A 72,089-nucleotide genomic window follows, 5' to 3' on the forward strand; every position below is an offset into this window, starting at 1 on the left:
TTTGGTAAGAAAGTCAGCTGATTTCTGAGTACATGTCAAAGATAGTGGGAGCATAAGTGTTATGCTAATAATCATCATGTTAGTGGGAGCATGATAATTATGATAAGTATTGCAAGTTAGCAATGTTAATTATAGAAAACAAAAGTTTCAATTGGGAAAAAGTTGTTTTGCTATAATTAAGGGAGAGGAAATTATACTTCATCTCAAATCTATAAGTTTAGATCGTGAGGTTTTAATCATTTAGTCAAGGATATATATGAATTTCATGTTGGAATGGCTCAACATAAGGAAATTTTGTATATGAGTCCATTATTTGCTTTCTAAAAACCGATTATGATTACGACATCCCTTTTCATAATTTGAATTATGAGAACTTGGCAAATTGAAATGGAAATGTTATAGCAAAAGACTGGTTTAGTCTTTATGTGAGACATCATGAATCGATTCCCATATGCTTCAGATATAGGATCGATTACATGTGCTATATTCATCCTTTCTAAAATTTTCAAAATGCCTGGGGCATTAAGAAAGGAAAAGGTTTAGAACTAGATATGACTAAAAGGATTAAACAATTGTCGAGGACAATCTAAGGTTTACCAAAGATTGGGTGCTCAAGGACAGTTGGAAGTATAGTGATAACTCTGGAAGGACCATATTGACATAGTCTGTAAGGAGGCAACTCTTGTTCAGAAGTGATAGTCAAAATGGAATCTGGAAATGTTTCAAAGTTAGAATTTTCAATCTATTTAAGATTAGGAAACTTAATGCAAGAAGGATGTTTCCAAGGAGCTTATCTCCTTTGGAATACTCTGTAATGATTTTTGTCAAGTCTTTCTGACTTTGTGCATAATCATTACAAGAGGATCAATGCATATAAGTTTAGAATCTAACAGATTTCAGTAAATGGCATGAGTTTGGAATTCTTGCATTTGCAGTAAGTATTTGGGAGTGTGAAAAGAGAATCATTGAAGTTATGTTCAATTGATCTAGTTCACAAAGTAAAGATCATAGACAAACATAGTATGCATACTTGGTGTATGGCATGACTAGTGTTTAGAAAACATAGTGTACATGCTTGGAGCATGGGACGACTATTGTTTTAAATTCAAGAATAAAGTTGATAGCTGAAACAGTATACAATGAATAATGTGTAATCATATGGTGATAAATAAAAGGTGTTTTATTTATGTTCATAGGTTTTGATTCCATATTGGATTCAATTATTATTGTGTTTCACTTTGCATGTTTTGACTTCTAGAATAAACTAGGTTATTCTTCCAGAATGACTAAGTTATTCAAACCATCCACAGTCGGTCATATGTTGGAAGTAGATATGAATTAAGACTATCATGGGTTGGCTTGTAGAGGTCTAAGGTGTTGGACAAAGGGCTACAACACTCATGAGTGCTCATAAGTTCTGAGTATTGGATTCAACCCGCGCTCATTGGAATCACTTCATGGATTTTATCGCGAGTGATCATGAGACGATAATATCTTATATTCTTCAAACCTAGAGATATGAGTTGATAGTACATTGATTGCACGAAAACGCATTTGGTAACTCGGTGCTATAAAACGTGTCTTTGTGTATGATTCAATAAGTAGTAGAACAAGCCATATGAGTCGAAGTTTATCCATTCCTTTTACCTTCAGGATAAAGGTGATATCTGTGGGCCCCTCGATGATTTGATGATGACAAATGGAAGTGCTCGGTCGGGCCAGGACTGAGTTGATTTGTTCAATTAGTCAGTCGTCATAAATCGGAAATCGGGAAACAACAAATGGACAGAGAGAATGATTATAATCCATGTCTCAGTCCATATGATATCTAGAATGGAGGAATATATGATCCCTTATCTAATGGACAAGTCATTGACAAAGGTCAGAGTTTATCGACAAGGTCAGAGTTCGACAAAAGCTTTTGAGAGCTACGATTGTCGGTCGGTTCCTGAAGTCATACGCAATAATAGTTTTAAACTTATCCAAGTGGGAGATTGTTGGATTAATGTCTAAGTCCATAACTATAATTGGTAAGACTTGACCCGACCTGGCATGGTCCATTTGGCTTGCATGGCATCATGCACTTGGATAGACTATAATGAGAGAAATAAGACACTTATGGTTATTAATATATTATAAGTTCTAGTATATTAATAATAAGAATAATAAGATTATTTAATTAGTATTGATCAAGAATTAATCTAGGATTAATTAAGTGATCAAAAGAAGACTAATTAAATATATGGGTTGATTGTGTAAATCATCCATACTTGTATAGTGGGCTAATGCTCCATGGATAATCAAGTTGGGCTAAAACCCATAGGATGGTCCATGGATGCTCCATGGTGTATTTGAACCCATGGATCCAAGGAAATGGAAAGTCATGACAATTAGGGTTTACCCTAATTGTAACATTATATAAAGATCTTATTCTTGACAAAATCGGCACTAGTATGATTCTAGAGAGGCCTAGCCGATTTCATGAAGTGTAGAATTCTCTCAAGTTATTCCAAGTGTATTTGGTGTTGTGTGAACCATTTGAGGTGTCACACTTGGGGCACTAGGCACTCAAGCTTCATGAAGACTTTCTACATGAAAAAGGTATGTATTTTATCTTGTTATATCCATTGTTTTGTATGCTAGATTAGGATAATACCTTGGATGTTCATATTTGCATGTATAATAGAGAAAACATAGATCCAAGGTATTTAGGGTTGCATGTACACTTAGGAGTGTTAGAATGCTCAAAACCCATCACATAGGACTCGCCGAGTTGTTCATCCAACTCGTCGAGTCCAAGACCATATTCATAGAACCCGCCGAGTCCACTTTGGAACTCGTCGATCCCCTTCAACTCTCCTCCCATACAGTCCAAATCTGAGACATGCAATGGTTCCAAACCATAGATCTAAGCTCCTAGGGCATGCTTATCACATAAAGTTGCAAACTTTACGTGCATGCATGGCCCTATGAGCTCCAAAAGGCAATTCCAAGCTCTTTATGAGGTCATACACTCAATAGGGACCTCAATCACTTCTACCACAGAGACTTTACACTTCCAAGATGTCCATAAGGTCCAAATCGGAAGTCCTTTCAGAACATAGAGCATAAACACATGGAGTTTGAGGTTTTAGGGCTTGAAAAACACCAATTAGGGACACAAAAAAAGGGATCTAATGAACTAGTGATCAAGGTAGGAACTTTTCTACCTGAATGGAAGCTTCCCACAGTGTAGATTTCGGATCTACTTCCCCTTCTTGCACTCTTCAACCTCCTCCTCTTCTACTAAGCTCCAAACTTCCTTCACAAGGCCAAGATCACTCACAAGAACAATATGGGGGCTAGGGTTTCGCTCTACAGCTCTCTGGAAGTGTTAGGGACAAAGGAGGCCGAGTTACAGCGTTTAAATAAGGTGCAAACATCCGGGTTAGGGTTTTTGTCCAAAAAGGGTCTACTCGCCGAGTCCGGGACCCGAATCGCCGAGTTGATCGCTCAAGTTTCGCGTCCCTTCCCGCTTCTACTCGGCGAGTTGGACCTTCAACTCGCCGAGTCCAAGGCCAAAATGAGAAGTATATGACAAAAGAATACGTACCAAGAACCAGGTGCTACATAAGTAGATTTTAAGTAGATAGCAATTGTGATATTTGCATTCTCAAAGTTGTTAGTGGAGCGTGTGTGGACTGGCACACTAACATGGACTTGTGAGAAATGGAAAATGTCTAAACAATTGAGACTATGATTACGACATCCCTTTTCATAGTTCTGAAATTGTTGAGACACACATGTGTGTTATCTAAGGAAAGGTGTATGATTTTGATAACGTTTTATCAAAACATCTCGTATCAAAAATATGAACTTTGATAAGAAGGTCATTAATGTATTGATTTCTAGAAATCCAGCTGATTTCTAAGTACATGTCAAAGCTAGTGGGAGCATAAGTGTTATGATAATAATCATCATGCAAGTGGGAGCATGATAATTATAATAAGTGTTGCAAGTTAGCAATGTTAATTATAGAAAACAAAAGGTTTCAATTGGGAAAAAGTTGTTTTGCTATAACTAAGGGAGAGGAAATTATACTTCATTTCAATTCTAAAGCTTAGATTGAGGCTTTAATCATCTTTAGTCAAGGATATATATATATATATATATATATATATATATATATATATATATATATATATATATATATATATATATATGAATTTTATGTTGGAATGGCTCAACATAAGGAAATTCTATATATGGGTCCATTATTTGCGTTCTAAAATTCGATTATGATTACGACATCCCTTTTCATAATCTGAATTATGAGAACTTGGCAAATAGAAATAGAAATATTATAGCAAAATACCGGTCTAGTATCATGTCTTTATGAATTATGTTCCATACGCTTCGAATATAGGATCGACTGGATGTTCTATAATATTCATATGTTCAAAATTTTTCCAAATGCCCAGAGCATTAAGAGGGAAAAAGTACTAGAACTAGATATGACTAATTTGATTAAGCAATTGTCGAGGACAATCTAAGGTTTACCAAAGATTGGTTGCTCAGGGACAATTGAAAGTATGGTGTTAATTTTGGAAGGACCATATTGACATATTCTGAAAAGAGTCAACTCTTGTTCAGGAGTAATAGTCAAAAGGGGAATATGGAAATGTTCCCATAGGTGGAAGTTATTCACTAAATCTATGTAAGATTAGGAAACTTAATGCAAGAAGAATGTTCAAAGCAATGAACTTTGAATATGAGACTTCGTTTCCATGGATTTGATCTCCACTGGAATAATCTGTATTATCTGTTGAGAAGTCTTTGTGACTTTGTGCATAATCATTACAAGGAGGACCAATGCATATAAGTTTAGAATCTAACAGATTTAGGTAAATGGCAGGAATTTGGAATTCTTGCATTTGTGGTAAGGATTTGGCATTTGTGGTAAGGATTTGGGATTGTGAAATGAGTATCATTGGAATTATGTTCAATCGATCTATTTCACAGAGTAAATATCATGGACAAACTTAGTGTGCATACTTAGTGTATGGCATAACTAATGTTTGGAAAAACATAGTGTGCATACTTGGTGTATGGCATGACTAGTGTTTAGAAAAAACCATAGTGTACATGCTTGGAGCATGGGATAACTATTGTTTTAATTCAAGTATAAAGTTGATAGTTTGAAAAAGTTTGCAATGAATAATGTGAAATCAATATGGTGATAAATAAAAGATGTTCTATTTATATTCATAAGTTCTGAGACCATATTTGATTCGATTATTCTCTTGTTTCACTTTGCATGTTTTGACTTCCAGAATAACTAGATCATTCTTCCCGAATGACTAAGTTATTCAAACCATCCACAGTCGGTCATATGTGTTGGGTTTTGAGCATTCTAACACTCCTAAGTGTACATGCAACCCTAAATACCTTGGCTCTATGTTTTCTCTATTATACATGCAAATATGAACATCCAAGGTATTATCCTAATCTAGCATATAAAACAATGAATATAACAAGATAGAATACATACCTCTTTGATGTAGAATGTTCTCAAGAAGCTTGAGTGCCTAGTGCCCCAAGTGTGACACCTCAAATGGTTCACACAACATCATATGCACTTGGAAGACTTAGAGAGAAACACCACACTTCATGAAAATCGGCTAGCCCTTTCTTATCTCCATAGTGGCCGATTTTGCCAAAGAATATGATCTTATATAGTTGTTACAATTAGGGTAAATCCTAATTGTCATGGCTTTCCATTTCCTTGGATCCATGGGTTCAAATACACTATGGAGCATCCATGGAGCATCAAATGGGTTTTATCCCAACTTGATAATCCATGGAGCGTTAGCCCACTATACAAGTATGGATGATTTACACAATCAACCCATATATTTAATTAGTCTTCTTTTGATCACTTAATTAATTCTAGATTAATTCTTCATCAATACTAATTAAATAATCTTATTAATATATTATAACTTATAATATATTAACAAACCTTAAGTGTTATTTCTCTCATTATAGTCTATCCAAATGCATGATGCCATGCAACCCAAATGGACCATGCCGGGTCCGGTCAAGTCTTACCAATTATAGTTATGGACTTAGACATTAATCCAACAATATGTTGGAAGTAGATATGAATCAAGACTGTCATGAAGCTGGATTGTAGATGTCCAAGGTATGGGACATAGCAAAAGTTGCTACAACATTCATGACTGCTCATAAGTTCTAAGTATTGGATTCAACTTACGCTCACTGGTATCACTTCATGGATTTTATCTCGAGTGGTCGTGAGATGGTAATATCATATAAGTCTTCAAACCTAGAGATATGACTTGTTGCCTATGAGTTGGTTATACATTGATTGTACGAAAACGCATTGGTAACTCGATGTTATAAAACGTGATTTTGTGTATGATTCAAAAAGTAGTAGAACAAGCATATGAGTCAAAGTTTATATGTTCCTTCTTGGATTAGAAGCGATATATGGGCCCCTTGATGATTTTGTGTTGACCCATGTACCGGGCCCGGTCAGAACTAAGTTGATGTGTTCAATTAAGTTTTATGTCAAACAAATCGAAAATTGGGAAACAAATTGTTGGACAATAAGTAAGACATTGTTCCATGTATTTGTTCGGCTGATATCTAGAACAGAGGATTATATGATCACTTATCTTAAATGGCGTATCATCATCATCTCAGTTCCGTGAGACCTTGAAAGAGCTACGATTGTTAATCGGTTCCTGAAGTCATTCTTGCAGTTATAGTTATTAGACTTATCCAAGTGGGAGACTGTTGGATTAGGTGTCTAAGTTCATAACTATTTATGGAATGTACTTGACCCGATTAGCATGGTCCATTTGGGTTGCATGGCATCATGCACTTGGATAAACTAAAATGATAGAAAGGACACTTATGGTTTATTAATATATTATATGTTCTAATATATTAATAATATTATTTAAATAGTATTGATCAAGAATTAATTTGGAATTAATTAAGTGATCAAAAGGAGACTAATTAAATATATGGGTTGATTGTGTAAATCATCCATTCTTGCATAGTAGGCTAATGATCCATGGTTTATCAAGTTGGGCTAAAACCCATAAGATGCTTCATGGAGTCTCCATGGTGTTTTTGAACCCATGGATCCAAGAAATGAAAAGTCATGTCAATTATGGTTTACACGGTGTAAACCGAATTATGACACATTATATAAGCATCATGTTTTAGACCAAAATCAGTCACTAAGTAAGAAAAGTGAGGGCTAGCCGATTTCTAGAGTGTTTGCATTTCTCTCTAAGTTATTCCAAGTACTTTGGTGTTGTGTGAGACATTTGAGGCATCACACTTGAGGTGCTAGGCTTACAAGGTTCTCAAGGAATCCAAGCATATAAAGGTATGTATTTCTTACTAACTTTTATGTTTAAAAGTTCCCCATGTATGCTAGATAGGTTATGAACCTTGGAAAAACAAATTTGCATGTATCATAGAAAAACATAGATCCAAGGTTTCTAGGGTTGCATGTACACCATAAGAGTGTTAGAATGCTCAAAACCCTTCAAAAATATCTGAACAGTCTTGAACACCAGATATCCAACGAACTTACACTGCAACTTCCTTTGGTTCATCATGCAGAAACGATCAAAATCAATATGACTACTTATCCTTCAAGTACAACGCTCAGTCCTCCCCTGCTCATGTCTTTCTCTCTCATTATCTGATGTCTTCCATGTTGAAACCTAAAACCGGTTCATCCAGATGCTCTCTAACACAGCTCTCGGTATGAAAAATGACATATGACAATTCTTAAATAATAACCAGCAATCGCAAGGAAATCTCGATCCCTAGATGGAGATGTTAGAAGCTTTCCCAACATTAAAACTTCCAAACCTTTACGAACGATCCTCTTACTCTTATGATTTACGAAGCACCCCGAAAGTTGAAACCCTAAACCATTAAAACCTACAGATGCTAACATAATAGCTCTAACAATCTAACTATACAAATAACTATCCATTCAAGATTAGACCGAGGATCAATAGTTATACATGCGATTTCTTGTGTTTCAACCTTGACCTCCTACCGGACGGTGGGTATCTGGGCTTGCACTCCCCCCCCCCCCCCCCGGTTATCTATAAAGGACATTCAGGTTTGAGATGACCCGACTGGTGACAATGGAAACACACCCGATCCTTCTTGCAGTCGCGAACGACATGCAAGAATGCCATTCAGGTTTGAGATGACCCAAGGAACCTTCTAGATTAGGGCCTTGTCCACTCGATGATTTGGTTTGACTTATGTGTCGGGCCCGATCAGAACGAGGTTGATGTGTTCAACTAAATTCTATGTCAAACAAATCAGAAATCGAGGAACGAATGTTGGACGATAGGCATTGTCAGCATGATATCTAGAACAGAGGATTATACGATCCCTTATCTGAAGGACAATTTGCTGATCAGATTTGACAGTGAAGTATAAGAGCTACGATTGTTGATCGGATTCTGAAGACATCTATGATATATAGTTACTAGACTTATTCAAGTGGGAGACTATTGGATTAGTGTCTAAGCCCGTAACTATATTTGGTATGTACTTGACCCGGTTGTGCATGGTCCTTTTGGGTTACCTTCTCCAAAGCAACTTGACAAGGTAATTTAAGGAGAGAGAGAATATTATGGCTTATTAATATATTATAAGAATAATATATTAAAGGAGAAAACATATTTGTTTAATTGGTATTGGTCATAAATTAATTAGAAATTAATTTGGTGACTAAAAGAGATAATTTAAATAAAGGGGCATAAACTGTCAAATGTATGATGGTTGAGTTTTGGGCTGGGAAACCTTATAGACTAAGGGGGGAATGAAATTATGATGGTGATCCATCATATTTTCGTCCAAGGCCCTAATCTAGAAGGTTCCTTGGGCAGCTTGGTGATTAAGCTGTCCATTAGGGTTTTAGACTGAAACCCTAGCAGCCTGCAGTATAAATAAGACCCTAGGCTATGAAAATCGGCTACACTTGATTCCAAGAGAACCCTAGGGCCGATTTTAGCATTTCTCACCCTCTCTTATATTGCCTTCTTGCTTGTGGGGTTTGTGAACCATTAGAGGAGTTACAATTGTGACTCTAAGCTCAAGATCAAGAAGACTACAAGGATTTCAAGCTACTTGAAAGAGGTAAAACACTTAGATATGTTCTTATGATGTTATTTTCGAATTATATATGATAGATCTAGGGTTGCAAGTCTTGGATTCAAAGCATGTATAATAGAGAAACCTAGATCTAAGCATTAGGGTTTGTATGAGCACATAGGATTGTTCTTATGCATAAAACCCATCAGTTCTATCATAAGCAAAGAACAGCGTGGGTGACTTAGGGTATACTTTTTTGCTCCGGCTGATCGCATATATCTCATCCTTCCATGGTTACTTTTGAAAACAATTTTGAAAACAAATTGAAAACTTTTGGAAATCTTTAGTTTGAGTCTGGATTCACATGAATGTTCATACAATTCTATCAAACCAGGGTTATGATACCAACTTGTAACTTCCCAAAAATCAGAGTAAATCTTCATTTTTGTAAAAACAATCCAATGGCCGCAATTATTTACAAAACATTGTTTCAAAGAATAATAGTCACAATCAAAGTATCCTAAAATCCAAAAAACCAAAAGGATGTGCACGATCACGCCTTTGCTTTACCATGATTGCCTGAAGTACCTGAAACAATAAACTAAAATTGTAAGCCAACGCTTAGTGAGTTCCCCCAAAGTACCACACACAACATATAACATATACAATCATGCATTCTAGGTCTAATCAGTCATCAGACTGGAATATCTTCGGGTCCACAGCCATCGGGCTAGATTACCCCCGACCCAATCAGTTATCGGACTGAAATACCTTCGGGTCCACAACCATCAAGTTGGATTAACCATGGCCCAATCAGTCATCGGACTGGAACGCCACTATACAACACGTTTAACCAATCATCAAATGGTATACCCTCGGGTCCACAACCATCAGGCCAGATTACCCCCGGTTTGTTGGCTCATGCACATAGCAGTAAAGCCTCAACCCAAAATAGTACTATGTCGACATATGCAACAAATAAACATATAAACAGTCAACAGGCAACATGCAGATCTATATATCACTATTGCATAGTGACATTCCATATACTAGGATAGAGATCTGACAGATCACTACAACATAACAACATCCTATATATCAGGATGCAAATCTAACAGATCACTAGAACATAACAACATCCTATATACCAAGATACAAAGCTAATAGATCGCTACAACATAACAACATCCTATATACCAGGATACATAACCTTGTGGACCAACATCGGTGCCTTCGACCCACAAGCATAATAAGGAAAAGCTCACCTCTCATTCTGAAAAGATATATGGATACAACATCGCACCAAATACCAACTCTATAGGTAACTTGTACAAAAAACAGTGATACTTTCTCAAACGTTTGCTCAAAATACCCAAAATACCCCTAGGTCAAAATCTTGGTCAAAGTTAAGAGTCAAAGGGGCAACCGAGTCAACTCATCCGAGTACGCCCAACGTACTCACCTTGTACATGCAACGTACTACACCTTGACCATATAACGGGGATTTGACCATGTACGTGCATTATACTATTAGGTACGTCCATCGTACGCGTCTACCATCTACCTTTTCTAATAAGTGCTTCATTGATTAAGCCCTTCTGTCCAAAATCCATATCTAGTCATCAAATGATGTTTATATTCATAAAGTTTCCAACTTCTTGATCTTGCATGGCTATGAGAAAGCTTGTGAGTTTCTCAAGGCATTGGTCTGTGATTTCGAGAAAATAGATGTGGATATTCATCCTGTACTTTCTAAGAAGTTCAACTTTCCAGAGCTTGAGTCTGCACCAAGCTTCACGGAAGGCTACCGAGAAATGTCTCTCGGTGCAACAAACTTCCCTGAATTAGGATGTAACATCCCAAAAATATGGTCCGAAAATTTCATTTTTAAATCATTAATAAAACCATAGCTACAAATCATCACATAAAAATCATAAGTCATGTATCTCAAAATATCATAAACATTTGTCAAAACATATTAGAGTAAAAACATCATAGGCTAAACAATGATGTGTGCATTGCAGTCATCCCAAGCTCTTCCCCTTGCTACTGGAAGTACCTGAAACCAAAACTGAAAACTGCAAGCACGAAGCTTAGTGAGTCTCCCCAAGCTACCACATACCATACACATAATCACATAACCACATACATTTGGCCTAGCCTGGTATATCGGGCCCCGCCCGACATCAGACGAATCCGGCATCAGGCCCCGCCTGGCATCGAGCCCCGCTCGGTATACAGATATGTTTCTACTAGGCCCGACATGTCTCTGGTCCCACCAGCTATACGCATACAAACAATAACATATAATCATGCTAGTACATAACAGTCAAACACAACAATATAACTGCTAGTCTCAAGTCCCCGCCTATCTTGGGCCCCGCCCCTGCTTTACTAATAATGAGATATGGAACCCCGCCCATACATATCTAGTGATGAGATATAGGACCCCGCACACACTCACCTCCTTACCAGGCACATACAAGTATTACAAAGACAACAAATATAACTAACATGCATTCCCTCCTCGGGTGCCACCCGACATCGAACCGTAGTTCGAAAACACACATATCAACCTTCCTTAGGCCTCGCCCGACATCAGACCAAAATACAGAAACATATAAGCTACATCGGGCTAACCCCGACATCGGATCTAATTCCGACATACTCTCACATACATAAACAGACCGGCATTGGTGCCTTCGACCCGTTTCTATTGGAGAAAACTCACCTCACAAGTTGACTGTAGAATCTCGCGAATAAACCTCTTGCTGCTAGCTGGTAGATCCCCGAACTACTGATCTCTCGACTCCCATAGCTATCATTACCAACATAATACTTAGTCAAGAACTGATAAACCTTCTTAGGGTAAAATGATCATTTTACCCCTGGTCAAAGTCAAAGTCAACCCGCCGAGTTGCTCCATCAACTCGCCAAGTTCTATAAATCAGAATCCTAAAATTGCGATCTAACTCGCCGAGTTCCCTAGCTACTCATAGTCGCAATTTGGCGAATCAACTCGTTGAGTCCCATCATAGACTCGTCGAGTTCTACCTTAAACTGGATCGTGACATCACGACCCAACTCGTCGAGTTCCTCTATGGACTCGATGAGTCCCATAGTCTGTTTGGGCCATCTTAACAGATTAAGCCTCTACTCTCCAGATCAAAGCTCCATACTCCTTCTACATACTAAAAGAGCCTTCTTAAGGGTAAAGTTTCCAACTTTACCCGCTACTAGTCCTTCTTAATGGCTTTAGCTAAAACCCTAGTTCTTTGGGACATAGATCTTTGTCCAAAAAGCCATAATACTCCAAGCTAAAGCATACTAACATAGATCTATGCCTTAAACATCATTTGAACACGTAAAGTCTCAGGCTTTCCTTCCAAGCATGGCCTTTTGGGGCTTAAAAGGCCATAACAACACCTTAAATCTTGCATGGGGCTTCCATGGTCATAATGTTTACACCTTTATGCCATAAAACCCCTTCTAGATCCCAGATCTGAAAGATAAGCCACTAGGGACATCCATTTCCCAAGGACTAAGCTTATTGGACCAAAAACCCTCATAAAGTGAAATAAGGAGATCTAAGAGTCTACTAGATAAGTTATAGGCTTGATTACCAGAAAAGGATAAGGATGGGATGTTGCTTCTGGATCTACAACCTTCTATTGGAATCCTCTAGCTTCTTCTTCTACTACAATCTTCAAATCACACAAGGTTCAGTCAAAATGGCTCACAAGCATTAAGGTTTGGACACTGGAGGCTGGAAATAAGGCCATAAGGTGGGGATTAAGATGCTCAAATAGGGTGCAAAACCCCGAATCTAGGGTTTCCCAAATCCAAACCAACTCTTCGAGTTGGTCCTCCCCAACTCGTCGAGTTGGTTTCTCAACCTGCGTCCCAAAAGCTTATTTCTACTCGTTGAGTTGTCCCCCTTGGACTCAACGAGTAGACCTTCAATTTTCATAATATCTTTCCTTAATTAGCCTTCTGGTTTCCGGGTGTTACATAGGAGTTGTGTACAAGAAAGCTAATAATGACCTCAAATACTTCATTCCTTTTACCGCAATGCATAGATTAACCAGGAAGCAACTGGAAGTGTCTCTGGCCTCGGTTCAAAGATCCAAGAACACAATAGATGAAGTCAAGTTTGAGATAACAAGAAGAATTCATTGGCTAGGTGAAGTGAGGAAATTCGGGTGGATTCTAATCAAATTCCTAAAGCTCAACAAGTGAAGAAGAAAGTTGAAGAGGTCACTTTGGGGAAAAATGTTGTTACTTAAAGTGACCCTCTTAAACTTAAAGGCTCCGCAATCATACTTTTGTCTACCGCGGTTAGAGTTGCTACCGCAATCAAGATGTGTCTACCGCAACCAATATTGAAGAAGTTATTCTGAAATGGTAGTGATCCGCAATCACTACCGCAGTGAAGATTGTTGAAGACTCTTATTATCTGACTTAGCGTATTTGCATTACTTTGTGCAGTGAACCTTGTAGGGTCACTTAAGTCAGTAGAATATTAGTTTTTTATTTCAATTGTAAATTTATGGAACTCTATAAATAGAGTCTCCTTTCTTCATGTAATTTACACATCTCTCTTTCATGATCTATTGAACTTTCACTGAAATACAAAGATCATTCTATCATTTCTCTATCTTATCTAATATCCGAGATCCTCTTTATCTTAAACTAATCACACTTACTAACTCGTGTTTTTGCAAACCTTGTTAACAATCAGTTTGATGTTTACTTGATATAACTTGTTGTCATTTACATTTCCTTTACATTTCAACACTTTATATTTCCGCAAATAACTATCTAACAACTCTAACTTATTATTGTTGAGCTTACGTGATCCTTTGAGATTAATTTTTTCCGTAACTATTATCTTGTACTAACGTTTGTTCAAGTGTTTCTCAAAAGGTTTTCTCTCAACACATGTTAAGGGTAAAAGATTATTTTACCCTTCCCTTAATGGGCCCATCAAACCATGGCCCAAACCCATAAAGACCTAAAGCCCAACAATGGCTCAAACCCATAAGACCTAAAGCCCAACAATGGTCCAAAAGACCTAACACCCAAAATGGCCCAAAAGGCTTTTTGGTGAGTATGGTAAGCGTACCACCTCATTACGCCCAACATACAAGCTTAAACAGCAAGGGAAAATGAGACTAAACATGTTACGCTGAGCGTGCCTAGAGGTTACGCCCAACATACTCCCCTAACGTCCAAACTCCACATTCAACACTTAATACCTAAAGTCCAAAGGTCCAAATCACAGATCTTGCTCTTGGAAATGTCTCAACTGATAAAGTCATTAACTTGATGCCTTTGCTTAGCTCCAAGAAGCCCAAATCCAATATCTAGCCTTTTAGCTCCAAAAGATGGTCAATAACTCATGCATGGTTGGACCAAAACTATCAAGATTCGATTTTTATGAACAAGGGACATCAGAAACATCAAGATAATCCATCCTAAGCTTCTGGAGTAATTTCTACTCACATAAATCAACCTAAGGGACCAAAACAAGCCAAAAACCATAACTAACCTAGATATAAACAAAGGATCATCAAGATTGATACTTTATACCTCCTGGAAGATGATGAAGATGAATAGATCCTAGATTCACAAGCTTCAAGCCAAACAATACACCTTCAATAAGACTTTTTCTTCAAAATGCACCAAGATACACCAAATCACTTAGAAGGCTCAATACTCTCTCTAAAGGGGTTGGGGTTTCGAGATAATGCTTTAGTGGACAACGGAGGCTGGTAACGAGAGAAACCTTAGGTTCATAAGGTGCTTAAATAGGGTCCAAAACCTAAAATTTAGGGTTTGACCTCTTCATGAGTAGGCCCAACGTACTCATATGTACGCCTAGTGTACACCAAAGAACCGCGATCATGCCTTAATGACCTACGCCCGGTGTACTTATCACGTACGCCCAACGTAGGGACCAAATTTGTAAACTTTTATATGGATCAAACTAAAAAATGAATATATATATATATATATATATATATATATATATGTGTGTGTGTGTGTGTGTGTGTATATATATATATATATATATATATATATATATATATATATATATATACTGTCACAATGTCATGTTGGGTTGAACGCGAAACTTTGAAAAATCATAATTTCGTTATACGAACTCAGATTTAGATATTTTTATATGCACGAGTTCGTAATCACGATTACTACGACTTTAATTTAGGTTATTTATCCTACTTACACTTTTATTTTAATTATTTATTTAACTCACTTTATTAAGTTTTAGAATAAGTTTTTATACAATATTATATACATATAATATCTGCCTAAACTACAAGCACATAATATATTAGGGATGTTAAATCGGGTTGTCGTGCCATGTTTTTGTCTGACACGACACAACACGACAAAATTTTTTGTAAGACGAAAACGACACGACACGATGTCGTGTTTGTCTTTACTAATACGAAAATGAACCAATTAAAACACGACAACACAACAGGACACGAAAAATATAAAATTACATAATCATTAGTTCATTTAATTCATACATAATCATATATAACACGACAAAAACAACAAACACGAAAAAAGACAAACACATGCTCAATCGTCTCCATTTCATGTCGATTTGTGAACACGAACACGACACGACATGACATCGTGTTTTTTAAACTTGACACAAACAGGACACAAATACGAATTTGAATTTTGATTTCGTCGTGATTTCGTTTTGTGTCGTGTATTTTAGTCGTGTCGTGTTATAAATTGACATCCCTAATATATATATATATATATATATATATATATATATATATATATATATATATATATATATATATATATATATATATAAACACATATTATCTTTAAATAATTCTTTATGCATTTACTCATAAGAAAATTTACATTTGTTAATCGACGTAAATATTGATTTTCTAAGAACTTTCTACAAGAAATGCGGACATTACAATTACCCTTCTCCTTTAGGATGATTCCATCTCGTAATAATACATCAACAAATATATATATATATATATATATATATATATATATATATATATATATATATATATATATATATATATATATATATATATATATATATATATATATATATATATGGATAGCACTATAAATTTATAAAATTAGGTGTTTTGAATATGCATGGTACTAACTTTTCCGTTATTATAAACCAAGTAAGGAGATCATTCCCTTATGTTTTGATCTAGTTAGTTAATTTAAAAAACATGGTCAACTTTTCTATCTTTAATTTAAGAGAAATTAAATATTCTTTTATTTTTTGTTCCTACAAATCATTCGATCTAATTAAGTAATGACATGTGTAACATTTAATGTTCACTTAATGAAATTTAATGATATTTTAATATACTAGTATGACAAATGTCATCATACAATAATAAAAATTGTTAGTTATGATCTTGATGTATTAGTAAGGTTTGAAATTAACATGCAAATGTTTAAGAAAAATAGGCATAATATACAATATGCTATTTTGTTGGGGTTTGATCAATTTTATAAATAATTAGATATCTTGTCCATGCTTCGCATAGGCCGTGTGCGTCATATTTGAATGTCGTTTTTGTTAAAAGATGCTGATGGGATAATTGGACCCCTAATTTTTACAGACGGAGACGATAAATAGAAGGCAGGAAAAAACAAAAAAAAAAATAAAAATGAGGACCTATATAGAAAAAATATACCAAAAGAAGAAAATGACAAACGGCAGAAAGCCCCATGCCATTTTTTGTGTTTTTAATGAAAAAATATAAAAGTTTTGACTGCAATGACCAAAAGTATCAAAATGGGTAAAGAATTAAAGAGGTTAGAATTAACAAGTTTTTAGAAAATGGAAAAAAGTTGTCAATTCTTTAAAGTTTTGTGGCTAAACTTTGAATATTAAAAGATTCCTAAAAAATATAAAAGCTTTTATCGCAAGGATCAAAAGTGTCAAAATAACAAAAGAATAAAAGGCAAAGTCCACAAAAAAAACATATAAAATTACTATTCCTAACTTTAGACTTTTTTAATATATCTATATATTAAGAGTAAATTATACGAATGGTCCTTATGGTTTTGGGTAACTTGCGTATTTGGTCCCTAATTTATTTTTTTTAACTCGGAAGGTCCCTATTGTTTGTTTTTGTTACGCGCTTGGTCCCTGTCATACATAAAAAGACTATTTTGCCCTTGATTTTTTAATTTATTTAAATAAACACACCCCAACCCCACCCCTCTCACCTTACCTTACCCACCCCATCATTTTTTCCTATTTAAATAATAGTCGTTTTAGGTAAGACAGAGACCAAGCGTGTAACAAAAACAAACAGTAGGGACCAAGCGCGTAACAAAAACAAATAGTAGGGACCTTCCAAGTTAAAAAAATAAGCTAGGGACCAAACATGCAAATTACCCCAAACTATAGGGACCATTCGTGTAGTTTACTCATATATTAATTAACAGAAGAGAAAATGCTACAGATTACAATAATTCAAAATTTACAAGCTTTAAAGCTAATCCAATAAGACTACTAAAAATCAAGTAACATAACCATAAGGTGTTTTTTGGATTATACATTAGAAGTGTGGGATTCCTTTGGTGTAGGAGATGACAATCATAATTGATTGCCAATATGCGTCTCCACCCAATCAAGATCAAAATACTTTTAGGCTTTCAACAAATCATATTCTATTTTAGCATGTTACATTTTTTCTTAATGTCCATAATCAATCCTTAAATACTTGTATTGTTACGTAAGACTTTTTAAGCCTATTCAAACCAATTAATAAAGGGGAAATGATAAATTTGTCCCTTAATTTTTTTTTTTTTTTTTTGTGTGTGTGTTTTATGGGTGCAAAGTAAATGTACATTTGTTTTTTTGTCATTACTACCAGATATAATATGATATAACATATTTTATAAGCCATGTCAACAAACAATCGAAAAACATCATCCTTGTACAATATAAAAATGAAATTGTTTTTCTTAAAAATAAACAAACCCTTACTATCGAATGTTGTTTGGATACGTTGTTAGATCTTATTAATGGACCTAATCGATATCAAACTCAAAACAATTAGAATCACAGATCTTTAAATATATTTGTTTGATATTTCTGTTTTCTTTATATTTTTTTAACGAACTACAACGGAAGGGTGACCAGAGAAGATTTAACTACTCTTTTAGAACGGAGAAGATATTAATAATCGACTAAATTTGGAGAAAAAATTAAAGGGACCATATATGTATATTAAGGAATAGTATAGGGAGAAAATTTGTATTTAGTGGTCTTAATAAAAGAAAACAACCTCCGAAGTTGAATATAAAAGAGGAAATGAAAGTAAAACTGAAAAAAGTAAAACGCGAAGCATAAAAACAGGGCTATTAACAGAAAATCCATTGCAACTGTGTCTTTCGTTTCTTCTCTTTCTCTCTCTACACACTCTTTCTCTCTCATGGGGTTTTGCCGTCACAGATCTTCCTTCCAAATCATACACTTCATCGAATAATTTAATCGGATTAAACTGGCCCTACGCCGTCGCTTCCATGGCTCCACCGCATAATCAACCAACTCAGTTACGCTTATCGTTGCCGTTGTCGTTTTCCGCCGAGCCTCGTCGTCGCCGCTGCTCCAAAGCACAAATGTGCTTCTTCAAGATTCTTAACATAATTTCCGTTTTCCCAACCGTCGATGTAACGGATAACAACTGTTCAAGCCATCGTGAGGAGATTTGTGAAAATAAAGGGTTTGCTGTTGACCGTCCTCCGACCAAGATTGAGCCTTTTGAGGCTCCAGCGACGGTAGACAATGAAAATTGCGTGTTCGAGAAGAATGATCGGAGCAAAAGCGAATCCTTTGTTGCGGAGGAATCAGAGTTGGCGGTTGAGGAGGAGAGAGCGACGGAGCACTCGGAGATCTCGCATGTAGGAGATCAGAGCTCGGGAATCGATTACAATGGAGCCTCGGAAGTAGTAGTAGCAGTAGTAAAAGAAGAAGAACATAGAGATGAAGGATATTTAGGTCTGTTAATCGAAGCGGCGCAATTGATTCTCGGCGACGAGAAAAAACCGGCGGCAAGAAGCAAACAAGTGGAGGCATCGACGGCGGCAAGAGGAGGAGCGAAAAGGAAGCAGCAATGTTGGACGGCGGCGACAGAAGCGGAATGGTACGCGGAGTTCGAGGACACATCGCCGGTTGTGAAATCAAAGCGAGGGAGGAATCAGGTGTTGCCGTATAAGTACAGAGATTCGGTGGTGGAGCCGTTGGTACGGTGGACGTCGTCGTCGACTCATAGATCAATCTCAAAAGCAGCAGTCCCTTCGAAACGAAGGTCAAAATAGGAAATATCCACACAACAGGTCATTAATATTTTATTTCTATAATATTATCTGTTTCCATATTGTTTTTTCTTTATTTTAGTACCAATTTTGTTTTTCATATCCAATTACAAATATATATATATATATATATATATATATATATATATATATATATATATATATATATATATATAATTTGGTAATTATCCATAGTGCAGATGTAAGCAAGTCAAAAAGTAGGGAGTGAAGTGTATTTTGGCAATGCTTATGAAAATTAATAAAAAAATCTAGCTTTGAAATTTTGGTAATGATTTTGTGAAGAGTTTATTTATTGAATTATTAATAGAACGAAGGTACTTTTTCATAAAAGGATGGCTTTTGGTTTTTGGTTCTTGTCTGATCTGGTCCTTACAGATTTTTGGGGTCTTTAATGTCCTTCTGTGCTTTCCAATGTACCAACAGTACTACGTAGGGTACAACACTGGCTATTTCAATTACTATAAATCAATCAAATTTTTTTTGGTATAAAAATGAAAATGAAAAAGTAAATGTTAAAAGGAAAATAAATGATGCGTGCATTGGAAATTCCTGTGGACCAAAAATAGGCTATTTTGGGGAATTCTAGCCTTGAATAATGACATTGAAACTCCAACTACCAAAATCCGTAGTGCAATACACACTTATGACTTATTTGTCCAACCTTTAATTTCTTACACAAATACACAATCATATTTGGAGCATCAAATCCTTCACGTAATATTTTATACAAAAAAACGAATATTATAAACAAGGGGTCCTTCCATTCCCATTCATTCCTCATAAAGTAAATATTTGTGTATCAAGTGTCAATAGGGTGGTTAAAACTTAAATATTAGGTGTTGGCCAAATTTTCATTGGGCTTAATGCATACTGTGCTGCAAAAGGCGAGTTGTTTAGGGCCCGAATTTAACCGGTTTACAAGGTTTGGTTATAATGGGCCGGGTTAAAGTTAAGGAAAGTATAACATTTTCAAACCAAAGCCACCATGTGTCTGGTTACGCGTATCACTTAAAAAGGTGTAGTGGTGATGAACAAAACATACCCTGCTGCAACCGATGAAGGTTAGCTTGTGTGAAAGATTATTTGGATGGAATCAAACAAATACATACATTTGGTATCAAGCTCAAGGTTTATCAACAACCGATCTAGAGGGAGATGAAGATGATGGCATTTGAAGAGATTTTATACAAAAACGAGTTTTATCAAGATCCAATAACAATATGAGTTTTGAGAAAAATCCAATCAAACGTGTAAGATGACGACAAATATCAGATAACAAAACTACAATTATTAGAGAATAATATTTTTGTGTTTTCGAAAGTTTTTGAATAAATACAAGGATATTCTCCGAAGAATCGTTGAGTTTTCAACTTTTTAACGGATTATTATTTTTGTTTTCTTTTATCCGATTTTACCCCGTCCGTAATGTGCATTCAACTTTCCAATTTTATATTTTCTTTTACCTTTTATTGCGCCATAGTTTTATTAAAGTTGTTAATTTCACTCAGTTTTTATTAAAGTTGTTAAATTTCACTCGTTTTACCTTTTTTCGGTTCACACTGGTTGTGCATTTTTTGTTGATATCATGTCACGTCAGCGTCTTATAAAAAAATGAAAATAACGATGAGGAGAATACTCGAACTCAATATGTCTCATTTGTATGCACCTTACTCGTGGACAAAACAATATATTTATGATAACACCACTTTAATTACAAAAATATATTTCTATAATTATTGCAACGTATATAATTAGGGAAAAGGTTAGAGAACGGTAACAAGAACATGATTTTTGATCTTCAAGTTAACATGATTTTTGATCTTCAACTCATTAAACCTGTAATTGTAGGGAACTGATTTGTTCACAACAAATTTTTTCCGTACACAACAATTTATGCATTAAAGTATTGTATTGTACAACTTTATAAAGCATGAATTGTTGTGTATGGATAAAAATTGTTGTGTACGAATCACCTCCCGTAATTGTACCTAATAAACCAACAAACTTTTTTATTTTGTTTTATTACCATTGCTCATGTTTTTTACTAGTTATCCTTGATTTCATATCCACGTGGCAGCCATATCACATGTTAATTTCTAGTTTGATTTTTTATTTTAATCTCATCTTAAAACTTATATGCTTATAATAAAAACCTTTGATGGCTAAGCTACCATTTCATTTTTAAACTTTCCAGGAGCAACCAATTCAAGAACCTTCGGTGGAACATGTCTAAGGACCTCTTATATAACATGTCCTAGTACTGTTCCTAACATTATACAGAAAATGAGGGTAAATCTAAAAGTGTAACGCCCGGTTCCTGGTATTTATTTAATTCAAGAGAGCATTTCGGTAGAGAAGTTGGTTGCATCTACATCAGGGAGGTAGTAGCTCGACAGGGGGTGCTAGTTTCCTTGATTTCTGATCGAGATGTATGGTTCACTTCCAGATTCTTGAAGAAATTTCATGACAAGTTGGAGACTCATCTGCATTTTAGCATGACTTTTCACCCATACATGGGTGGTCAGAGCGACCATCCAGACCTTGGAAGATATGTTGCGGGCGTGCGTTTTAGACTTCGGTGGTAGCTGGGATACCTAACTTCTATTGACAGAGTTTTCCTACAATAATAGCTACCACGTCATCATCGACCGTCCTCCCATTCGAGATGCTTTATGGGAGGAAGTGAAGGACCCCGATATGCTGGGGTGAGGTTGGACAGAGGGTCATGGGGAGTGCCGAAGTGGTACTTAAGACGACAGAAAAGATCCAACTGGTCCAAAGTAGACACCAGACGGCCCAAAGTCGGCAGAAGAGCTACGCCGATAGATGTCGATCAAACCTGGAGTTTCAGGTTGGAGATATGGTCCTCCTGAAGGTGTCACCTTGGAAAGGTGTCATCCAGTTCAGGAAGCAGGGCAAGTTGGGCCCCTGATACATTGGTCCGTTCAGGGTGTTGGCCCAGGTTGGGCGGGTTGCATATCGACTGGATCTGCCAGCCGATCTTAGTCATATCCACATCATTTTTCATGTCTCTTAGCTGCGGAAGTGCTTAGTGGATGACTTTGCAGTTATGCCTTTAGAGGATATTCAGGTGGATGACTGCCTGAACTACATCAAGAGACCAGTAGCCATTCTCGATAGGAAGATAAATGATCTGAAGAACAAGAGGGTAGAGTTGGTGAAGGTGCAGTAGTGGCACCGCAAGGGCTCAGAATGGACTTGGGATTCGGAGGATGAGATGAGGGAGCACTACCCAGAGCTATTTCCAGATGCAGCAAACTTTGAGGACGAAGTCTAAAATAAGTGGGTGAGATTTGTAACGCTCGGTTCCTGATATGTATTCAATTCATAATTTAATCATTTTTGTATAGAAACTAGACAAGTTGGAGGTCCCATACTCGTCGAGTAGAGATGGATTGGGACGTGGGTTATGAAGTCTACTCGACGAGTCGAGAAGCCTCAACTCAACGAGTAGGACTGACATAATGAAACCTAATTTTCAGGGTTTTGCACCCTATTTAAACACCTTAATCCCCATAAGTTGGCTTCATTTACAACCTCCATTGTCCCAACCCTAGCCACGAAAGCCTAATTCACTTTTGAGAGTTTTGAGCCATTTTTGTGCATTCTTTGTGATTTTGAAGAAGAAGAAGAAACTTGAAGAAGGAGCAAGGACGTGTAAGAGGAGAGTAGATCCAGAAGTTGAGCTTCATTTCTAGTTCATCTAAGATATAAAGCTCCTATCTTGTCTATAGTATGTTTAGATCTAGTTTTAGGATGTTGTCTCCATGTTTTGATCCAAGTATGTTGGCTTTTGAGACTTAAACGTCCAATGTGGGAAAACCCTTCAGATCTAGGGTCTTTAGGGGACTTCATGGCATAAAGGTGCCAACTTTATGGCCATGGAAGTCCCATGAAATTTGTGGACCATCTTTTTGGCCTTTTGAGCCAAGTAGACCACGCATGCAAGTAAATATAGGAACTTTACGTGACCAAATTGTCCCTAGAGTCCAGATATATGACCATTTGGCTTATCTTGAAGTTTTGATGACTTTTGGATTTGGATCTATGTCACACCCCAAAACCATGAACGACGGAAACGTTCTGGGGCGGAGGACGTCATGTACAGTATCACAACAATGAAAAGTAGTAAACAAGCAACAACATCATCCATTGCATTAATAATATAATTATTTTACAAGTGTGTTCTGTCAAATTTTGATAAACACTAAAGCATAAATCAAAATGAAAGATGAGTCTTGAACGATCTCCATCTTCCCTAAACCTTGCATCGGTACCTGTCTATGATGACCTGAGGATACAAGTAATTTTGAAAGCGAGTATCAGCTTTGAAGCTGGTGAGATCATAAGTATTTTAGTGTCTTAATTTGTATGTAAGAATTTGTATGTATATGAATTGTAAGTATTGAAAATGTATATGAACTGTAAGTATGGAAAATGTATATGAACGGTAAGTGTAAAAATGTTTGTAAAGCAACTGTAAACGTTTGAAAAACCCTAGAAATCCCTATGATTCCTACTATTATATAAAGGGTGTCTTCTACCAAGACCTAATTGTTCTCAATGTAGTATTCTACCAAGACTTAACTGTTCTAAATGTTCGCTTCTTGTAAAAGTGTGTAATTTTCCCAAATGTAACTATCATTAACAAAATATAGTTTTTACATTTAATGTTTAAGTGAAATGATCACTAAATATATGAAAAGGAGAAATTAATGTAGTATTGTAGTGTTGTATTATAGGAACTACTGCTGTACTAACTACCTTAAACCGGATTTTTATTAAGGTGTCATGTGATTAATTGTACCATACTATCGACTGGTAACAACGACAAAAGTTAGGTCGTAAAAAGAAATGACGTTTGGCACCCGCATACCTGCAGGTCCAGCTGTAGCTAGCAGTAAGGTGTAGGATAGTCAATCCAGTATAGATCTATACGCAAACTCACGCTCTCCCTTCAAGAGACTCTGGCTATAACACGGGCCATGACATTGAATTCATGCTCCGATTCAGATCACAATGGTTAACGTATTCATGTATATGTAATGTAATGTTACTCGTTCTAGTATAGTTGTATATGTTCTCCTTCTAGTATAGTTGTATATGTTCTCTTTCTAGTATAGTTGTATATGTTCTTCCTCTAGTATATTTGTATATGTTCTTCCTCTAGTATAGTTGTATATGTTCTTCCTCTAGTATAATTGTATATGTTCTTCTCCTAGTATAGTTGTATATGTACTCATAGTAATGTAATGTATATGTTCTCATAGTAATGTATGTTCTCTCTATCTAGCAAGTATTGACTCATGAATGAACTGACTCATTGTATGATATCGCATTCTAGTAATAGTTCTAGTATCTTCCTAAACTACCCATATGGTAGTTTACTAGTAATCTAACTGGTACGTATGGACATGGATGTATACCCTTGCTACCCAAGGGCATGGGATGAACTGGAAGGGCCTTTATGACTATATATGTACATATGTTATATAACTAATATTTAAACGACCTTCGGATGAGTACCCGATATCCCACCAGACCACATCTCAAGCGCGAAAAGGAAATAGGGTGGATAGCCTTCCTAAGTCTTTTAAACATTTCTTATATAACTATACATATAGAGGCATGCAATTTATAATATAAAAGCATAAATAAGTTTTGTAAAACCTTTGAACATAATTATTATCTTAAGAAAAGATCGACTTGATGTCAATCTATAAAACGGTTTGAAGGCATGGGTTTGATAAAACAATTTAAGTATAAGAAAACATTTGTTTGAAACACAATTGTAAATAAGTTTGAAATGTAACATACGGAGTAAAATGAACAGTTTAATAAGGAGTTTTAAACATATAAAATGTTTATGAAAACATTTTGAAGGAAATTGTTTGGTAAAACGGCTAATGAGTAGCCAATCCTTTGAATGCTGCTTATTAATCACATGTGATTGATATAATAATTAGCATAGTTCTACTTGTATCCCCCCCATAAACATTTAAAAATAGTTAAAACATTGATTAATAGGGTATGAACTCACCTGTAGTAAGTGGATCGGAAGGAAGTGTCAGATAAGTGCTCGGTGTCAAGTGAAGACTTAGACACGCACAAAGATCCTAATAACATATAAGGATATATGTATATACACAATTAGTATTTAAACAACTAATAAACAAAGTTAAGACACTCTAGTACACGCTAAACACTTTATACAAGTGTTACAAGTCTCAAGGGTTGCATCTAAGTGTTGTAAGGAAAGGCTAGTGTGTTTGGGGTTCAAGGGTAAACTCCCTTGGAGTTTACGGTTTTCATGACCATTACCCAAGGAGTTTACGATAGTAAACTCAAGGGTTTACGGTCGTAAACTCTACACTTTATGACCATGTGTTGGTTTGAAGTCTTCTAAGCTATTCCAAGCATTCCTACTTCATGATTTAGCCTTAGGAAGTGTTGTGTGGCATCAAAACACTCCTAAATGGAGTTTACGGTCTAAGGACCATTTCTCCATGAGTTTACTACCTTAAACTCATGAGTTTACTACCTTAAACTCCTAAGTTTGGTATTTGGCGGTTTTCAAGTCCTTAGCTCAAACATGGCACTAGTCTAGGTTAGATTCTAGCCATAAGGAACAACCATGGGCCATTTATGGGACATTTACACAACATTTGAGGTGTTTACGGTTTTGGGAGATCCCTAAACCGTAAACACATAAAAATATATGATTTTGGTGCTTTTTGTGTGATACACTCATCAAGTATGGATCTAAACAAGTCCCTAAGGCATTGTGAAGCATCTAGACACCCTAAAGCACCCTAAGGCACTATATTTGGTGTTTACGGTTTTGGGAGCCTCCCAAAACCGTGAAAACCTTGTTCTTGGTGTTCTTGGTACTTTTCCTTGGTATAAACATGTATAGCTAGCTTAAAATGACTCTAGGATAGGAGTACTTACATTATGGAAGCTTGAAATGAACTTTAAGTCCAAAAACACTAGTGTGTGTTCTTGGTGTTTTGGAAAAACTAGTCAAAACACATAAATGAATGGATTAAAGGATGTACAATCACTAGATTAAGTGATATACTAACTTGAAAGGGTTAGAACACTTACTAGTTTGAAGATCTAGAACAAAAACTAGGATGATACTTGAGAGAGTTTGGAGTTTACTCTTTTGGAGTTTACTCTTTTAGAAAATGGGGAGTAAACACAAATGGCTAGTTTTTTTTTTTGCGGAGTAAAATCATACATAAGTATGAGTTCATGATTTTTGGGTGATTTTTCAACCAAAACATAAAAGTTTGATCGGGAATTTCTGAGACGCGAGGTGTTTGCGGTTTTTAAAATTCAAAACCCAAGACGACACTTTCTTTCACCCGTTCATTTTAAAAATAATATTAAAATAATCAAACGAACTTTAAATTTCTTAAAAATAAGAAATGATGACATTAACTTATGATACGAAGTGGTTGACTTTTAGGGTTTGACTGAATGGAAATTTCGGGTTGTCACATCATCCCCCTGTTAAAGGGAATTTCGTCCCGAAATTTGAATTTAGGTAAGGAAGTAGGTATGAATGATCGAGTCGTGAGGAGGAAACTTCCAAATCGATTGGTTCTAGCGCTTCTAAGTGAAATCGGGTCCTCGGTTGGTATCCCAACGAACCTTCACTAACGGGCGACTGCGTTGCTTCGTCCGCTTGACCTCTCGGTCGAGGGTCACTACGGTCCTAATACGAAGGCGAGGATCTTGACAAGTGGACTTACAAGAGTCCTAACGGAAAGGTATGGTTTCACGATCGATACGCGAAGAGTAGAATGTACATTACCAAGTTCGCGGAGTAGGTCTAGTTTGTGCGAGGTATAGGACCGATTCTGGTAAAAATCTAGGAGGTCCTATCTATCTTGGATTTAGTTTTCCACACTTTACGAAGCGTATTAAGCCATTCCCAGAGTGAGACTTCCTAAAGAAATTGGTCTCTCACTTGGAATCTCCAAGGTTTCCTTTTCTTGCTAAACTTTCCCAGTCAAGGGCCACTCCTTACCGGGTAAAAGGCGTACAAGTTTTTGTGATTTGCGAGGAGTTATGGACGAACTATGACAGTAGGTCTGTAAGACCTAGAATTTGGCGAATGTATGTCGGCATCTTTGGTGTCGACAAATTTTCAACAGTTTTGACAAATTGAAAGAGTACTCAAAAATTCCCACATCACTAACAGTGTGTCATAGGAACCTGACTCTTCAATTTCAAAACTTGTGCTTAGAGAACTTCGTGAAAGTTCCTCTGAAGGTAATGTTTCCAGGGGTTTCTTCTTACTACGAGGGTAGATAAGTAAGTCATTACATGGAGAAATGACGAACTGATCCAAGTAAGAAATACGGACTCTAATCATTAATCTCATGAATACTATGGGCGTATCGGTCCTATCTGAAGGGTATCACTACGGACTCGAAGTGTTCGCATCGAGTTCGGAAGATAGTCTTCTGGACATCCTTTCCTAACACTCGAACTGGTGATATTCGGATCTCAGACCCATTTCTGAAAGTAATTCTTTCCTTGTGTTTGCTCAACCAACTCATCTATGCGAGGCAGAGATAACGATTTCTACTGGAAAATCTTGACGAAGTCCTCGATAGCCAAGGCACATATGATGCAATTCGTCGATCTCTGGAAGAATATGACTGGGGTTCTCCAGGGTGAAAAGCCTAGTCTTCTTATTCTATCACTGTGTGGTTTGCTAAGTTGTCTGCACTGTTCTTGTGTCTCCGTAGGTGTTTAGGCTGTAGGGAAATCTGTTTACAGGAGTCGTATTGGGTTCTAAGTTTGTTCACATGACGATGTGATTACTCGTAGTCTTGAGCATTTATCCGTCCTGAAGTTCATATTAGAATTCATACATGGTTTCACAATCACAATTTCGTGTATACGAGTCGTATATAATTAAGATTGAAAAGGTAGTCGAATAACTGATTCTTCTTTAAGCTCACATCTTTTCGAGGAAAAAGAAGTTAAAGTGGAATCATCAATTCTAAACCTGTAGAACCTTGATTATATATCACTCTTATGTATACATTCCTCAGTGATAGATCGACCGTATGAATCCTTGGATTGAACTTGACGTAGTGCACGAGTGGTACTTCGGGGATTTCTTCGGAAAAAAAAGAATTATGAGGTATTCCATGCATGAGTACTTTGGTGTTATATGACGGTTTCGCTAAAAAGATGTTTACTGATAATGAGACGTACATATGAAACTTTTGTCGTGAGGATCAAATTGAATCGAGTCGTATGATAATGTCGGAATCATACTGAAACTTAAAAGACATTAGATTTGAATATAAGACGTTTTAGAGACAAAACACAACCGTGCAAACATCAACAGAGTTACAGTACTTTAGATTTACTACAAGACTATTGCTGCGGATAAGGTATACTTACAAAAGACAAGTATACGCAGCACGAGCATCCGTATACAGACAGGATCTCGCAAAAGGTAAGACTCTAGTTGCACTAGTTTCGGATAGTTTATAAGCCTGTTACAACGAAACGCCTAAATTACATTAACGTGGGTTCCGAAGTAGGTTCTCCTGCAGCTGTGATCCTGAGAATCTTCCCATCTGCTCCCGAGTTCTTCGCTATCGGGCAATCCTTCTTGAGGTGTCCAATTTCACCGCATTTGTGACATATATGGACAACACCAACATTGGTGGTGGAAGTGAGGTGTCGAGTAGGAGTTACGGGGACGCGAGTTCTTTCCTTGATTTCCTTTTTCGGGCAATCTCTCTTATAGTGCCCAAACTCACCACAATTATAACAAACTAGGTTTGCTCCAGTGGTGGAGGTAATTCTACAGAAACGAGCAATGTGCCCCATATTGTTGCAATTAACGCATTGCAAGGCTCGGCAAATTCCCTCGTGGTGGTAGTTGCACCTGTCACACTTCGGGAGTGTTCCTTTATATGGTCTGCTCCATACGGGGATGGCAGGGGTTTCCACCTGCTGTGGTTGCATGTCAAGTTTTTGGGACTTCTTGCGTTCTATCTGGGCTTGACGCCTGCGTTTCTTGTTCTCTGTCTTTCGGCTTTGCGAGCCTGTGACTGTTACTGTTTGGCGATTTCCTGGATGGATACCACGATCGGAAACTTCAATCCCATCATCAGCATTGATTGTGCTGATAGCGCTACGGTGTGCAAGGACAGCGGTTATGGCAGCCATCACGACAGCTGTAACTGCTGTTTGGAAGGTAGCGGCGTCCATAGGAAAGGCAGAGGTTTCGCTGTTCGACTGATTGCTTCCGGATGACGACATGATTCTGTAACACGAAAGATAAGGATTTTGTGAGCGATTTTGGTTGACCCTAGAGGTACTTCGACTGTTCGAGTAAAGAGTAAGACTATGTTCTCAAAAGTTTGACTAACATCCCTATGATGCAGTCCTAGTACTAAGTGGAGGTGTGTTCATGAAGAGTTGACCTACATCCCTATGATGCAGTCCTAGTAATGGAATGGAAGTATGTTCGTAGAATGGTCTCAAGTCGTTTGTCGTTCAAGCCGAGGTATCTTGGGTTGGTGAATAACAAGATCCAACCACTGAAAGAGACTTGGAAATGTCTCTGGAGTTAAATTACTATAGTCTAATGAGTTGACTAAAGCATGTTTCAGATAGACTCAAATGAAAGTATGATGAGAGTACTTGAATAAAGGAAATGACACAGAAGTTAGTCGGCTGTCAATATCTTTGATATTCACGACGTAAAGATTCAGGAAAATGACCTTGCAAAACGTCTTACATCATATCTAGAGAAGATAGTTCTTGATAGCATAAAGACCTAACCAAAAGTACTTACAGTACAAGATAATTTCATAGAAAATGCCACATCGGGCATAGACAAAAAAACAATTCCTCTTAACAAGGAAAATAAAGTAAAACGTCTACTACTGGCGACAGTCATCCCTCTGGTGAACTCTCAGTTCAGCCAGTTGACATTCCATATCAAGCGGGTGTCTTTCGTACACCCTCTGGCGTACTCGGAGCTCTATGACTTCGGCTCGTGATTTAGCTAGTGCTTGAAGCAGGGTTTCATGGTTTCTCTCTGATCCCTCGCGGGCATCTTCTAGACGAATGGTGCGGAGGGTATGCATTCTCGCATCGGCGACAACCTCAGTGATCTGATGTAGGGTTGTCCTGCCTTGAATCTCATTTCGGGCCACTCTGCGGACCAAGATTGGCAGGGTTTTGTCTGCTGAGCCCCCATCGCTTAGGTCATAAAAGCTTCGGTCACCATTAAATGGCATGGGCTGATCTTGTCCTTGGCTCCATGTCTCCAAACATTCCACCCACTCAGGCGTCAGGCCATGAAAAGTCGGACGAGGGTTAGGAATTGGAAAGGGAGTTGCTTGGTGTAGGTTCTCAACCTCGGGTTCGGAGTTAGCATCGTCTGAAAGGTCTTCATCATGGTGATCATTCAAAGGGATAGGATGATCATTCTCTGGTTCTTCTCCAAACCAACCAACTATGACTTCGTTCGGAAGATATTGGTTGTCGTGGGGATGGAGTCCAGCCATGTTATCTACGCGAGAATTTGGGGTAAGAAAATAATTATTAGACGAACTATCTAGATAATTATTTGGAAAATCTTCATTAGTTACATCGCTATTTGTGAAGTGCATACCAGTTATATGTAATCGAAACATGATAGGCCTTCGAATATGTGACCTTAACTCCAAATTCACACAGAATAGGGGTAAAGTAAAATTTTCACAGATTCTAATTCTATAACATCCTAATTACATATAGCCTTAGTGTATCCACTTAGCAACTATCAACTTAGTAATGAAGATCCCGTTTTAGTTCTCAAGTATAACGTACTTATAGTAACACCAAATACTCCTATAGTATTTTAAGTTTAATGTTATGTTCTACTGTTCTCATTGTGGTGGGGTTGGTAAAATTTGAGACTTGTTGCAACCACACAATTAAACTTAGGCACATGCTAGTCAACCCCCGGATAATATAGGTGATCAGGCTATATCTTCCCGGTTTTGACCATATGTCTCTAAGCCCACCTGTGTTGCCCAACAATCGTAATTCTTTTGTACTGTCCTAGTGACACTGATCTTAGTATGAATGCAGGCACGTATACTTTATTAAATATTTTATTATTTAAAGTATAAATTCTTGGTCAGAGTACTTTTAATCCCTTATGTATTTATAGTTAGTATATCTTTTATGGATTGATATACTTAATTCACTATAAATAATGCTCTGATACCACTCTATCACACCCCAAAACCATGAACGGCGGAAACGTTCTGGGGCGGAGGGCCTCATGTACAGTATCACAACAATGAAAAGTAGTAAACAAGCAACAACATCATCCATTGCATTAATAATATAATTATTTTACAAGTGTGTTCTGTCAAATTTTGATAAACACTAAAGCATAAATCAAAATGAAAGATGAGTCTTGAACGAGCTCCATCTTCCCTAAACCTTGCATCGATACCTGTCTATGATGACCTGAGGATACAAGTAATTTTGAAAGCGAGTATCAGCTTTGAAGCTGGTGAGATCATAAGTATTTTAGTGTCTTAATTTGTATGTAAGAATTTGTATGTATATGAATTGTAAGTATTGAAAATGTATATGAACTGTAAGTATGGAAAATGTATATGAACGGTAAGTGTAAAAATGTTTGTAAAACAATTGTAAACGTTTGAAAAACCCTAGAAATCCCTATGATTCCTACTATTATATAAAGGGTGTCTTCTACCAAGACCTAACTGTTCTCAATGTAGTCTTCTACCAAGACTTAACTGTTCTAAATGTTCGTTTCTTGTAAAAGTGTGTAATTTTCCCAAATGTAACTATCATTAACAAAATATAGTTTTTACATTTAATGTTTAAGTGAAATGATCACTAAATATATGAAAAGGGGAAATTAATGTAGTACTGTAGTGTTGTATTATAGGAACTACTGCTATACTAACTACCTTAAACCGGATTTTTATTAAGGTATCATGTGATTAATTGTACCATACTATCGACTGGTAACAACGACAAAAGTTAGGTCGTAAAAAAACTGACGTTTGGCACCCGCAGATCTGCAGGTCCGGCTGTAGCTAGCAGCAAGGTGTAGGGTAGTCAATCCAGTATAGATCTATATGAAAACTCACGCTATCCCTTCAAGAGACTCTGGCTACAACACGGGCCATGACATTGAAGTCATGCTCCGATTCAGATCACAATGGTTAACGTATTCATGTATATGTAATGTAATGTTACTCGTTCTAGTATAGTTGTATATGTTCTCCTTCTAGTATAGTTGTATATGTTCTCTTTCTAGTATAGTTGTATATGTTCTTCCTCTAGTATAGTTGTATATGTTCTCTTTCTAATATAGTTGTATATGTTCTTCCTCTAGTATAGTTGTATATGTTCTTCCTCTAGTATAGTTGTATACGTTCTTCCTCTAGTATAGTTGTATATGTTTTTCCTCTAGTATAATTGTATATGTTCTTCTCCTAGTATAGTTGTATATGTACTCATAGTAATGTAATGTATATGTTCTCATAGTAATGTATGTTCTCTCTATCTAGCAAGTATTGACTCATGAATGAACTGACTCATTGTATGATATCGCATTCTAGTAATAGTTCTAGTATCTTCCTAAACTACCCATATGGTAGTTTACTAGTAATCTAACTGGTACGTATGGACATGGATGTATACCTTTGCTACCCAAGGGCATGGGATGAACTGGAAGGGCCTTTATGACTATATATGTACATATGTTATATAACTAATATTTAAACGACCTTCGGATGAGTACCCGATATCCCACCAGACCACATCTCAAGCGCGAAAAGGAAATAGGGTGGATAGCCTTCCTAAGTCTTTTAAACATTTCTTATATAACTATACATATAGAGGCATGCAATTTATAATATAAAAGCATAAATAAGTTTTGTAAAACCTTTGAACATAATTATTATCTTAAGAAAAGATCGACTTGATGTCAATCTATAAAACGGTTTGAAGGCATGGGTTTGATAAAACAATTTAAGTATAAGAAAACATTTGTTTGAAACACAATTGTAAATAAGTTTGAAATGTAACATACGGAGTAAAATGAACAGTTTAATAAGGAGTTTTAAACATATAAAATGTTTATGAAAACATTTTGAAGGAAATTGTTTGGTAAAACGGCTAATGAGTAGCCAATCATTTGAATGCTGCTTATTAATCACATGTGATTGATATAATAATTAGCATAGTTCTACTTGTATCCCCCCCATAAACATTTAAAAATAGTTAAAACATTGATTAATAGGGTATGAACTCACCTGTAGTAAGTGGATCGGAAGGAAGTGTCAGATAAGTGCTCGGTGTCAAGTGAAGACTTAGACACGCACAAAGATCCTAATAACATATAAGGATATATGTATATACACAATTAGTATTTAAACAACTAATAAACAAAGTTAAGACACTCTAGTACACGCTAAACACTTTATACAAGTGTTACAAGTCTCAAGGGTTGCATCTAAGTGTTGTAAGGAAAGGCTAGTGTGTTTGGGGTTCAAGGGTAAACTCCCTTGGAGTTTACGGTTTTCATGACCATTACCCAAGGAGTTTACGATAGTAAACTCAAGGGTTTACGGTCGTAAACTCTACACTTTATGACCATGTGTTGGTTTGAAGTCTTCTAAGCTATTCCAAGCATTCCTACTTCATGATTTAGCCTTAGGAAGTGTTGTGTGGCATCAAAACACTCCTAAATGGAGTTTACGGTCTAAGGGCCATTTCTCCATGAGTTTACTACCTTAAACTCATGAGTTTACTACCTTAAACTCCTAAGTTTCGTATTTGGCGGTTTTCAAGTCCTTAGCTCAAACATGGCACTAGTCTAGGTTAGATTCTAGCCATAAGGAACAACCATGGGCCATTTATGGGACATTTACACAACATTTGAGGTGTTTACGGTTTTGGGAGATCCCCAAACCGTAAATACATAAAAATATATGATTTTGGTGCTTTTTGTGTGATACACTCATCAAGTATGGATCTAAACAAGTCCCTAAGGCATTGTGAAGCATCTAGACACCCTAAAGCACCTAAGGCACTATATTTGGTGTTTACGGTTTTGGGAGCCTCCCAAAACCGTGAAAACCTTGTTCTTGGTGTTCTTGGTACTTTTCCTTGGTATAAACATGTATAGCTAGCTTAAAATGACTCTAGGATAGGAGTACTTACATTGTGGAAGCTTGAAATGAACTTTAAGTCCAAAAACACTAGTGTGTGTTCTTGGTGTTCTTGGTGTTTTGGAAAAACTAGTCAAAACACATAAATGAATGGATTAAAGGATGTACAATCACTAGATTAAGTGATATACTAACTTGAAAGGGTTAGAACACTTACTAGTTTGAAGATCTAGAACAAAAACTAGGATGATACTTGAGAGAGTTTGGAGTTTACTCTTTTGGAGTTTACTCTTTTAGAAAATGGGGAGTAAACACAAATGGCTAGTTTTTTTTTTGCGGAGTAAAATCATACATAAGTATGAGTTCATGATTTTTGGGTGATTTTTCAACCAAAACATAAAAGTTTGGTCGGGAATTTCTGAGACGCGAGGTGTTTGCGGTTTTTAAATTCAAAACCCAAGACGACACTTTCTTTCACCCGTTCATTTTAAAAATAATATTAAAATAATCAAACGAACTTTAAATTTCTTAAAAATAAGAAATGATGACATTAACTTATGATACGAAGTGGTTGACTTTTAGGGTTTGATTTGAGAAGTCTCGGTTCTGTTGATAGGGAGGAACTCGACGAGTTCATGAAAGAACTCGACGAGTTGGATCGCAGTTTCAGAGTTTTATGATTATGGAACTCTGTGAGTTGAGTCAACTCGGATGTTGACTTTGACCAAAATGTTGACTTTGACTCTGACTTTAACCAAAGTTGACCCTTAAGGGTTATGAGTATGAAAGGGTAATTAAAGGAAATCTTTTATGTGTAGGAGTTTGAGTGGGGTGATTTCAGAGCCAGGGACAGTCCGACTACTTTACAACAATTGAGGTGAGTTACCTTCCAGTAGAAGTGGGTCGAAGGCACCAATGTCGGCCCACTAGTAGCTGATTATAGTAGAGATGATTGTCTGATATGCCACTATTTGATATGCTTTATGTGCTAGTATGCTATGATATTATGTGATAGTGGTAGGAAGGGTGAAATAGTCTTCGAAACCAGTTGAGATAAACCGGAAGGTAGGTCGGGCACCCCATGTATGCCTAACAATATGTTTATGCATTGTATTATGTGGTAGTGGTAAGGATGAAATAGTCCTCGTAACCGGTTGAGATAAACAGGAAGGTAGGTCGGGCATTAAGATATGTCTGGCAAGGTAGGTCGAGCACCCATATTTTCTTGACATGGTAGGTCGAGCACCCAGATATGCTTGATAGGGTAGGTCGGGCACCCAGATATGTTTGACAAGGTAGGCCAGACACCCAGATATGCCTGGCAGTATGTGATTGTGTGGTATGATGAGGAAACTCACTAAGCTTTGTGCTAGCAGTTTTCAGTTTTGGTTTCAGGTACTTCCTCTTCAAAGGGAAAGAAGCCAGCATGATCGCAACGCATCACACTACATTCTCCGCACATGAGATCTCTGGGAGTTTTACTCTGATATTGTTTTATCTTGACATGTTTTGACTATTGATACAATTGTTTTGATATGAGTTGATACTATGGATGTTTTCAGACAAATGGTTTTATAATTATTAATTTAAAAATGAAAATTTTTGGTCTTAAATTTTGGGATGTTACAAAAAGGATAATGCTCGATAAGCTCGCCTAACCTATTTACAACAAAGACGGAGAAGGGAGGTCAATCGCGAAACATGTGGACCTAAAATAGACGTATGGTTTATACATCTTTGGTTGTATATTGTTGGTAAACAATGGTCACTTTTTTCTATTATATATGTGAACCTTTTGTATGTAACTCCGAATACAACTGTTTATAGCAACATACTCTGAAATGTGCTATTAGACTTGCAATGTTATAGAAAGCTTCAAAGCAACATACTTTGAATTGAAATATATATATATATATATATATATATATATATATATATAGAGAGAGAGAGAGAGAGAGAGAGAATTTATATTTCTTTTGTATAAAAAATACTAAGGCTGTGAATTGTGACATGATCCACCTCATTCAAAACTAAAATTTATAATGAATGAAATAATTCACTTGTTGAGGCACGTCGATTAAATAATTGAGACAAATTTTTTTGAATAGATCAAATTGCATTTCAATCTTCATAGTGAATTCATCATTCATCAGGTTCATATAGTAATATTTTTTAGGTTATCTTAATTAATCAATTATTTTCAATTTAAACAAACAATTTACTTTAAAATCATACATTGCTACATTTTGTTACCATTTAAACTATTTTGCTACTTGTTCATATTTTGTAAATTCTTTAGCATACCCTACAACAAAATCTTGGCTACGCCACTGACATGACTTTTATATGTTAAAAAAACGATATATGTTTTTCTAGCATCGAGATTGAAGGGTTATATTGACATTCGGCTTCAAGAAAATATGAGGATGACGACGTTGGGACAAAGGGCTTCAGGTTGAAGTATGTGATGTGGGTTTTGAAGTGTTGAAGAAAATAAATAAGGTGAAAGAGGCGATATGGAGATTCGTATTTGTTTTTAGACAAAACTTCAAAAATGGTCCCTATGGTTTTTGAAAATATCAAGTTTAGTCCTAAATTTCAAAAAACCTCACAAATGGTCCTTGTGGTTTCAAAACTTTTAATATTTGGTCCTTATGGCTAGCTCCGTCAGTATTTGTCCGTTAAGTGGAGGGCATTTTCGTCATTTCACTACCCAGGGACCATTTATGAGGTTTTCGCTTACTTTTTTTTAAAATAATAATAATAATAATATTTAATATGCAAGGGTCCCACATCTCTCTATCTCTCTCATTTGCAAAAATATGAAGCCATATGTTCTTTACCATTTTAGAGGGCAAGATGATTACATGAACTTTAGGATGGACTTGAGGCGCAAATGTGAATTCTCGATATCTAATTAGTTTCCACATGTAATTTACAGGAATTTTATTATAAATGCCCCATGTTTGAATCCCAAATATCGATCCAATTTTTTGGGTTGTGGTTGTTTCTCTCTTGAACCACTTCCAACCCGTTTCGATTTGGTAAAAAAAATTCGTTTTTATTAATTTAACCTACAAAAATGACGACGAGATGGAGTAGATCGAAGAAGGTGAGAAGAATTTTTTAGCAATTTGATTTTAGCAGAGATAGTGGCTTCAACAGAGAAGAGATGTCTGTTGTCGCTGTAAACCCTAGGGTAAAATTCAGTGACAAACAAATCATCGCTATCCTCGACGAGGTTTTCCGAACGTTCGACGACTTCATTAGCTTTAGAAGAAGCTTCCACTTCATTGGTGCTGGAAAGGGCTTCATCTTTCTCAAGAGAATTAGAATGATCCAAATTAGGTAAAAAGGGAAATAGATGGTTGTGATACACTGAAATCTCTTTAATGGATCTCCAGCAGTCCGATACATCAAGCAGTGAAAGGCTCAAGTGATTCAAGGTGATGGTTACCACTGTTTGGGTGTTGATTATAGATATGATGAGGGTGAGGAAGGAAAGGATTCTGTGGGTTGTCTTGATCTCTTTGAGCTAATAAACTGGTTGCAAGATTTCTTGATGGGTTTATAAAGGAGAGGTCAGTGTAAGTAGGTTGTTGCAAAGTATTTGATTTGGATGATGAGTCAATATTATCACTGTGAATTGAAGAGGACAAAGAGGAAGTGTTAGGAAGGCTGATGCTAAGAGAGAGATCAGGAAGTTGAGTTGAAGAGGAAGAAACACAACACCGACACCAACACCAAACACAAAAGAAAAAGTAAAAAATTGAAGGGTAAAAAGCTAAGAAATATCTCTTTGAATATAAAAAAAGGAGAGAGAGAGGGAGAGAGAGAGAGAGAGAGAGGGAGAGAGAGAGAGAGAGAGGGACCGTTCTATATTAAATAATTATATTTTTTATTTTTTTTAAATAAGGCAAAACTTCATAAATGGTCTCTGTAATAGTGAAATAACAGAAATGCCCTTCACTTAATGATCAAAAGCTAACGGAGTTAGCGAAAAGGATCATTTGTTAAAGGTTTTGAAACCACAGGGACCGTCTGTGAGGTTTTTTGAAATTAGAGACTAAACTTGATATTTTCAGAAACCACATGGACCATTTTTGAAGTTTTGTCTTGTTTTTAAGTTTAAAAAGAAAACGAAGTGACTATTTTTTTCTCTTATTTTCTAACATGTAGTCCATGTGTGTATGAAAATGGGATAACAAGTAAAAAAATGTGAGCAATGGTATAATAAAATCAAATAAAGTCAATTTTAATACAATTAAAAGTTTAGTTACTTGAAGCAAAATTGTTTTATTGTTAATCATTTTATGACATTTTTCCCACAATGTCTACATGTCAGTTAAAAAGTTAACGTAATGTATATATGTTGATATATATATTGCATTAATTACAAAAATATAGTTGAAGTATGGTCTGTTTTTTTTAGAACAGCGAGTTAATATATGCCTTGATTGAATCCAAAATCTTCTTGTTTATATTCTTGTAATAAACATATTGTTAGACATCTTGTTATCTAAATAGACTAATTCTAACTTATAAATATGATAAATTATATACACTTTTTTAATTAAAGTAACGTTAAATACAAAGAATACTTTTTGGTTTATTGGTAAGACACATGCATACGTCCAAAAGATCTTGAACTCGAGCCTTATTATAGGCATTCTTTCTATTTCTTTTTATTAGACTGCCACGTCAACAAAAATCCCGAACTTTATAGACTTTTAAAACACGGCCAAAAATCTCAAACTTTATAACCTCTTATGACCCGTAACTAACAGTTTATAATGACTGGGTATACATTGGGTTTTTGGTCCAGGCCTGGGTATAGCCCGTTCAAGGCGCAATGCCTCCATCAAGGCCCACATTTGATCACCTCTACTCCTTTAGTACTAATTTAGTTTTTTAGCAAAAAAAAAAAAAAAAAAAAAAAAAAGTATCTATGTTCATGAGGCATATACTTTATAGTTTTTAACGAATTTCATTTGTGATTGACAATCTTATACTTAATTCATTTTAAATTATATATCGATTTTAAATCAAATATATAAAAACAAAAAATAGAACTTCACAAGGGATGTCAAAATAGAAATCATCACTTTATCTATTTACGAAGAAAATGATCATCATTTTTTGCCATCGTATCTGATTTTGCATATAAAATCAAACTTAACAAGGTACCAAAAAACATACTTACCAAATTATACCATGTTTGATAGTGATATTTGATGACTCCAATCTCTAGGGAATCATATAAATTAAAAAAGACAAATTTTTATGTATCCTAAGAACAAAAATCAAAACAATTAACAAGAAAAAAACTTAGGTAAACCCAACGTTAATTCAAACAATAACCATGTTCTCAGAAATCACCAACATCCATTCTGTTAGTATTTATAACCACAAGAACTCATTTATTTTCTCTCCTTTTTTTTTCTCTCACCATATTAGAGATTGCATCTATGACTTGTACCTTATGTTTTACTTCTTGCACATTGGTTGTTTTTATTATTACTATTTGTTTGTAGAACAGTAGAACCCTAGGAAGGTTTCAATGGAAGGTCAAAGTCCGAGTCAAAAGGTGGTGTTGGTTCACGATGCCTCCGGAGGTGTCCGAATGAATGCTGTTAGATGGATTCTTGATGGATTTGAATTGAAGGATGGCGATATGTTTGTTTTTCTTTCTGTTCTTCATCAAATCCACCATCCCAGTATGTCTGTAAATTATCTGGTTTTGGGATTTTGTTGAAAAGACTAAAATACCCTTTTACAAATCTTTGTAATTGTATTTGTAGTGGGTTACAAAATCCGAGTGGATAGTTCGATGTTTGGAGGAGCAAACCAAAAGGCTATCGATGAGGAAGTTGCTAGGAAGAAGAAAGAGCACGAGGACAATTTGGAACTTGTTCAACTCTCAACACTATATGAAATGCAAAAGGTAAATCTAAGGGTAATCTGGTCCTTTTCATTAAAAGATGTTTCTTTATGAATTATTAAATTGTATCATATGTTTTCAGATCAATTTCAAGATCGAATTGGTGACTGGGCCTATACCCAAGAATGCAGCCGTAGAAGCAATCAAGAAATTTGATGCAACATGGATAATTCTTGATAGGTAAATCGGCAACTTTTTTAATGTAAAATAAATCATGAATATCTGAAAAGTTAATCATATGATTTAACGTGTCAAAAAGATTCATTATTTAGAAGTGGTAACGTTTATTAGGAGAATGAAGAGAGACAGAAAGTATTTCCTAGAGAAGCTTTCATGTGGGATATCAAGAATGAAGCACAATGACGATATAATAAAAATACGAGGACCAAAGCTGTCAATGGCTCAAAGTCCGAGAATGCCTCTGTCATATGGTGATATGTTACCAGTCGACCACAAAATTTCGACCAAGCAACCACAAAACGATGAAGATTTATTCAGCATCGAATTTGATTCCTCACGTAACTATATATTTCCAAAAGACCTAAAATATTAATAAATTAATAAATAATAAATAATAATTTTGTCGTATTTTTTAGAACTATAACTGATTTGTTATTTAAAGAAATTAATTGAACAGATGCAAGTTCCGCGAGCACAAGAACTAGCATTAGTGACGGTTTACTAAGCATCGGGAATAATAATGACGACAAAGTACAACTATCAACTCTTCTAGAAGCATTTGGGGAAGAACAAGAACAAGAGAAGTCTCCTCAAACTGAAACACTACTGATAGTACAAGTTGATCAGAAGAAATGTACAACTTGCAACAGCACAAGGCCGACAAGTTTGTGGAAAACTAGAAACTTCCTCTATTCAGAGCTCATCGATGCCACAAACCGATTTTCATCTGAAACTTTGATCTATCGAGGTGAAAACGAAGCCGTTTTTTATGGAACCTTGAAAGACACTAAACTCAATGTCATCGTTAAAGAACAAAAAGATGTTAGAAAATACAAGTCGGAAATGCAAGCACTTGAAAAAACAAGAAACGAGAATGTGATCATGTTGTTAGGAACTTGTTTAGAGAAAAACGTGAGACTACTTGTCTTCGAATTCGCATGCAATGGTTCACTTGATCAACATTTGTCACGTAAGATCTTATTATTGTATAAAAACTTTATATTTTGTCATTTTTGTGAACTTATATATATGTTAATATGGTAAAATAGATCAAAGCGCTAGACCATTAACGTGGGGTGAAAGGATAAAAATTGCAATTGGTGCATCTAAAGGGTTGTGTCATTTACATGAGAATAACATAATCCATGGTGATGTAAGGCCGAAGAACATATTCTTGACACATGACTTTGAACCTCTAGTAAGTTGTTGACTTTTTGTTAAGCTATGTAATAATGCTAAATTGCTAATGCATTACAACTTCTAATGCACATGGTACAAAACTCGATATTAGATTGCAGGGTTTGGGCTAGCAAGAATGGAAAAAGAGCCACAAAATGATCACTTTATAATAGGTACATTCGGTTACGTGGCACCAGAATATACAGAAAGAGGAAAAGCCACTAGGAAAACAGATGTTTTTGCATTTGGAGTCGTTTTATTGGAGCTTATTACAGGTCGAAGTCCCACAGATACACGACTCAAAGGCCAAAATTTTCTAAATTGGGTATCTTTTATTCATATTAAATGTTATTTTTGTTGTAATATGCAACTAAAAATTGTAAAAAATATCATGCTTTATTAATTTGTACGTTATTCTATGCTTCAGGCTATTCCACTTGTAACAGAAAGGAAATATTCTGAGTTGATTGATCCTGGAATTGCGTATCACAACGATCAATTCATGAGTATAGTACAAGTCGCAGCGAATTGTCTATGCGATGATCCACATATAAGATTACCAATGGATGAGGTAAATGCATAACTGACTTGTACATATGACTATGGCTTAGCTATGAGAGTTGTACTCTGAAAGTTTTGTTGGCTGTTTGGCTGTAGGTAGCGTTCACACTGGATTACATCAAAGGCGATGAAATCCAACGGTCAGACGAGATTGAAGAGGTTAATAATGGAAATGTGGAAACTGTTACTGGTTATGGTCAAGGTCAACTCGGTACTCCTTATAAAAAAGTCAACTTTTATTTCGGTGGAATGACCCCTGTGCCCAAACAGGCGAAGCATTTTTACCAAGTTGGACAACTATAATTTTTATTTTTATTTTTCATTTTTTGGGGTATGATGATGTAACTCGTGGAACCATACTTGTTGATTTGGAATAATGAGAGTGTGTATCCTAAGCAGAATAAATAAAGATGTTATATATATTGTATTGTTTTAATTGATTAAATTGAATACAAAAACAAGTTGCATATGCAATATCAATTAGGGGTGTAAGTGAGACAAGCCAACTCGTGATAAACTCGAGACCGATTCGGAAAATACTTGAAATCGACTCGACCGTAATCGAGCCGAGTTCGAGCTCGAGCTACTCGAGTACCTTATCGAGCCGAGCTCGAGTACAAAAATACTCAGCTCGTAAGGCTCACGAGCTTAGTCGAGCTTAGTGTAATTTAAATATATGACATTTCTTTATAATTGTTCATTTATAAGATATATGTCATTTTTTTATAACTATTCATTTATGACATATATGGTTGATGTTATATTGATATTCGATGATTAATAGTGATTTTTTTGGTAGTTTGGACATTTACATGTGGAATGTTTAATATTTCTTACTCAATTTAGTGATTTTGATTTTTTTTAAAATATTAGTCGAGCCGAGCCGAGCTCGAGACTGTCGAGTATTTTACGAGCTCGAGCTCGAGCTTAAAATCAAGGCTCAAGTCGAGTTCGAGCCGAGTTTCGCGCTCGAGTATTTTAGTCGAGCCGAGCTTCGAGCTTGATAGTATTCGGCTCGACTCGGCTCGTTTACACCCCTAATATCAATTAGCTCGACCGTTAGTGCATCGTAGAAAGGTTTATGTTAAGGTGTTTGGTTATAGAGAAAATGAGACATATAATAATTTTCTTTAAAAAATTGTTAAAAAAGTAATAAATCTTTTTACAATTTCTTAATATACAATTGATGCATTATTTGCTATGAAATTACTCTGGACTATAACATTACAATATCGAACTTAAGGTGAGTTGGGTTGCAGAATTTTTTTTAGTTTTTCAAGAAAATTTTCGAAAAATAAAAGAAAATTTTAAAAACGCGTTTGGTTCTGCTTTCCAAAGTTATCTAAGAAAATGAAAATTTTAATTTTTCCAAATTATATGTAATTTTAAAGTGATTTTTTTCAAAAGTTTTTCTAATTTTCTAACATGGAAAATGAAAACTACATCGGTTCCAACCAAACGTATTTTCAAAAAAATTCATTGAAAAATGAAAATAAAAATTCAACTCTATTTTCTGAAACATTTTTTTGAAAAATAAAAACATTTTTCCAAAAAAAAAAATCCTAAAAATTTTGGGCTTTACTTTTAATTTTCACCGATTACATTAACTTTCAATTAAATTAAGCGATTATAATTAAATAAAATGTCGATTTACTTTTTATTTTCACCGATTAGATTAACTTTCAAATAAATTTGGTGATTATAATTAAATAAAATGTCTATTTGAAAGAGGTAGAATTTAGACTTTACGAACTACGGGTTGACTTTTAAATTTGAAGTTAAAGGTATATTTTTACTTAACCTATTTAACTATATTTTGTAGGGCTGTGCATGAGTCGGTTTTGGACCCAAACCCAACCCAATTCATAAGTGGTCGGTTTCTGGTTTTCAAAACCCAATAGGATCGGTTTCTGGTCGGTTTAGTTTCTCGGGTTCTAAGGTCGGTTTGGGCGGTTTTTCGGTTTCTTGGGTTCAACTCATACCTTCACGGGTTCTGGGTTTAAACCCATGGGTTTTGGGTTTTAACCCATTTTCCATAAATGAAGCAACAAGTTAAATACTTCAAAAAACATCAAATTTAAGTTAAATATTTCAAAAAACATGAGTCTTACAACAAATACTCTGTTACAAGTTACAACCAAAGTCCGAAATAGTCTATTACTACCAAAAAACAATCAAGTATGGGTCGGTTTCTTGGGTTGAATGGGTCGATTTCTTGGGGAGGTTTGTCGGTTTTAAGTATGGGTCGGTTTCTCGGGTTGAATGAGTCGGTTTCTGAGTATAAACCGAAACCAAACCCGATTTTTCGGCTTTTTAAAAATTCAAACTCAAACCGTCGATTTTGCTTCGGTTTCGGTTTTGGTTTCGTCGGTTTCTCGGTTTCTTGGTTTGGGTTTGCTCACCCCTAATATTTTGGGCTTATAAATCTAAGATTATTAATTTTCCATTGTTGAAATAGTAGTAAGAGAGTAAGAAGGCTATTTGGACAGAGAGACCCTCTTGCCATCGTGACACAAAATATTAAAGAGAAGCGAGAAGTTATCATGGTCACTCACTATTGGTAAGCAACGGTAAACAACTGACACGTCAACATAACTTGTTTATGGTCACCGGTAATGGTAGAATGAAAGAATGAGATCCCCAAGGAGTCACGTCAGTTAGTTCTGACCATGTTTTATGGTGACTGATTGTGTGGCACCGATAAGAAAACGTTGAGAGAAAGAAATATCAATTAACATCATACATATTACAATATCTAAGTGAAACAACACAAGTCGTGACCTTAATGGAGTCACTAACTTCTACTTTTAATTTCTAAGTCTTCAATCGATCACATATCAAAATAAGTTATGCAATGAAAATATATATTGAAAATACATAGAATTGATTCATTTTGAGTAATTATAATAAATCATTATACTTGAATCAAACCCCCAAAATCAACTCAAAACAAACAAAACTACCAAAGATTTTAATAAACTTTAATTTGTTATTTGAAAGCCTTTCTTATGTGCATAAAAGAACATAGACGAAAACAATAACTATTTTTGGATATCAAATGCATAAGTTATGGAAAAAACAAAGAAAGGTTTAGATGATTACGACCAAACGCTTTACTTTGACAATAACAATCTCAAATAAGAAATGAACCCATATGTAACGTCCCAATTTTCAGAATAAATTTTTCATTTTAAAACTAACAAAAACACTCATTTCGTTAAGTTACATTTAAAACAAATTCATTTGTTCATAAATCGAGATCCATAAAGCAAAGTTATAATGAATATATCGCGGAATCTCAACTCATAAAATTGTTGACGTGTGTACAGTCACATATTCGCATCCCCACGAATTGATAATGTAACATCCATAAAATCCATGAAAGTCTAAAACTTTTTCAAGCATTCAAAAACCATTATTTATTACAAATTATTTTCAAAATAGTTTCATATTAGAGTATCACAAAAATCAAAATCATAAAATGCGAGGAGGTGCACGATCAACCTTCGCCTTCCTGCGATCATCTGAAGTATCTTAAACAAAATCCAAAAAGGTAAGCCCAAAACTTAGTGATTTCCCCCAAAATACCAACGTCATACAAACCATAACCATATCATAACAAACAACATGCATATAGAGTCTACAGTATGACTGGATCACCCTCACCGGGCCTTCAGTCTATCTGGCCCATTCTCATAACCTTCAGCATGTCTAGTCCGCCCTAGGGATGAGAATTTGGCCCGAAAACCCGAACCGAACCGAATTAGACCCAAATAAGCAATTCGATTCGGTTTTTGGGTATCTATATAAGCCTTATTCGGTTTTCGGGTTATTCGATCCGGGTTACCCGAATAAGGGCTTATTCGGTCCAAAAGGACCGAACCGAATATGAAAAGTCACATTTTTTCCCCTTGCACGATTGCTTATTTGGTCTTGTTGTCTATCAATCGTTACCCAAAATACTCACGTAAGGTTTAATGTTTAACTTATATACTTATATATAGATTTTTGGGTGTTTTGGATGTTTAATGTTTAGTGTTTAATATGTTGCTTAATAACTATATATCTTAAGATTGTGGTGGTTGGATTTTACATTTTATATATCAATAATAGTTAATCCGTATTATCTATGTTATTCGTGTTTATCATAAGCTACAAAATTCATACAAAATACAATATTTATAATCATATTTTAAATGTTATTTGGATTATTTGGGTTATTCGACTTCTTAATCATCTTGTACATGTTATGTGGGTTATTCGGGTCGGAACCGAACCGAACCGAATAATACCCGAACCGAACCGAACCCGTATTGCTTATTTGGTTCGGTTTTTGGTTCATACTATTACCCTTATTCGGTTTTCGGGTTCGGGTCGATTCGGTTCGGTTCTGACCCGAATAACATCCCTAGTCCGCCCTACCGAACCTTCAACCTGTCTGGACCGTTCTCTGGGCCTTCGGCCTGACTGGTATGCCCCATTGGGCCTGCAGTCTATCCGGGATGCCCTAGGTATGTTGGCCTACAACACAAAGCAGTTCAGTCGCAACCCACCCCCAAGCATACAATCAACACATAGATAACAAATGCTAGCATGTATAAAGAGTCAAACCGATCTAACAGATCACTAATCATAGCATCATCCTATATACCAGGATACCGACCTAACAGGTCACTAAACATAGCATCATCTTATATACCACAATATCAACCTAACAGGTCACTAAGCATATCATTATGCAATAATCAGGATAACAATCCAAAGGAAGGGTCGACATTGGTGCCTTCGACCCTGTTGATATAGTGAGAAGAACTCACCTCACAATGTCGAACTGAACTAAACTGAAAAAGTTCAAACTCCCAAAACACGGCTCCAAACTCAAACACCTATAACCACCATTGATCCAATTCCATAAATTCCCAAATTACCAAAATACCCTCAGAAGTCAAACTTGGTCAAAGTCAGCGATCAAAGTCAACAGTCTGTGTTAACCCAACTCGTCGAGTGCAACTTACTGACTCGTCAAGTTCCTTCAGAACTCAGAAACCGTGAAAACTCGAGTCAACTTGTCGAGTTACCCAACAACTCGTTGAGTCCATGCAGTATCCAGATGATCGGGAAAACCCTAACCAACTCGCCGAGTCATCTCACCCACTCGTCGAATTCACTCAGAATCCAGAAGGCAGGTAAACCCTTTCCAACTCGTCGAGTTGGCTATGCAACTCATCGAGTTCCTTCAACCCTTTTTCCAATCAGACGCTTTTAAGCAAAACAAAGGCTCTAAATTGTAGATCTAGCCTCCTAGGGTGTAGTTACCACGTAAAGTTGCTAACTTTATGTGCATGCAAGGCCTCAAGAGACTAAAACACCTAAACTAGCCTTAGGAAGAGGTTTAGGGCATTGAAAAGGGCTAAATCTTGATAAAGTCAAGAAGTTTATGTCCATGAAGGCCTAGAGGAATCTAGATCTGAACTCCTCACTTCAAAAGGTGCTCAATACCAGAAATGCCTCAAGAATAAGCTAGAAATGACCCTAAACTCTTGAATGGATAGATATAACAAGATAATGTTCAAGGTAATGACTTTTTACCTTTAAATGAATGCCAAAACAAAGTAGATGTTGGATCTACAAGCTCCTTCTCGTTCCAAGCTTCTCAATCTTCAAGTCTCTTCAAGAAATGCACTAAACACACATCTTTAACCTCACACACACTCAAAATAGGAGGTGAGCTCGATTAGGGTTTGTCTTTAGACATGAAAGATGGTAAGGAGGCTGGAGGAAGGACTTAAGGTCCTTTAAATAGGGTCCAAACCCTAAAAATTAGGGTTTTAATGTCCAGCTTCAACTCGTCGAGTTGGGTCCTCCAACTCGTCGAGTAGGTTCTAGAATCCACGCGGCTTTATTAGTTTCTACACGACGAGTTGGGGCAGCCAACTCATCAAGTAGGTCTATAATTATAAATATAAAAGCTTTAAAATTTATACTTGGGAGTCGGGATCCCCCCCCCACTTGAACTAGACTTCGTCCTTAAAGTCTGTGTCACACCCCAAAACCTGAATGGCGGAAACGTTCTGGGGCGGAGGACGTCATGTATAGTATCACAACAATGTATAATAGTAAACAAGCAACAACATTATCCATTGCATTAATAATTTAATTTCAATACAAGTGTGTTTTGTGTATAGTTTATAAGACACCAAAAATGAATAATCAAAATAAAGACGAGTCTTGAAAGCTCTGTCTTCTCAAAAACTTGGTCATTGGTACCTATTTACTGGTGACCTAAGAATACAAGTTATTTTGAAAGAGTAGATCAACATTAAAGCTGGTGAGTTCATAAGTATTTTATTGTCATTGTTTTTATGAAAATGTTCGATGTAAATGTGTGTAAGTGTTTGTAATAAATGTTTGTATCTCCTAGAAAATCCTATATTTTCTACTAAAAGTAGCCTTCTACTAAGGCCCGGATGTTCTGTGTGTTGTTTGTTTGTAAAAGTGTGTATCTTTCCCAAGTATAACTATCATTACCAAAATATAGTTTACATTTCCGTTTATGTGAGAATATCACAATGTGAAAGAAATGGGAAAATAACGATGTACTGTAGTATTGTATATACGTAACTACCAATGTACTAACTACCTTAAACCAACTTGTTCATTAAGGTAAAATGTGATATGATTGTAACCATACTTGATCGACTAGTAAAACACGACCCTCGAAGACGTCGAAATGGTATGACATTTGTCACCCGTAGACCTGTAGGTCCCACTGTAGCTAGCAGCAAGGTGTAGGACGGTCAGTCCCGTATAGATCTATACATAAATTCACGCTCTCCCTCCAGGCCAGGAGACTCTGGTTACAAAACATAACACAACAGTAGGTTGCCATGCCATGAAGTAGTGACTCACACTAATGTTATAGTATTCTAGTATTTGTATAGTATGTTCTAGTGTATTGTATGTTCTCTCTGTTCTAGTGTATAGTATGTTCTCTTTGTATAGTGTAGTGTATGTTCTCTTAGTTTCTCATCATAGTATGTTCTTTCTGTTTCTCATAATAGTAAGTTTGTATTGACTCATGAATAAACTGTCTCATGTATGTTTCATTGTACTAGAAGTAGTGAGTAGTAAATCCTTAAACTATACCTATTATAGTTTGCTAGAATGTTGTTTGAATGACTGGGTGTGTTTGTACACCTTTGCTACCCAAAGGTGCTGAACTAATGTAAAAACTTTTATATCTATACATATATACATAATATATAACTAAGATTCAAACGACACTCGGACAAATAACCGGATACCCTGAGTCCACAACCAAACAAGGAAAAAGAAATAAAGTGTGACAACCGTCAAATTCTGGTCAAGTCAAAGTCAAATAAAGTCAACAAGTCAAACCGATCAACTCAACTAACCCTTGTATACTAGGGTTTACGTTATGTAATTACTGTTACAACTCGTTATTCTAATGAGAAATCATCAATTGAAAAGTTCGTGTATCTAAATTTCCTTAACCTAAAATTGTGGAAAGTAATGAACCAAACTGATAAAACAATGTTGCATACCCCTCGGGAGTGTGTAGGACCCTTAAACATGGCTTAACGGGGTTTACGGACCTTGCGTTGTGAAGTCGGACACTCACAAATGTCACACACGAAACCTCTCTCAATCGTTTTCACTCTCTCTCTATTTAGAATCTCTCCCAAATCTCTCTAAGTAAGAGAAATCTCTCCCAAATCTCTCTAAGTATGTGAAATCTCTCCCAAATCTCTCTAAGTATGAGAAATCTCTCCAAGTATGTGAAATCTCTCCCAAATCTCTCTAAGTATGAGAAATCTCTCCAAGTATGTGAAATCTCTCCCAAATCTCTCTAAGTATGAGAAATCTCTCCAAGTATGTGAAATCTCTTTCAAATCTCTCTAAGTATGAGAAATCTCTCCAAATATGTGAAATCTCTCTCAAAAGTTCCTTTAACTTTTTATAGTCTTTCGGGCCATCCCGACCCTTAACCGGGTCAAAAACCGCTTAAAGCGGGGTAAAAACGAGTAAAATAGCCTTAAGGACCCGAAACCCACTCTCTAGGGGCGAACCCTCTTAGAACCGAAGGTCCCTATAGGGACCGAACTGCTGAATAACCGAACCTTGCACCAGGGACCGAACCGAGCTATAGCCTTCGGAGCAAACCTCCTCTCGCCTTCGGTCTATTTCGCTTCTCGCCCAAGTTCTCTCCTGATCACCTTCGCCTTCGGGCTATTTCGCTCCATCTCACCTTCGGTCCATGACCAGAAAGGACCGAACCTCGGCCCATAACCGAGAGGTCTCGCAGAATGGCCTAATTCACCCGGTTATCGACTAAGACTTTATTTTAGGCCCGTTTTTAATTATTTTAACGCGGGATTTTCACCCAAAACTTTATTTTAACATATAAGGCCCCATATTTATTAATTAATCACGTTTTTTGGGATAAATCTTATCCAAGAAGAGTAGGTGAAGTACAAGAGGTGGAGTGTTGACTTTTCTTTAGTTTATGACACAAGCAACCACCCACACCCACTCCATGACCAACCACACTCCTTCCACCATACCTAGGTCATGTCAATGTACTTTATCATCATTTCCATCCATTTCCCACGTTCTTAGAGATGGAACATCCACCCTCTCTCCTCACACTTCATTCATTCTCTCATTTTCCACCAAGAATCACACTCCAAACTCTCTCATATTTCTCTCTCAATTTCGAGAACTTCAAGGCATACTCCAAGGCTTTTCTCCTTCATTTTTCTAAGTATCATCATCTTTATTATAATCATTACACATCCTCCTACTCAAAATCATAGATTGCTTACACAAATTCCATCACATTAGTGTTAGATTCTCGAATCTTCAAGCAATCCTCCAAGTGTTCTTGAGTTGAACACTTATCTTCTTCAACATTCACCCACTAAAATCATATAAGGTGAGTTCATACCCCTATATTTTCATGTTTTCCTAAGTTTTAAGGGGGGTGGGGGGGATACAAGTTAAAACACCAAGAACACAACTAAACTTTTCCAACAACTTTCATCAGGAAAGTTTAACTCCATTCACAGACTGTTTTGGTCAACTTAAACATTTTGGTTTTCAAAACTGTATTAGATGCAAATAGTTCAGGTTTATACCTTTAAAATGACTACTTGCACATCTCCATATAATTTTTCTACGATTTATGGTGATTTTTACAAAACAGCCTATCATTTCAAGAACAAATTCGGACCAGTCTGTGAATATGGATATTTTAACACAGGTTAAAGACTTCCAAAAATCACAATAAAAATTATGCATAAACTAGACACATTTTTTGAACTCTCAAAATTTACGGATCCAGTTTTTGACTTCGTATGATTTTTCTATGAATTTTTTAAAACAGTGCAGAAAGGTTAAAAACTAGTTAACAACTTATAACTTTCATAACACTTTGTATTATGTTGAGAAAAGTGTATAACAATAAGTTCTAAATATTGAATGTGTTTTCTTGTTAGTTTATCATCATAAAGTTAAATTTAGTCATTCATGATAAGATTCTTCATTTATTTAGAACACATATATTTAGCTATAATAAGCATAGTTTATGGATTCATAGCACTAATGTATTTTTATAAAAGAGTTCTTTTACATTACAAACGTTTTGGATAAACTATAATAGGTATAGTTTAAGTATCATTTACTTTTCATGCTTATTTACCAATGGTTTTCAGTTTAGTTCACGTAAATTTGTTAATGAATAAATTTGTGAGACATTCCCTTCGTGTTACCTTCATGGTAACAAAGTCAAAAGTCCTGTAAATTGTAACCAAAGTCTCTTGTAGGGAGAGCGTGATAGTTGTGTATAGATCTATAATGGGTCTGACAAGCCCGCACCTGAGCTGCTTGCAACAGCTAGACCGGCAGGTCTGAGGTGACAAGTGTCATTTAACGTGCGACGCCTGAAGAACGTCGTATTACGAGGCCGTCTGTGTCTTAGCATGGTTATAATAACTCACATGTGGTATTAACAAATCATAAGATTTACGGATTCTACTTTTAAATTAGCGAGTTATGTCGATTTAACTCACAGGAATTACTTTAACTATGAAAAAATACTTGTACACTTTCATATCATAAAGGGTTTTATGCCGATTTAAAATCACTTTTATATCTTTAAGTATGGAAAATACTTGTTTACTTTCGGTCCTGGGATTTAGGACTACCTAACTCTTAAAAGGAAAATATTGGATTTTCTTTGGAAACGTAATTCTGTTAAAACTACATTCATCTAGAATTGTTAGGCTTCGACTATAATTGCTAAGGGTATATGTTAGAGTTATATAAGAATCTATTCATAATCGACTTAGAATTGGTGGGCTCGCCTTTCTTCCTGTTCCTTGTTTGGTTGTGGATCTAGGGCAGACCCATTATATTCGACGGTTTCTTTAATTTAAATCTTATATGACTTATATACACTGAGTGATTATAGAAGGAATCTATGGGTCTTTCTAGGGTTCATTATCGCATAACATAGAAACATTCATTTCACATTTGATAAAGAAAATATTGGATTTTCTGGAAACATACATTGTCGTTTTTACAAAGAAAATGGTTTTTTCTCAAACAAAACTCTTATGAACTCACCAACTTACTTGTTGATACTTTTTCAAAACTACTTGTATTCTCAGGAAATCAGTGAAACAGGAAAACCAACAACATTTTGAGGATGGGACGTTAAATCGTCAAACAGTTCATTTTGTCATCATAATGTTAATTGATTTGAAACATGTAAACATATACTTTGGTGTAACCTTTTCAATTATATTTATGATGGCTGTATTTACTTTGAGCATTATTATACTCGCTGTTGTGATACTATACATGAAGTCCTTCACCCCCGAACGTTTCCACCATCCTTGGTTTAGGGGTGTGACATAAAATGAGTTATCAATCCTAAGTCCTTTCAAGCTTACTTATATAACTATATCTATACATACATGATTTTGACAATATAAATAAGTTTAAAAGTGTTTAATAAAGAGTTTTAACATATAAAGGAGTTTTAACCATTTGAATGGCAACAGATGACTTGATGTCAATTTATAAAATGTTTTGAAGAGTTTGATTTATAAAACCGTATGAGGTATAAGAAAATCCACTTGTTTGATAGTTATTAATCACATGTGATTGATGTAATAACTATAATAGAGTTCTACTTGTATTCTCCCCCCATAAAAGCATTTAAAATCATTTAAAAGATAGGTTAAAGGGGTATGAACTCACCTGTAGTGACTAATGCGAATGAAAGATCAGTTGTAGGATGCTAAGTGTCAAGTGAAACCTTTGAGACTTATCGGTGTAAGTTCTTAAATAGTTTAGACACACATGTGAGATATCTAAGGAAAGGTGTATGAGTTTGAGAAGCCTAGATAAAGTCTTATCAAAGCATCTCGTGTCAGAAATCTGAACTTTGGTAATGAAAGTCAATGAAGTATTGCTTTCTAGAAGTCCAACTGATTTCTGACTACATGTCAAATCTAGTGGGAGCATAAGTGTTATGCTAGTAAGATAATAATTATTATGCTAGTGGGAGAATAATCAATTATGGTAAATGTTGTGAGTTAGCAATGTTAATTATAGAAAAAAAAAGTTTCAATTTGCAAGTTGGAGAGTTTGAAAAGTTGTTTTGCTATAATTAAGGGAGATGAAATTATACTTCTTTTCAATTCTAAAAGCTTAGATTGAGATTTTAATCACATTTAGTCATATATATATATATATATATATATATATATATATATATATATATATATATATATATATATATATATATATATATATATATATATGAATGTTATGTTGGAATGGTTCAACATAAGGAAATTATATATATATGGAAATGTTAATTGCATTCTCAAAATTTGATTATGATTACATCATCCCTCTTCATAATAAAAATGATGAGAACATGGCAAATGGAAATATTATAGCAAAAGACAGATCAAGTATCATGTCTTTATGTTAGACATTATGAATCATGTCCTATATGCTTCGGGTATAGTATCGATTGCATATGCTATAATATTCTCGTGTTCCAATTTTTCCAAATGAATTGGGCATTAAGAGGGACTAGAATTGGTTATGACTAAAGTGATTGAGCAACTGTTAATGATGATCTAAGGTTTGCCAAGGATTGGTCGCTTAAGGACAGTTGAAAGTATAGTAATAAATGGACCATATTGACATTATTATGAACAAACAGGAGTCTATTAATAATGAATTGTCGTATGGCAAATATGGAATGTTTCCATATTAGGAGTTGAAGAATATATGAGAAAGTTAGAAACTTTTATGCAAGAAGGATGTTCAAAGGAATGTACTTTGAATTTGAGACTTCATTTCCATGGATTTGTCGTGTTACAATCTGTAAAGGAATATTTTGTAATATCATTGGTCAAGTCTTTGTGAATTTTGGTACCTAGACATTACAAAAGAATCATTGCATGGTAATTTAGAATCTAACACTTTCTAGCAGTGACAAAAATTTGGAATTCTTTCACTTGCAATAAGGATTTGGAATTGTGAAGTGAGCATCATTGAAATGTTTTTCAATTGATCTATTTTACAAAGTAAGGACCATAGACAAACATAGTGTGCATGCTTGGAGCATGGCATAACTATTTTTTAGACAAACATAGTGTGCATGCTTGGAGCATGGCATGACTATTGTCTTAATTCAAGTATTAAGTTGATTATTCGAAACATTATACAATGAATAATGAGTAATCAATATGACTCAAAAGTTTTTGGGCCATACAAGGTTAGTATTATTCTTGTGTTTCACTTTGCATGTTTTGACTCCCCGAATAACTAGGTTATTCAAACCATCCATAGTCGATCATACCTTGGAAGTAGGTATTGAGGCAAGACTGTCATGAATGGGTCTGTAGTTTGTCTAGGACATAATTGCAGTGTTCATGAGTGCTCCTGGAATAAGATTCGAGTATTGGATTCAACCCACACTCATTTGAATCACTTCATGGATTTTATCATGAGTGATCATGAGGCGATAATATCGTATATTCTTGAAACGGAGACATGTGAGTTGTAGTTGTTAGTCGGTTGCACATTGACATATGTAAACGCACTAGTAACTTGGATGTTATAAAACATATTGTTGTGTGTAATTTGATGAGTAAGTACAAGCGAGCATTTGGGTCGAAGTTTATCCTTTTCCTTTTACCCTATGTGGATAAAAGCGATATTTGTGGGCCCCTTGATGATTTAGTGATGACACCCCTAAGTGTTTGGCCAAGCCTGGACTGATTTGATTTGTTCAATTAGTCGGTCGTCATAAATCATAAATCGGGAAACAACAGATGGATAAAGAGAATAATTATAATCCATGTATCAGTCTACACAATATCTAGAATGGAGGAATATATGATCTCTTATCTAATGGACGCGTCATTCAGTAGGTCAGAGTTCGACAACGACTTTAAAGAGCTACGATTGCTAGTCGAGTTGTGGAGTCGTACTTGCAATAATAGTTATTAGACTTCTCCAAGTGGGAGACTGTTGGATTAGTGTCTAAGTCCATAACTATAATTGGTATGTACTTGACTCGAGAGTAGTATGGTCCATTTGGGTGGCATGGCACCATAAACAATCTGAAGGATGGATAATTGAGAAGAGGTTTTTTATTGTTTATTAATATATTATAAGTTCTAATATATTAATATGAAAATTATATTATTTAATTAGTATTGATCAAGAATTAATTTGGAATTAATTTTGTGATCAAAAGAGACTAATTAAATATATGGGGATTGATTATGTAAATCATTCATTTTTATAATGTGGGCTTGTGATCCATAGTTCCTTATGTTGGGCTAAACACATGTGGTGACCCATGGAGGTTTAAAACCATGGAGCATGAGGAATATGGAAGGTCACACACATTAGGGTTTGCATGGTGTAAGCCTAATTAAGCCACACTATATAAGAACCCCTCTAGCTCATGAAATTGGCACTTAAGTGGTGACTAGTGGAAACACAAGAGGGCAAGCCGATTTTATGAGTGCAAGTGACATCTTCTCAAGTTCCTCCATTTGTTGGTGGTGTTGTGTGATTCCATTTGAGGTGCAACACTTGGGGCACTAAGTTCTTAAAGGTCCAAATCTTTTAACTACACTAAAAGGTATGTTATCTAACTTGTATTTCATGTTGTTTGTACTCCATTATATGCTAGTTAGGATGATGCTTTGGAATATTGAATGTATGCATGTATAATATAGAAAACATAGATCCAAAGCATCTAGGGTTGTATGTACACCATATGAGTGTTAGAATGCTCAAAACCCTTCACAACTGACAACTCAACTAGTCACCTAAACACCAAATAATGACCGATATCAAATACCACTAAAAATTACCTAAAATACCCTAAAGTCAAACTTGTTCAAGGTCAACAAACCAGCCGAGTCAATCTAACTGAGTCAACCCAGTTGAGTACGTTGGGTGTACTCATCTGTACGTGGGGCATACTCCGCTTGACCCAGAAATCAGGATTTTGACCGCGTACATGTAGCGTACGCATTTGGTCCAACCCTTTTTCTCATTAAGAGCTTAATACATCAAGTCCTTAAGTCCAAAGTCAGATCAAAGCCCCAAATGACGTCTTTGACCATAAAGTGTAACATCCCAAAATTCAAGGCCAAATTTTTCATTTTTAAATAAGTTATTACATAAAACCATCAGTATGAAAACGTTTATAATAATATCTCATGTCAAACCAAAGTGTCAGTAATCAAAACATATTATCATAAAACCATATCAGAGTGTAATCCCAAAGATCTCATGTGCGGAAAACATAGTGTGATGCGCTGCGATCAAGCCGACTCCTTTCCTTTAAACACGAAGTACCTGAAACCAAAACTGAAAACCGTAAGCACGAAGCTTAGTGAGTTCCCCCATCATACCACATACCGGACAATCACATAACAAACACATATTTTCAGACATATCTGGGTGCTCGACCTACCCCTTCGGTCCTCTCGACCGGATACTGCCTAGCATACCTGGGTGTTGGCCTCCCCTTCGGTCCTCTCGACCGAATACTGACTAGCATATCTGGGTGCTAGTCTCCCCTTCGGCCCTCCCGACTGGATATTGGGGACTATTTCACCCCTACCCCCACCACATAAAACCCTAGCATATAAACATTTTTCACATACTGCCTAGCATATCTGGGTGCTGGCCTACCCCTTCGGTCCTGTCGACCGGTAACCGGGGACTATTTCACCCCCTACTACTACCACATAATATCATACCACATATATCATAATCTGGCTAGCATGGTTGGGTACTAAACTACCCCTTCGGTCCTATCGACCGATAACCGGGGACTATTTCACCCCTACTACCACTATCACATAACATCATAACATACTAGCACATAAACACGTCAGGTAGTAGCAAACCCAGATGAATATCACAAAGACAATCATCTAACATACAACTCCTACTGGTGGGCCGACATTGTGGCCGTAGACCCACCGCTACTGGAAGGTAACTCACCTCACACTGCTGAAGTCCCGTAGACACAATCCCACACTGCTGAAGTCTCGCAGGCTCAACCCCAACTGTTGGATGACAGATTCCCGAACTGTCAACACCAAAACAACACCCAATTAATAACTGGGTCCCAACTCATAACCATAATACATACTTGGATAATTACTACATTACCCCAGGCTTGGCTTATTTAAGCCTAAGGCCCAATCCATAGGCCCAAAGTCAATTAGGAATCAAAGCCCAACACATGGCCCAATTTTCCAAATTAGGCCTAGGCCTATACATGGCCTCATTCTAAGGCCCAACATCATATAATCATTAAGTCCCAAACAATGGCCCATAAATGGCCCAATTTTCCAAATTGGGCCTAAACCCCTTACATGGGCCTTACCCTAGGCCCATTAAATAATTCTAGTTTAATTGCTTGCTCTTGGATGGTCCATTATTATCTCAATCATTTAGGCCCAATGTAAAGGCCTAATAATATACCCAAGTGAAATTAGGGTTTCACATAAAATGACAATTAGGGTTAGGTTTCCTACTTAACCCAATAAGGACTTAATCCTCTAAGGACTTAATCCATTAAGTCCAATATCGCTTAGAATAATCTTGCCAATGCTCATTATTTAATATTTCAAGTTATTAATAATTCCCGAGTGTCCCGATTAATTCCTCAAATTAAGGTTTTATTGGCATTAGGGTTTTCCAATCCAAACATTAGCCCATTTATCAATTTGTTGGCCTTTTATGTCAATTAGGGCTTTATTGGGCTTATTAGGCCCACTAGAATATCATTAAGTCGATTAGGATTTGCATTGGGTCAATTTGAGTCCATTAGACCCATTAGGGTTTTTACTAAGCCCATTAGGCTTCATTGGGCCCATTAGGGTTTGCTTGAGGGGCACCACCCACTACCGCCTCGGGTAGTGGTGGTCAATGGCGGCTCACGGCAGCGACCACCACCCTAAGGTGGTGGTTTTCCATTCCTTTTCATTAATCTTTTGGAAATTACAATTACAATGCTAAATCTCAAATAAACACACACACACACACCTACTAACATACACATAAACACGGTGGTGCATGGCGGCCAACTAGCTACACACAACACATGCTACAGAAAGAACAAACACCCACACTCTTTTCTTGCTTGCAACCAGGCCCACCCACCCTCATGGTGGCGGTTGGCGATGGTAGAAGTGCAAACCAACGGCAGCAGCGACGACCACCGTGGCTGGCGGCCACGGTGTTTCTTTCCTCGATCTCTGGCCAACAACTCTCGCACCATATGCCTCGGGTTCAACAGCAGCACTCTCCCACGCCCTTTGTGACATCTTCGCTCCCAACCACCGACTAGGTGGCTGAGGACGCTGGAACCAGCTAAACGACCACCATAGTGCTGCCGACGGCAGCAACCGACGTACAAGACGTCGTCTCACCAAGAGTAGCGAAGGAGGGAAGAGGGAGAGGTGGAAGATGGGCCTACCAGCAGCTTTCCGGTCACACACGACCCTTGCAGCAACAACTCAGCTTAATCATCGGTCTCTGGCGGCTAACCCGACTGTACGCGACGCTCCCGGTAGCGGAGCTACGATGGCGGCGGTCCTCAACGAAGCAGCGATGGTTGAAGGTGCTCCAGGGCAGTGGCAGCTGGGGAAATGGCATTCTAGAGTTAGGGTTTAGGAATGATGATCTTAAGACGGGAGGGAAGGTTATCGGAACGAGCTAGGCAGCGATGGCGATGTCCATCGATTTTCCGGCGAGGCTAGGAGGTGTCGGCTGAGGGGTAGAGGATGTATGCGACGACTGCAACATAAGACACTTAGGGTTAGGGTTTGGCGGTAATGAGGCTATATACCCGATCCCTTATTATAACTTTTCCATAATGCCGAATCTAGCCCCTCCATCCAGAAATCATCTCAAAATAAATCCCATATTTACCTTTTAAACCCCAGCATTAAAAATCCATTGCAACCTAGGTACAAAACTTACCAAACAACCCCTTATATCTTAATTATGACATAATCAACCCTTCCACCTCATATCCTTTTGAATTAAATTCAAATAATTACCACAGAGCCCCTATCTTCATAAATAATTATAATCTGAGTCCGAAAATTACGCTTTTAACCCTCGACTTCTAAAATGGTGGCAATTAGCTCTTCGAGACCATCCTTTTATAAATAATTATTTATTTTAGGGCTATTATTCGTTCATTAATTTATTTATTTACTTAATAACTAAACGGGTGTTACATAAAGTTTCCAACTTTTCGGTCCTGCATGGCCAATAAGTGCTTATTATTAAAAACCTTAACCACTTAACCCATTAAGACCTTGTAACTCATGCATGAAATGGAAGAAATGATCAAGACTAAATTTTTATGCTTCTAAACACCTCAAAATGTATAAAAAGACAACTTAAATGAATTTTAGTAGCTTATACTCAAAATACCCAACTAATGGGACCAAAATGACACAAACTTCATGGCTAACTTAGATATATGCATAACTTCATCAAAATCACATCTTTTTACCTCCAACTGATGGCAAATAGTGATGAGATTCTAGATCAAAAGATTCCTACTCCTCCAAGATGATCTTCTCTTCTTTCTCTCTCCTTCAAGTTAACCACAACACACACACATAAAGCTCAACACTGCTCAAAAATGGATTAGGGTTTGTTTGGGGACGAAGGCGGGTTGGAGGTTGATGAATGAAGGTAGGTTGGGGACTTAAGTATGTTTAAATATGGTCCAAACCCTAAAAATTAGAGTTTAGGAATTATGCATGTACGCCCTGCATCCGCTAGGTATGCCCAACGTACGTGACCTTGGGCCAATAATTACAAAAATGCCATTATGGGCCTTTTTGCAACATTTCTCACACACAAGGTCTAAATGCAATAAATCTTCATACTTAGGGTTTAATTTGGAAATACATCATCATTGTGATGTTATATATATATATATATATATATATATATATATATATATATATATATATATATATATATATATATATATATATATATATATAGGGAAGGGTTATTTGGAAAATAAAAAAACCCTAAAAATCATAAAAATGCATAAAAAATACCTAGACACTACAAAACTTTTTTTTTTGAATTTTTTTTATCAAAAAATCGCAGCCTTTTTGATAATTTCGCTGAAAAAAAAACTAAGAGATCAATTTTTTTTTTTTTGTAAATTTTTTTTTCAAAATTTTTTTCAGCGATTTTATGTTAAAAGCTGCGATTTTTTGATAAAAAATTCAAAAAAAAGTTTTGTGATGTCTAAGTATTTTTTTTATATATTTTTATGATTTTTAAGGTTTTTTAGGGTTTTTTTGTTTTTCCATAGAACCTAAACCTATATATATATATATATATATATATATATATATATATATATATATATATATATATATATATATATATATACTAGTATATAACCCGTGAAACCACAGCTACAAAATTAATTAAACTTTAAAAGTTAGAACACAAAATTATTAATCAATTAAAATTGTTAATTTAAATAAATATGTGAAATTATATCACTTTATAATTTGTATTAATTTTATTTTAATTTTTGTTGCATTGTTATTAATTTATTGTAAATTAAGTGAAAATTTTAAAATTTGAAATAGATAATTAATAGGTTGACAAGTGACATGCATTAATTAAGAGGTTTAATAGGGTGACACATGGCAAAAAAAAGAATAAAATGTGTATTAATTAGAAGGCCTAATATGATGACACATGTCAAAATGAGATTAAAACTATTCTTTTATTAGAATAGGGATAAGGTTCAAATCATGACTCACCTAAAAATATTGCTAGTGCTTTGCAATTGATTTCACATGTGGTTCGTTGAGATGGTACATTTTGTTGTTTTTTTTATTGTACTATATGATTTGGATAATTTGTTCTGTTAATTAGTTTTCAGCAAAATCAATTGTTATTTTGGGATGGTTATGGTTTATAAAACAATAACCACATAATAAAAAGAACATATAACATATTATTTTGTTTTATATATATATATATATATATATATATATATATATATATATATATATTTTAATTATAAAATCTTATTATACATGTCTTTTATCTAAAATCTTTTATATGTATTATAATAACCATAACCAATGTTTTACAAATGGTTTTGTTTTACTATAAGATTAAAAATATAATCATAATAACAAAAAATATATGTTTTTTGGTTTTGTTTTACTATAAGATTAAAAATATAATCATAATAATAAAAAATATATGTTTTTTTGACAGAAGATGTTATTTGTCCATATATATATATATATATATATATATATATATATATATATATATATATATATATATATATATATATATATATATATATATATATGGAAGAGTTATCTGGAAAACAAAAAAACCCTAAAAATCATAAAAATACATAAAAAAGTACTTAGATATCACAAAACTTTTTTTTTTAAATTTTTTATAAAAAAATCGCTGAAAAAATATTAATTTTTTTTTTCAAAAAAATTTAAGCTAATTTAAAGTAGAAGTTGCGATTTTTTCTTAAAAAAAATTCAAAAAGTTTTGTGGTCTCTAAGTATTTTTTTATGCATTTTTTTTTAAATTTTTAGAGTTTTTTGTTTCCATAAAACCTAAACCTATATATATATATATATATATATATATATATATATATATATATATATATATATATATATATATATATAAACGAATACAATAATATTAAAATAAGATAATATTGTCAACATATAGAGTCCAATAATATTATATTAGGATAATACTATTAGTAAGATAGAGAGAATACAATAAGATTATATTAAGATAATAACTTAGATAGAAAAAATACAATAAGATTATAATAAAATACTAAGAATAGTTATATTATAATATTATAATAATATTATAGTAAGATAATACTTTGTCTTTTTGTGTTAGAGAATACATGATTGTATCCTTAATACACCTAAATTACAAGTTGTTTTATGAAAATTAGTGACTAAAATTTTAAATATGAAAACAATTATTGATTTTTGTTTATCTTTGTATTATGTCTGTTTTTTTTTTTGTTTAAAAAAGTAATGATTTTTTGGTAGTTACATGATGTCCATTTATCATGTCTCTGTAACTGTGATAAATTATCTGGAGAGACTGAGATCTTTTTTTTTTGGGGGAGGTGATTTTGATAATCGTCGGATGCATTGGATTAGATGGGATAAAGTTCTTGCTTCTAGAGATGTTGGAGGTTTGGGTGTTGGTAGTCTCTTTGGCTTTAATAGGGCTTTACTACTCCGTTGGAAGTGACATTTCTTCCATAATCTGAATTTATTATGGGTTAGGGTGGTCAAAGTTTTATATGGGTTGTATAACGTCCGTAGAACCGGCTAGTCAATTTAGAGATAATAGGGGTCGAAAACGACTTTTCGACGAAAGATTATTTAGAATAAATAATCTTAACCAAGTTGTAGAATACGTATCAAGGGTTCCGTACATATAAAGAACGCCGAAATCCGAGTTATAACGAAGAAGTTTTGATCCGTCGAAGTTTTACGGTAAAACCGGCACGACACCGGGAGACGTAAATAGTAAATTTACGATGTAGGACTTTTTAGCCTTATAAATATAAACAAAACTTTTAGTGTACGTTAAACCAAGAACATACAAAAAAAAGAACGCCCAAATCTGACTTCGTATGATGAAGTTATGAATTTTCTAAGATTTGGCTTAGCAGTGCACAACCCGAAACCCGAATTTTAGATCGAGTGGTTTTTGGCCTACGCGACCTAAATGAGAATTGAAGATATCATTAATAGGAACTCAACAGTAAAAAGACAGACGAAAACAGAGTCCGTATGTAGAAGTTATGAATTTTACGCGGACATTTAACAATATAATATTCTCGTACTTATAAATTTAAGATTGGTCAAGAATTAGCCGACGGAGTCAAAATGAAAGTTGTAGATATTATTTTTACCTACGCGTGGATATAAAGAACGTCAAAAACGAAGCTCGTATGTGAAAGTTATGGATTTTAGAAGTCGGAAGTGTGCTGTGCGAAAATGGGTGACGTGGTACAATCTTGACCATTGCTTTCTCCCCAAGTCTTGCCACCAGATGGTGACATGTGGCACTAAGTTCAGCCATATTTCACCCTATAAATAGAACCTCTCCCACCCTCATTTTTTCACACTTTTGCCATTCTTTCATCTCTTTACTCTTTCTCTAGAACCTCTCTCTAGCCCCGAAACCCCCCGAAAAGCCTAGGGAACCTCCCTAGCACGAGGCGGAAGCCCCGGAGTGCTCGACGGCTCCGAGAAGAAGAGCTTGTCGAATCGGGAACGCTGCTCCAAGCAAAGCCCGGTTTTCTATAAAATCCGTTGTAAGTGAGCTACGCCTACGCTATTTTTAATATAGCTTTTATTTAATTATAGTAACGTTATTAGGAGCTTATAATAAGTACTTGGGCTATTATTATGAGTTATATAAGTATTTTTTATCGCTTATATAATAGTAATAATAGCTAGACTATTAATTAGTCTCGGCGAATAATAGACTAAACTCTAGTGGTAATAATATTAGGTTTCGTCGAAGGAAATTATTTTTAAGAATCGAAGTGTTGTCTGAGTTCGAAATCACCACCTTTTCAAGTGAGTGCATGGTCTCTTTCATCTTACACATAGATATGAAGTATTTTATATAAACTACGTGTTATGTGTGCATATTATATGTATACTTGCTATCTATGCTGGATGAACGTTTTTATACAAGTTTTATATGATTTAAACTGTATATGTATTTATATCTATGTAATATGTTGGGTGAAACATGGGTAGATGAAATATGAGTTGGATGATGAGTTGAGGGGTGATATAGACCATGAGGTAAGTGTGAGAGGTGGACGATGTGAGAAGCCTTGTTCCCAGATGTTGGCCCCGTCATATAGCAGAGTATAGATGACAACCACAGACTATTCTAGACAGTCCAGTGGAACACTAGCAGGCTCGCAACCTGTAGGTGTTGTGAACGATGTGTTCACCGGTGTACTCTAAAAAAACCCATTGACATGTATTGCAAGTGGACCATCGAAAACGATACTGTCAATAAACGAGATAACCCTAGCAGCTGTGCTCGAAGGACAATACTAGCAGTTGCGCCTCCCATAGAATGTCACAATTGTGACAGCTGCGCCTAAGTGAACATTGGCAGCAATGGACCTAGTACCCTATAGATGAGCACTGGCAACTGTGCCACAACCTGTAGATGTTGTTGATCTACGATAAACATCCTAGCAGCTGCGCTCTAAGGATAATATCAGCAGCTGTGCCTAATAGAGAACATTATAACCTTGACAGTAGCGTCTAAAGGACAATACCAGCAGAAGCGCCTCATATAGGATGTCACAACTATGGCAGGTGCGCCTAAGTGATAGAACTAGCAGCTGTGCTTGACAGCTGTGTCATTGACAACGATGGACTTCGTACCTATTCCTTAGGATAATCCTTAGGAATGAATGAATGAGAAATAGCTGATTCTTAGGGTAGATCATTAAGAGTAAAGAAGATAATGGGGATGGATAATTGGGTCAATTGTTTGATGATTAAACATAATAATTATATTATTGTGGGTTGAAAACCCTATGTACTCACCAGAGGTCCCAACCTGACCCACTCAGTTTATTTATATCACAGGTGTTGATATGAAGTCACATTATACTGAGAGATTAAGGAGATATAAATCACTAGTGATAATGAATGTAAGTTCTATTTATGCTTATGTTTCTGTATTGACGATGACATCCCAAATGTTTTAAAATGAATAAAAATACTTTTTTTCGGAAATGCTCTGATAATGTATTTATCATGTTTCACTAGGAACAAGTTCCTTTGATTTTTATAAAGCATAAACAAAATCGGTATTTTCTGGCTGTGAAAATGGGGATGTCATAGGTTGGGTGATCTCTCTTTACTCCTTTGATCCCTATGAGATCTTGGATGGGTCCTTGGAATTGTATTACAAGGATGGTTGATAATCTTAAAGACCAATGTTTTGATTTCTATAATTTATCTCCTATTAGAATTGGTGATGAGGCTTATACTTCCTTTTGGCATGATACTTGGAAGGGTGATAATCCTCTAGCTATTTTTTTTTTCCATAGAGTGTTTTCTTTGGATAATCACCGTATAACCAATGTCAGGGATCGTTTTTTAATTGGTTGGAATATGGAAGAGCTTAGACGTATTCCCAAAGGAGGTATAGAGCAAGCTTAGTAGGATTCGTTTTTGGATTTGATGCCAAATGTTTAGCTTCAACAGGTTCCAAATAGGCTGGGGTGGTCTCTTGATATTTCTGACACTTTCTCTGTTTCTTTGGCTCGTTATGCTCTAGACAGTGGTTTGGTTACCTTGGGAGGTATGGTTACTAGATGGAATAATTGGGTCCCTATTAAACTCAATATCCTAATATGGAGGGTTAAACTATTTCGTATTCCTACAAGGGAGAGATTATCTTCTAGAGGCATTATGGTTCCCTCAATTATGTGCCTGATTTGTGATTGTGCAGTGGAGACTATTGATAATATTTTTACATGTTGTTCCGAGTTGATAGATGTTTGGGACATGATCGCTATTTAGTCGGGCTTATCTCTTCCGGATTAGCTTTCAGTGCATTCTTTAATCAATTGGTCGGATGATGTTACTTTACGGAGAGGTCAACAGAAGGTGTTTGATGCGATCATTATCACTTCTTTTTGGTGCATATGGAATTTTCGCAGTATATCTATTTTTGGAATAGTTCTCCTAAAGAAATCTTTAATTTTTGATGAACTGGTTGAGAGATTGTTCTTTTGAGTTTATAATAGATGTAGTAAAATTAAGTTTTGTTGGACGGCTTCATAATCTCTCTTTAGCTACTATTGTACTGCAATTATTTCTCTCTCTATAGCTCCTTACTAGTTTTTAATATATATTTCAACTGAACTACCAACGCTTAACTTGTCCATTACAAACTAATTTTGTCAAAAGAAACCTAGATCTTGGAATTGTTACAATTTCATTCCTTTCTCTTTAAATTATCACATAACACCCCCACGTTTTCCTAACTAATTTCAAATTGGTTCATTCACTTCGTGGTTATCGTTTTATCTCCCACTATTTAACCGAAAAAGTTGCAGGATTTTGCACACTCCCCTTGCCGCTACTCTGCACACCTTATCTTTTTCTTCTTACACCAATCCAGCTAACAACAATGGCAGAGAAGAAACCAACTTCACCCAGTCCCGCCGACGAAGATTCATCATCCGATACCGAAGAGATATACCCCGAGAAATCAGTCGCAGTCGAAATCCCCAAACAGGTCAACTCTGCTCGACTCAGAATACCTGATAACGATGACGAAGACGACTCCCCTGAAGCAAACTTTAGAAAGTTCAGTCAAGTCCTCGAGTCTGAGGAGTACAAGAAACTGGAAGAGGCAGATGAAGTGAACATCGTCGATAACCTCGAAGAGTTGTACAATTTCCCCCGTGACCCGGAGAACTGGAAAGAAGAGGATTTGCAAGAGTATTGGGCGGATGGTCCGCCTCTTATAATGAAACCTGGGTGGGACCCGAATTTCGTTGATAAAGAGGAGGTTGATTATATTAACGAGGAGATTAGGGAAGGTAGAGATCCGCCAATTGCCCCCTTTTATGTTCCTTATCGGAAATGTTACCCGGTTATACCCGACAATCATTATGATATCCGCAATGCGAAATCGGTTATCGAAGAACTTGATAGGATTGAAGAGTTTTTGGAATGGCATAGCTTCGTTTTTGCCGATGGGAGCACGTAAGTTGCTTTATTTATGTTAAAACATTCCGTAATGATTACCTCCATTGTTCTATCGTCTTCTCGTTCACCCATTTCTAGGGTTTTGACTGTTTTTGATCGAGAAATTGATGCAAAAGAAGTTAAGTTTCGATTAATTAGAAAGTAAAACAGTTAATAAGAACCCTAACTTACCATTGACGAGCTACGTCTGTTATCTCAAGGTATGAAGGCACTATCTGGGATGATTTGGCCCATGGCAAAGGTGTTTACGAAGCTGAGCAAGGACTGGTCAGGTTCGCTTATGTCACACATGTTCTTCTTGAAGTTTCTTAACACAATTCCTTTAACCAATTCTTGAAGTCATCACATATCTTGCTGAATCATCACAGATATGAAGGTGAATGGTTGCAAAACAGTCCAGAGGGACATGGTGTTCTTGAAGTTGACATACCTGCTGATGAACCCATCCCAGGTTCAGCGTATGTTTACAATCCCATCTATATTCTTTACATCTCACAATTAAAGTACAAACTCTGATCTTGTGTTCCTATTTTCAGTCTTGAAGCTAAAATGCGTGCTGAAGGACGTATATTTAAAAGAGACTTCATGTCTCCAGAAGACAAGGAATGGCTGGAGCAAGATATTGAAGATTCTTTAAGGTTCTCTAAGGGTCGATATGAAATCCCATTTTATGAAAATGAAGAATGGGTCAGACAATTTGGACAGAAACCGTAAGTTTTACTCTTTTTCACATAAAAAAATTGTATATTTATGTTTATAAATTTATATTTATAAAAAAAATATTACTTTTTTTAATGATAGGGAGAAGGGTCGATACCGTTATGCTGGTCAATGGAAGCATGGCAGAATGCATGGGTGTGGTGTTTTTGAACTCAATGAACGCACCACTTATGTAAGTTATTTACCAAATCACTCAAATCTTTTAAAATCTGCAGTTTTCCCTCTAGTAAAACAGTAAAATCTATCAGTTAATGTTTCTGCATTGAAGAATTGGTAACTTTTTACTGCTCTTTATGCAGGGGAGGTTTTACTTTGGAGAGTTTTTGGATGAAGATCATGGTTGTGATGTTGATATTTCAGCGGTAATTTCAAAAACTTCCTGTTCATCACATTCTCTTGAATCTTATTTATATAATTTGATTTTTTTTTTTATGTATTCAATCATCTAATATGAAGTTATTTCAGTTGCATTCAGGTATAGCTGAAGTAGCTGCAGCAAAAGCTAGAATGTTTGTTAACAAGCCTGATGGAAGTATGCCATTCAACTCTTTTTCTTTTCTATTTAATTTTCATACGTATATTATTAATTACTTTTGTTAATTTTTTTTTTCCATTACAGTGGTCAGAGAACAACGAGGTCCATATAGTGATCCTCAACATCCCTATTTATATGAAGGAGATGATGTTTGGATGGCACCAGGCTTCATTAATCAGTTTTATGAAGTAAATTCCACTTTTTACATTTTTTTTATAAAGTTACTACCTTTTTTTTTTTTATAAAATATTAATCTTTTTCTTTTTTTTTTAAAAAAAGGTCCCGGATTACTGGAAAGTTTACATGGAAGATGTAGATGAAGAACGCCAAATGTGGATAAACTCGTTCTATAAGGCCCCACTAAGGTTACCAATGCCAGCTGAGCTGGAATATTGGTGGGAAAAAGGTTAGTATTTTCATAAAGTTGTTGTTTGATAATTATTTATTTTATGAAATTATCATTTGATTTACAATTTTACATTATGAACAGACGAGTCTCCTGAGTTTATTCTACTTAACAAGGATCCGATACCTGATCCTGAAGATCCATCAAAAATGGTGTACACTGAAGATCCAGTTATCCTACACACGCCAACAGGGCGTATAATCAACTATGTAGATGATGAAGAACATGGGATTAGATTGTATTGGGAACCAGAAGAGGAAGATGTTGACCCGAGTAAGGTTGACTTTTTGCCTCTTGGAGATGAAGAGCTGTTTGAACGTGATGAGAGGAGTTTTCTAGAACGTACGCTGACATCATTACAAGATAAATGCAAAGTCATGGTTGAAGATTTGGAGAAACGGATTGATGAGAAGAAGAAAGAGAGTGAATTCAAGCTGAAGATAATAGAAACAGATATTGAAATAGCCGAAGCTGAATCTGAACTGAAGGAGATTCTTAAAGAAATGGATAATGAGTTGAAGAGGTTGGAGAAAGAAGAAGAAAAGAAAATGGAAATTGAGTTGGAAGATGAAGAAGATGAAGTGGTTGAAAAAGCTGAAAAGGTTGAACAAGTTGAACAAGTTTCCAAGGTTGAGGCTGATGATGACGTGGATGATGATGACGTGGACGATGAAGATGATGATGACGATGAAGATGAAAGTACACCTTTTGGGAATGTTGTTAAAAATCAAGATTCAATAAAAAGTGATCAAAATGGCAAAAAAAGTGGAAGATCTTCACCTTTTGCTGCAATCTCTCTGCCTTTTGCTTCTTGTGGTGTTGCATCTCTTGTAAGTTTCTTAACTTTTTATTTTATTTTGTTAAATATATCATTTTATTTTATTCCAATTAGGTCACTAAAATAACATTTTTTATGCATGCATCAAATGCTAGATTCCACCTCGTGTACAACAATTATTTGCAACATGGAAGGAGTCAAAGATGCAAACAAGAACTTCTTTCCCTTCTTCATCGTTCAGTTTTTCTCAGGTTTTGACTGGTCAACGCACCAGAAAAAGTTCAGTTGGATATGAACGAACATTTGACCAAGGTTTGACTTTGAGGGCATGTCACAAGGTCAACAACAACAAGTACAAGTGCATCACAACCACAAGGTCAAATATTGGCAACAGTTTTAATAAAAAAAGTTGTGGACATGTTGAAAGAAACATAATAAAGATTGGTGAGGGAAAAGCTCAGAAGAGATTGAGTTGGCCATGTATACATCCGAATGAAGAGCTAAGTATTTTGTCCTTGCATATTCCTGTTTAAAGGTTGTTTTACAGATTTACCCTTGGTGCCTTATTTGACACTCATTTTGTTATTTTGTAAGCTTAATTTTATGCCTTAATTATTGGCAGACAGGTGTGGCATTTTTGACATTTTACCTAAGCCAGTTGTATGAGTTTGTTCAAACTTCAAACCCCTTTGGAGAAATTGAAATGTAATAGAGATGAGTTTGTGTGTTGAGGATTTACTTTTAGTTCGACACGTTCTTAAGATCCATAGGAATAAAGTTTTATAGTTAGTTACTTATGAAAGATTTTAACCATTTAAACAAACATAGATATGTTTCTCTACTCCGCCACATATGGACACGAAGCTGACTCCTCTTCTATTATATCTTTGAAGAGACCATAGAATTTAAGATTTAAGTTTTGATGTAAAAAAATAAAATAAAATCATGTAACAAGATCCAAAATCGATTTTGCAACTGGTTTGATTTTGGTTGGATCCATTCTGGATATGTTTTGTTTTGCATCTTCTCTAAGATATGATTTTTCTTCGATCTTCCTTCTCAATATGTGTTCTTAGTGGTATTGGATAAGGGTTGATTTAGACGAGGAAATGAGATTTTCCGGCAAGTAAAAGGCCTACGTCTTAACATGGAAGAATTGGGGTGGGGGATGGCGGGGCTCTTATTATTTTAGCTATAATGTAACAATTAGAAAAAGATTAAAAAACATTAAAGGTAAAATAGTTTTTTTTTTTTTTTAAACATGACCCTTCATCAAATTTGAGACAAAATCAAACTACGGAGACACTGTGAATTAAAAAAAAAATTATGGATTAAATGTTTAAATGGATAATAGCTTCAGGGGTAACAAATTTTTAATTTTGATATATTTAGTCATTGATTTTTTTTTTTATTATTATTTTTGTTTGATATACCTTGAATTATTTGAAATTATTCATATTTTACCCTTTTGACTGGGTATAATGGTAAAATATGAATAATTTCAAATAATTTATGGGTAAATCAAGCACGAAAAAAATTTAATGACTATATATGAATAAAGTTAAACTTGTTACCCATTCAAACCATTATCTTGTAAATGGTTCTAAATATTAT

At 35.6% G+C, this 72,089-nt stretch overlaps 4 protein-coding genes across 4 annotated transcripts; all 4 read left to right on the forward strand.

The window, feature by feature from the left end:
* The first annotated feature begins 18,529 nt into the window (after nucleotides 1–18,529).
* Nucleotides 18,530–19,799, forward strand: LOC122196518 (uncharacterized). The gene is made up of 2 exons (XM_052768584.1): nucleotides 18,530–19,530; nucleotides 19,710–19,799. Exon 1 carries the CDS (start codon nucleotides 18,718–18,720, stop codon nucleotides 19,510–19,512), a length of 795 nt encoding a protein of 264 aa, XP_052624544.1. The 5' UTR covers nucleotides 18,530–18,717; the 3' UTR covers nucleotides 19,513–19,530; nucleotides 19,710–19,799.
* A 20,414-nt stretch (nucleotides 19,800–40,213) lies between these two features.
* LOC111901512 (uncharacterized) lies at nucleotides 40,214–41,549 on the forward strand. The gene is made up of 6 exons (XM_052769015.1): nucleotides 40,214–40,465; nucleotides 40,550–40,692; nucleotides 40,772–40,869; nucleotides 40,981–41,207; nucleotides 41,327–41,400; nucleotides 41,520–41,549. Exons 1-6 carry the CDS (start codon nucleotides 40,309–40,311, stop codon nucleotides 41,547–41,549), a joined length of 729 nt encoding a protein of 242 aa, XP_052624975.1. The 5' UTR covers nucleotides 40,214–40,308.
* LOC128132102 (receptor-like serine/threonine-protein kinase At1g78530) lies at nucleotides 41,319–42,526 on the forward strand. Its single transcript, XM_052768140.1, has 3 exons — nucleotides 41,319–41,839; nucleotides 41,919–42,067; nucleotides 42,161–42,526. Exons 1-3 carry the CDS (start codon nucleotides 41,713–41,715, stop codon nucleotides 42,449–42,451), a joined length of 567 nt encoding a protein of 188 aa, XP_052624100.1. The 5' UTR covers nucleotides 41,319–41,712; the 3' UTR covers nucleotides 42,452–42,526.
* Nucleotides 42,527–67,265: 24,739 nt separating this feature from the next.
* On the forward strand, nucleotides 67,266–71,206 carry LOC111901428 (protein TIC 100). The gene is made up of 11 exons (XM_023897277.3): nucleotides 67,266–68,033; nucleotides 68,237–68,308; nucleotides 68,405–68,494; nucleotides 68,573–68,746; nucleotides 68,838–68,928; nucleotides 69,056–69,118; nucleotides 69,222–69,288; nucleotides 69,376–69,479; nucleotides 69,571–69,697; nucleotides 69,782–70,527; nucleotides 70,631–71,206. The coding sequence occupies exons 1-11, from the start codon at nucleotides 67,453–67,455 to the stop codon at nucleotides 71,006–71,008; spliced, it is 2,493 nt and encodes an 830-aa protein (XP_023753045.1). The 5' UTR covers nucleotides 67,266–67,452; the 3' UTR covers nucleotides 71,009–71,206.
* The last annotated feature ends 883 nt before the right edge of the window (nucleotides 71,207–72,089 follow it).

This window comes from Lactuca sativa, chromosome 2 (assembly GCF_002870075.4).
Source record: "Lactuca sativa cultivar Salinas chromosome 2, Lsat_Salinas_v11, whole genome shotgun sequence".
In the NCBI taxonomy this organism is placed as follows: domain Eukaryota; kingdom Viridiplantae; phylum Streptophyta; class Magnoliopsida; order Asterales; family Asteraceae; genus Lactuca; species Lactuca sativa.

Bases quoted from the DNA above. Each gene is read 5' to 3' on its own strand.
- LOC111901428 (XM_023897277.3), top strand. From the start codon at position 67,453: ATGGCAGAGAAGAAACCAACTTCACCCAGTCCCGCCGACGAAGATTCA. The intron at 68,309-68,404 runs GTTCGCTTATGT...GAATCATCACAG, and splicing joins GCTGAGCAAGGACTGGTCAG to ATATGAAGGTGAATGGTTGC. The intron at 69,698-69,781 runs GTTAGTATTTTC...CATTATGAACAG, and splicing joins GGAATATTGGTGGGAAAAAG to ACGAGTCTCCTGAGTTTATT.
- LOC122196518 (XM_052768584.1), top strand. From the start codon at position 18,718: ATGGCTCCACCGCATAATCAACCAACTCAGTTACGCTTATCGTTGCCG.
- LOC111901512 (XM_052769015.1), top strand. From the start codon at position 40,309: ATGGAAGGTCAAAGTCCGAGTCAAAAGGTGGTGTTGGTTCACGATGCC. The intron at 40,466-40,549 runs GTATGTCTGTAA...TTGTATTTGTAG, and splicing joins TCATCAAATCCACCATCCCA to TGGGTTACAAAATCCGAGTG. The intron at 40,870-40,980 runs GTAAATCGGCAA...AACGTTTATTAG, and splicing joins ACATGGATAATTCTTGATAG to GAGAATGAAGAGAGACAGAA.
- LOC128132102 (XM_052768140.1), top strand. From the start codon at position 41,713: ATGCAAGCACTTGAAAAAACAAGAAACGAGAATGTGATCATGTTGTTA. The intron at 41,840-41,918 runs GTAAGATCTTAT...ATGGTAAAATAG, and splicing joins ACTTGATCAACATTTGTCAC to ATCAAAGCGCTAGACCATTA. The intron at 42,068-42,160 runs GTAAGTTGTTGA...ACTCGATATTAG, and splicing joins CACATGACTTTGAACCTCTA to ATTGCAGGGTTTGGGCTAGC.